This window comes from Cornus florida, unplaced genomic scaffold (genome assembly GCF_030987335.1).
Source record: "Cornus florida cultivar Cherokee Brave unplaced genomic scaffold, ASM3098733v1 CherokeeBrave_3.0.0_Hap2_Chr08, whole genome shotgun sequence".
Lineage (NCBI taxonomy): Eukaryota > Viridiplantae > Streptophyta > Magnoliopsida > Cornales > Cornaceae > Cornus > Cornus florida.
In genome coordinates this window covers 53,388,563-53,460,651 of record NW_026775578.1, presented here as the reverse complement: position 1 = coordinate 53,460,651, position 72,089 = coordinate 53,388,563, and the positions used below count along the sequence as shown (strand labels likewise).

Sequence of the window (72,089 nt, the reverse complement as noted above, 5' to 3'; positions counted from 1 at the left end):
TTACATTGTGTTTTCTTTTGTTTGTTTGTGAATCAGTTAGTTTAAAATTATAAATCCCATTCTAGTTTTTGTCAATAATTAATTGTGATTGTTTTGTTTCTTTGATTTGTTGACATTACAGTGGTATTAGGGTGATGGGTTCATTGGAGTCAGATTTGACATGGCTTCCAAAGAACTTATTGGATATGATTTTGGATAATTTGGTTTCGTTGTCTGAATATGTTCGTTTTGGTGCGGTTTGCAAATTATGGCGATATGTGGTAATGGAGAACAAACTTAAATTCGTTAAAAATAAGTTTTCTAGACAAATTTCATTCTTGATGGTGCCTATCAAAGATAATAACAATGAAAGACGTAATCTATATAGCATCACTGATAATAAGCTATATCATTTTTAGTTACAAGTACCTTACAAAAAGAGACTTTCTGGTTCATCATATGGTCGGTTGTTTACTAGTAGAAGAATAATCTAACAAATCTGTTCTCTGGTGCTATTATTGAGCTTCCTCCAATTATGGACCTCTTAGAAGTAGAACCTCATCCTAATAACATTGATGTTAGTCCTCTTGAGGTTGAGTTTGAAGTTACAAAGGCTATATTGTCAGTCGACCCTGCTTTGTCGCCTAATGACTATATTATTGCCGCCATCTATGGTAATTATTGTAACCTCGCATTTATTCGGGCAAGAGATAAAGTTTGGACTTACATAGATAAAAAGAGATCTAAACCCCTCTATGATGTCATCTATTATAAAGGCAAGATTTTTGTAGTTGATAATAAAAATAGAGTCATAATAATTGACGTTAAGAAAAGGGCTAGGGAGAGTAAGGCTCCACAAGTGGAGGTAATTGAACTCCAGACTAATGTGTTGTCACGCTCTAAATTTTAATACAAGAACTACTTGTTCTTCATAAAAAATTTAAAGTATAACTTTCACCCATTCTCAACATACATCCACCATAAATAGAATTTCGATGAATCTCATCATTCAATTTTATTAAAATGAGAGTCTGACAAATTGATACAAATAATAAATAGAGGTGAAATTTCCCCTAACATCATAAAAATCCATAACCACTCAGTCAACTAAACAAGGTCTTACGAATCACCAACTTTATTACAATGATCATAATAAAGGAAAACCGAATAAAAACTAAATAAATGTGCAATGAGCTAAAATTCGTTCCCGTCACGTGTCTCCGTCACGTTCCTACTCTACGAGCACCTGAAATGTGATAATGGGGTGAGCTCACAAGCTCAGCAAAAAATGCTAAACACAATCATCGTTCAGCAAGCTAATCTTACCTTATATTTTCATATATATAAGCAACTCAACAAATGCATTAATTAAATATGCATAACCCAGTTAATTATAAACCCATAAATAATCATCATTTACTTTTAATAAATCCACATATTCCATATGAGCCCCGGACTCCCATCCAATAAAGTGGTGTGAATCGTATAATCCCTGACTACCGAAAACACACGTGTGGCTGTATTGTACGTCTACTCCCCAGATAATCCCTGATCACGTCCACACAATAAAGGCTCATTAGACCCATGGCCATAATAAAAGGGTAGTGCACCCCCAAAATAGGTAGGTCCCTGACACACCCAAAAGTTATCATAGGGTCAGTCCCTGACTACCCTCCGACTAATCCAAACTCATTCATTAATTATTAATTATGGTGAATTATGAAAGACATTATTAATTGATGAGCGCTGAAAAGTACACATTTAAACCCCTTAAGCTTGAGTATTTTAGGACCTTTATCTATCTTATTTACCCGTTTTAGTACTTATTTGTGTTTTTGTCTATTTCAGATCAATAATATTAAAATGGGCTAAAAATGAGTTCTTAAGGCCTTTTTGGAGTCAAACTAAGTATTAGCGATGATCCGGAGCAAAAAGAGGCTGATTTGGAGCAAAAAGAAGCTGATACTGAAAAGCTGAAAAGTTGGATGGATCGCAGAAAAAGTTGGATCGATCGAACTTTTAGTTGGATCGATCAGAAAAGTTGGATCGATCGAAAAATAAGTTCGATCGATCGAAAAAAGTTGGATCGATCGAAAAAGTTGGATCGATCGAAAATAAGTTGGATCGATCGAACTGGACATGCTACCAGCAAGCTGTCACTTTTTCCATGCGCGCCCAAAAGTTCACCTACCAAAAAGTTGCGGGATTAGATATTTTTAGGCATATATTCTAGACTTAGTGACTAAGAAAAGGACCTTCTTTATAAAGGGAAGCAACCCATTTGTAAAAGAGGATTCTTTAGGCTTTTTATCATTTTATTTTCCACATTGTAATTTTTATTTCTCTCTCTAGAAAAGTTAGAGATTAGGGTTAGAAGAAAAGAGAGAAGTGGAGGCACATCTCAAGAACACATCTCTAAATCCACTATCTCTCCATCTCTAGAGCTTCAAAGAAGAAGAAGAAGAAGAGGAAGAAGAAGATGGAGCCATGTTTGGAGCTTGATTCCATGACTACATCCACCTCCTCCATGATTGACTAGATCTACACTTAGGGCTTGGATGAGCCCTAAGTCTTGTGTAATCTAAACCCTTGTATTTCTATTTTTGGGGATTTATATATATATTGTTGTGCTTAGTGTTCTAGCCTTGTGAATTTCATGAATCTTGGTATATTTCTATGATTTCCATGGTCTAATTAATTCTCTAGTTTATTTACATGTCTATGTGTGATTAAATTAGGAATTATGTCTCACATGATTCATATGGGTTAATTCTTCCATTGATTCTCTATTTTAATTACATGTTGTCTTATGTGTGATTATTTGGGGAATTGATCTCTACACTAGTTTTTCTATATTAATTGCATGTCTATGTGTGGTTAATTGAGAATCTAGTGATGGCTAGACATTAGTGCTTAATAGAATGCTCTTGTTATGTCTTTTGATGGTTCATACTTATTCCTTGATGGATTGCACCTCTCCCTTAGTTTATTTTCATGCTAGTAGTGTAGTTGTAGTGTAGTGTTAGATGGGAGAGACAATTCATGCTTGTTCTTTGATGTTCCATGTTTTTGAATGTAAGAAGCATATGCTCTAATATTGTGGTGTAATAGAATTTTGAGCCTAATGAAGGATTAATGACTTGTTATGATATATTGTATCTTTCACATGTGTTTAGACAATATATTCCTCTCCCAATAGATATATTGTGGCCTCTCACATGATGTTTAAACAATGCATGTTTAACTAAGTTATCCTTGTGAATTATTTGGACTATGAGCTTAATGAAAGGTTTAATGACTTGATTTGATATTTTGTTCTCTTCACATGTTGTCTAGACAATATATTCCTCTTCCAATAGATATATTGTAGCCTTTCACATGTTATTTAGACATTATACACTTGTTGAGTCACCTTTGCTAGTCGAACCAATTTTGTTCACAACAATGTATTCTCCATTAATGGAAAGCAAGTGGTTAATTACATGAGCTTAGTGGTGATTCCAACACCCTAAGTCCTCTCTTCTCATCTCTTAAATCCCTATCTCTACTTAGTTTTATTTTTATTGCATTTTAATTAATTCTTTTCTAGAAGTAATCAACCAACCCAACTCTCTTTTGCAATCATTTGGTACGCTAGAGTCGAAGTTGAAATTCCAACACGTATAATCCCTTGGGACAATCCCTACTCACTCTTGCTACGTTACTAGTGGTGTTGGTAGTGGTTTTTATAAATTTAAATTTGACATAAAGGGCTTTTCTTGAACCACACATTCACTACATTTAGTTTGGCGTATTGGAACGGCCGTCGTCATTAATTAATAATTCAAATTAATAATTAAAGCACCAAAATACACATTTAATTCAATAAAAGAACTCTAATGACCCAACTAGTGCGAGTACAAAATTTCTAGACATAGCCTAACCTTAGATACATGACCCTGCAAAATTTCAGAAGCTAACATTTAATAGTTTTTCCGTACTCTCCATTTTAGTGCTAAAAATAATACTTTTCAAGTTTTATTTCAGTTAAACTATCTAGACATCATCTAAAAATCAGAATTTCATCACAATTGAGTTCAATATGATGAAAAAAAGTAAACTGGAATGTTCTATAATTTTTTAAATATAATTACTATTTTCCCTAATTTATTTAATGCAAAATACTTAAAAATCAACTAAAAGTAACATTTAATTTCATACACGAGTGAACCCAAAAATAACAGATTTAGAAAGTAAACACAGTTAGTCTAAACCCAATTCAAAATTCATACTGGGTAAGCCACACTCTCTCCCATTCACTTGCCCGCAATTTGGCTTACACAAACCCACTGACATGCCAATTTGATTTGCATGCCCAAAACTTGGTAACAAACCAAAATTATGGAAGTCAATAAAGTTCCATGTCATCTAACCCATTCATAGGCCTACAATCAACTCACAAGATTCATTCTCAAAATTATCTAGAAAAGATATTTAAATAATCTATATATATTATCATTAGCATCTACACGGTACACTGCATAGTTAATAGAGTTGATGCTAGTATATATATTTAATTCACTCTATATAGAGAGATAGAATTTCTAAAATCAATTCACATGACGAATATATACAAGTTCATATGTAAACATATAGTATATTTATGTTATATGATATATAATAATAATATAATACACACAAATTCGTTCTTTTATTCATATCTTCCACCATATCTGATACTTTATCAAACAAATACAAATAGATCAAAACAGTGACCCGTCACTAATAATCATTCTAATCTTTTGAATGAAAGGGTTTATTGAATCATGTATAATTATAGAATCAATTACAAATATAATAAGAAGATACCCAATCTTCACAATTCTAACTAAAATTAATGATTACAATTTCTATGATTAAACCTTATTTAATTATGAATAAAAAAATAGTTCCCTTGATCGCATACAAATAAATTCATGATAACAGTTACACAACTATCCTATTATAATAATAACCATCATCAATTTTACTACAATTATTAAAACATACAAATTGGATTCTTAATGAACAAGTTACAAATATATATAGAAGTATAAAGCAAGATTAACTTGCCTGAAAACGCTAATCCCTTCTACTATACGAATCTCCGATTACCGACTCTCTTTCCAGAAACTGTAAGCAGGTACGCGACGTCAGATCTCACTCACTCTGTATAACCCTATTATCTTTATCTCCCTTCCGATTTATAAAATAATGTAATATGATATATAGAGCAAAATAAACTTATAAAGGGTAACAATAACTGGTAGGTGAGATAATTTAGGATCCCATTTAAAAAAATTCAACTTTTATAAATAAATAAATAAATAAAAAAAAAAACCTATTATCTCTAGTATACCTTAAAAAGTCAACTAGATAAATAAATAAAATACGGGTATTATATTCTACTCTCCTAAAAAGAAATTTCGACCTCGAAATTTGCGTACCTTATTCGAAGAGATGTGGGTACTTTTCCCTCATTTCAAACTCTAGCTCCCAAGTAGCCTCTCTCTCGTCCTGATGATTCCACTGCACCTTCACTAGAGGTATCTCTGCCCGCCTCAACTGTTTCACCATACGGTCAACAATGCGAACAGGCATTTCAACATAGGTTGCATTATGATGCAATTGAACCTCTGTGCAGTCAACAGCCTGAGTTTCTGATGAGCGCTGAAAAGTACACATTTAAACTCCTTAAGCTTGAGTATTCTAGGACCTTTATCTATCTTATTTACCCGTTTTAGTACTTATTTGTGTTTTTGTCTATTTCAGATCAATAATGTTAAAATGGGCTAAAAATGAGTTCTTAAGGCCTTTTTGGAGTCAAACTAAGTCTTAGCGATGATCCGGAGCAAAAAGAGGCTGATTTGGAGCAAAAAGAAGCTGATACTGAAAAGCTGAAAAGTTGGATGGATCGCAGAAAAAGTTGGATCGATCGAACTTTTAGTTGGATCGATCAGAAAAGTTGGATCGATCGAAAAATAAGTTGGATCGATCGAAAATAAGTTGGATCGATCGAACTGGACATGCTGGCAGCAAGCTGTCACATTTTCCGTGCGCGCCCAAAAGTTCACGTACCAAAAAGTTGCGGGATTAGATATTTTTGGGCATATATTCTAGACTTAGTGACTAAGAAAAGGACCTTCTATATAAAGGGAAGCAACCCATTTGTAAAAGAGGATTCATTAGGCTTTTATCATTTTATTTTCTACATTGTAATTTTTATTTTTCTCTCTAGAAAAGTTAGAGATTAGGGTTAGAAGAAAAGAGAGAAGTGGAGGCACATCTCAAGAACATATCTCTAAATCCACTATCTCTCCATCTCTAGAGCTTCAAAGAAGAAAAAGAAGAAGAGGAAGAAGAAGATGAAGCCATATTTGGAGCTTGATTCCATGACTACATCCACCTCCTCCATGATTGACTAGATCTACACTTAGGGCTTGGATGAGCCCTAAGTCTTGTGTAATCTAAACCCTTGTATTTCTATTTTTGGGGATTTATATATATATTGTTGTGATTAGCGTTCTAGCCTTGTGAATTTCATGAATCTTGGTATATTTCTATGATTTCCATGGTCTAATTAATTCTCTAGTTTATTTACATGTCTATGTGTGATTAAATTAGGAATTATGTCTCACATGATTCATATGGGTTAATTCTTCCATTGATTCTCTATTTTAATTACATGTTGTCTTATGTGTGATTATTTGGGGAATTGATCTCTACACTAGTTTTTCTATATTAATTGCATGTCTATGTGTGGTTAATTGAGAATCTAGTGATGGCTAGACATTAGTGCTTAATAGAATGCTCTTGTTATGTCTTTTGATGGTTCATACTTATTCCTTGATGGATTGCACCTCTCCCTTAGTTTATTTTCATGCTAGTAGTGTAGTTGTAGTGTAGTGTTAGATGGGAGAGACAATTCATGCTTGTTCTTTGATGTTCCATGTTTTTGAATGCAAGAAGCATATGCTCTAATATTGTGGTGTAATAGAATTTTGAGTTTAATGAAGGATTAATGACTTGTTATGATATATTGTATCTTTCACATGTGTTTAGACAATATATTCCTCTCCTAATAGATATATTGTGGCCTCTCACATGATATTTAAACAATACATGTTTAACTAAGTCATCCTTGTGAATTATTTGGACTATGAGCTTAATGAAAGGTTTAATGACTTGATTTGATATTTTGTTCTCTTCACATGCTGTCTAGATAATATATTCCTCTTCCAATAGATATATTGTAGCCTTTCATATGTTGTTTAGACATTATACACTTGTTGAGTCACCTTTGCTAGTCGAACCAATTTTGTTCACAATAATGTATTCCCCATTAATGGAAAGCAAGTGGTTAATTACACAAGCTTAGTGGTGATTCCAACACCATAAGTCCTCTCTTCTCATCTCTTAAATCCCTATCTCTACTTAGTTTTATTTTAATTGCATTTTAATTAATTCTTTTCTAGAAATAATCAACCAACCCAACTCTCTTTTGCAATCATTTGGTACGCTAGAGTCGAAGTTGAAATTCCAACACGTATAATCCCTTGGGACGATCCCTACTCACTCTTGCTACGTTAGTAGTGGTGTTGGTAATGGTTTTTATAAATTAAATTTGACATTAAAGGCTTTTCTTGAACCACACATTCACTACATTCAGTTTGACGTATTGGAACGGCCGTCGTCAAGATTTTGGCGCCGTTGCCGGGGATTAACGGTTTTGTTGGAATTAAACTAGACAATAGTGTTCATTAGATTGCTTCTATTTTTATTTTATTTTCCATTGTATATTCTTTTCTCTTGATTCTCATTATTATTTGTTCAATTAGGTACTTGACTACAAGGAAGGCAAACTTTGGAACTTAAAGCAATCGTTGGAGCTTAAAAGCTAAATTTGGAGTTGAAGTGCTAAAGGACCATTGTGAGCAATTCTTGGCACTCTTGTATTTTAATTGTTTCACTTCTTTGTATGCTTGTGATAGCCCTTGTTGAGGCTCATTTTATTGCTAAATTTTTGTCCAAGCATAGGCCCTTGTTGAGGCCAATTTTTTCTTGCATTTGGGTTTTAATTGTGAATGGAGGAATTGTTTGATCCAAGTTTGGGGGGAAATTACATCCCTTCACCTTATGCTCCTCCATCACATTTTAACCCTTATGAGATTGAGTCCAATTCATTTCATGCATCATCTTATTATAGACTTGATCACTCATTTAATCCTTCTTATGACTATTGCCCTCCACCACCATTTTATGATGAATCAATTCCACCACCTTCTAAGTACTCACCCGGATTTGAAGAAAAAGTGTTAGCTTTACTTGATGTGCATATTTCACACACTTCACTTATTAATTCTCATTCTCAAACTTTAGCCAACTTAAAAGCTCAAGTTGAGCAAATTACAAATACTCTTTCTCATCAAGAGGAGGAGGAAGAGGCAAATGAAAAAATAGCAAGAACTTCAATGTATATAGATGAGGATGATAAGAGTGAGGAGAATGAAACAAGTGAGCTAATGCCTAGCACTCTATCTTATATAGAGGAGGAAGTGGCAAGTGAGTTAGTGGCTAATCCAATAGAACATAATATGATTAATGAGGACTTTCCTTGTTTTGATTATGATTTTATCTATGATATGGCTACTCTAGAGAGTGAGGAGATGTTGACCACACTTGAGGTAGGAGAGAAGGAGGAGGAACTTGTTGAAGAGGGCCTTCCTTCTATTATCTCCAATGACCCTCTTGAGGAGTGTCTTTTAGAAATGTATAAAAATTGTGGTTTTGACTTTAAAAGCTCTAAAAATGAAATAAACTCTCTAATGGACTCCTTAGCTTACTTAGAAGGTAAGGAAATGGTAATTTATGAGGAGGAGAAGAGGGATGAAGAGAGGGTGTTTCTTATTAATCCAAATGAGTCTTTGAAAGACAATGCCTCACCAATTATCAAAGTGAATGATCATTTGAATGTGTTTCAAGAACACAACAAAGAGGTAAGCCTAACCATGATTGATTTTGTTTTCAAGACCGTGGATGAAAGGAACAATATCATCTCTTTTATTTCTTTTCAAGTCATTCTTTTGGAGGATGATTTCATTGTCATAAATGGGACATTAAATACGAAAAGTGAAAAGAGGGTCAATAAGGATGTTTCATATCCAGTTTTTGATTCATTTGATTAGTCAGTTGACCTAACGTCTTGCTAGAGACGTTAAACACTAGTATTCGTAGAGTTTCACAACTCTATTCCTCCCTCATTTCTTTTTATTTTTCATTCTTGTGTACATTCTTCCATCTATTTTTCAAATTTTCATTCTTGTTACCATCATTGGGGCTTAGCATAGGATTTTTTGCACTTTCAGTTCAAAATTAGGCATTTGGTGCCAGTTCGATCGATCACAAGAGCACCTTCGATCGATCGAATTGTTCTTCGATCGATCCAACTATGGATTCGATCAATCGAACTCCACTTGAGTCCCAACACTTAAAAAAATTTTGGACCTGCATCCAAATTCAAAATGCTCTCGGGATCTCCAAAATTTCAAAAGTTCGATCGATCGTAAACCATTTCGATCGATCGAACTACCTTTCGATCGATCCAACATGTGGTTCGATCGATCATGAGTCCCAACACTTAGAAAAATTTTCAGGCCTCATCTATTTTTCAAAAATGCATGCTCTCGGGATCTCCAAAATTTTACATGTTCGATCGATCGAATTTCATCTCGGATCGATCACAGCTATGTTCGATCGATCGAACTTCATCTTCGATCGATCACAACTTTGCTCTTTTGACCCTTTGACTTTTTGACTTTTTCCTATTTCTATTTTTATTTTTTTTTTTTATTTTTTATTTTATTTTATTTCATTTAGTTACCTCTCTTTTGACTAAAAAAAAAAAAAGAAAGAAGTTTTTGGAAATTTGTTAAAAACACAAAAATATTTTTGTTAATTTTATTTTATTTTCAAAAATTCCAAAAAGATTTTTATTTTATTTTCATTTTTACTTTTATTTCCAAGCTTTATTTTTATTTTTATTTCAAATATTTAAAATTAAAAAAAAAAAAATCAAATGCCAAAAACATTTTTCGTTTATTTTATTTTATTTCCTTTTATCTTACTTCCAAAAATCCAAAAATATTTTGTTTAACTTTAATTTTTAATTCTTCTAACTTATCAAAAAAAAAAAAAAAAAAAAAAAAATCTTTGCATTCCTTATTTTCTTACATTTTTATTCACTTGTCTTTTTATTTTTGTTTGTGTACATACTTGTTTTGTCTAAAAAAATAATAATAATAAAAAAAAATGAGACGATTTTTCAAAGAAGCATTCCGTCTTGCTAGAGACGTTAAACTTAGCACCCTTTTTGCATATTTCTTACATTTTTCATTTTTCTTTGCATGTTTTCACATATATATTAAAAAAAAAAAAAAAATGAAAAACAAAAAGTAAGGAAATTTTGTATATACTTGCATTGTACATATTCTTTCCATTTTTTTTACATTGTACATGTTCCTTTTCATTTCTTGCATTGCACATATTGTTTTTCATTTCTTACATTGAACATATTCTTTCATTACATTTTGCCTTATTTAATTTTCTTTTTATATTTTGTTCATGCATTTTATTCTTTATTTTTCTTGCATTTTGTATATACTTGCTTTCATTAAATGAAAAATATAAAAAAATTCATCATTGTGCCCTTATGTGTAGTCATGCATACTTTATGCTTTAGTTAGGGCTTAATCTTATATCTCTTTTGCATCATGTGTTACATTGCCTTAGAATGCTTGATTTGATTATTCTTATCCCATTTGATATTTGATGTGAGTTTGCTAGCGTGGTTATTTAAGTAGGTTGTTGATTCCAAGTTTGGGGGAGACTTCTTTCGAATTGGATCATGACCGGGCTTCATGTCTACACCACCACGGTATACTCTTTCCATTTTTTTTCCATTGTTCTCATTGCACATTGAGGACAATGTGCGGTTTAAGTTTGGGGGTAAGGTGTCTTGTTGCATTCTACTTAAGATTTGAGCTTTAAATGCATGATTGAGATTTGAAATTGATGTTAACTATGATTTTGATCTTTTGAGGACTATATTGCTTAAAATTTAAAAATTGCTTGACTTGAGAGGCCAATACTCCTTGTATGCCTTGAGGATGCCATTTAGGAGTAAATTTTTCAAAAGATTAATATCTTGCTTGCATTTGTGGTCCACATCATCCTGAATTTGTGATTGTTTTGAGATTCATTCTAGGATTCTACACTAGCACCGGTGCACACTAGCATTCATTTGTGGGGTACATGCTTTGTTGATTATTGAATTGGTTATATCCCAATTGGGCTAGTAGTGCATTGAAAGCTTTCATTCTTGATAAAGGTGGATAACAACCCCTTTTCATTGAGTAGCCGGGATTCTTGCCTCATTAAGCAGTGAACTTCTCGCGCCGAAAGGTGGAGGGCAAAAACTCTAGGTTAATAATTGAAAAAAAAAAGAAGAAAAAAAAAAAAAAAAAAAAAAAAAGAAGCTGCAACAAGCAATAAAAGTGAGGACTTCTCCCAAAAAGCGAGAAGTGGGAAATGATTAGATGGTTGTTGTCTTGATTTGTAACCTAGTTGATTTGAGTTTGTAAGTCCGTAGGGGTGTCTTAACACCTAATGCCCTAAAGCCATCTGGTTTGGGAGTCATTGACCTAACGCTCGCTACATGAATCTTCTAGAAAGCTTAAGAGATCAACACATTGCACAATATTTCCATCTTTGATCCTCAATAAAAAAAAATTTAAAAATAAATAAAATAAATAAAAAAAAATGAGTGAAAAGAATAAGCGCACCTAGAAGAATAAAGTTTTAATAAAAGGTCCACTCTCTTATCTTGATGATCGGTACTAGATTTGTGTGCTAGTTTGAGGGTAAGGATGTGATTACTTCTCTAATTGGCTAAGATAGCAACACACTTGATGCCGGACCTCTCACATGGATTCTAGACTTGTTTCGATTTTCATGATCATTTTCTTGATATGTGGAGGACCATACTTGCTTATTTGATGCTGAGATTTTAGGAGATTGCTTAGAAATGGTTGAAAAATTGCATACTTGAGGTAGTTTTCTCTCAATGCTTGTTTGCAATATTGGTGCCTCTTTTGAAAGAATGAGCTTAATGTTTGTGGGTACCATTTCTGGAAACCCTCACGAGACTTCACTCGTCCACTAGGGGTAACTTAGGGGTTTAAAAGGCTTGTTGCATATGGTAAATGCAATCGTGTTCCCTACGAAAGTGGCGCTATCATTTTATTGCTTTCTAGTTCATAATTGTTTAGTTACTCATTTCATTCCTTACTTCGTAGTTCATTGCTAGGGACTAGCAATATTTAAGTTTGGGGGTGTGATGAGCGCTGAAAAGTACAAATTTAAACCCCTTAAGCTTGAGTATTCTAGGACCTTTATCTATCTTATTTACCCGTTTTAGTACTTATTTGTGTGTTTGTCTATTTCAGGTCAATAATGTTAAAATGGGCTAAAAATGAGTTCTTAAGGCCTTTTTGGAGTCAAACTAAGTCTTAGCGATGATCCAGAGCAAAAAGAGGCTGATTTGGAGCAAAAAGAAGCTGATACTGAAAAGCTGAATAGTTGGATGGATCGCAGAAAAAGTTGGATCGATCGAACTTTTAGTTGGATCGATCAGAAAAGTTGGATCGATCAGAAAAGTTGGATCGATCGAAAATAAGTTGGATCGATCGAACTGGACATGCTGGCAGCAAGCTGTCACTTTTTCCGTGCGCGCCCAAAAGTTCACCTATCAAAAAGTTGCGGGATTAGATATTTTTGGGCATATATTCTAGACTTAGTGACTAAGAAAAGGACCTTCTATATAAAGGGAAGCAACCCATTTGTAAAAGAGGATTCATTAGGCTTTTTATCATTTTATTTTCTATATTGTAATTTTTATTTTTCTCTCTAGAAAAGTTAGAGATTAGGGTTAGAAGAAAAGAGAGAAGTGGAGGCACATCTCAAGAACACATCTCTAAATCCACTATCTCTCCATCTCTAGAGCTTCAAAGAAGAAGAAGAAGAAGAGGAAGAAGAAGATGGAGCCATGTTTGGAGCTTGATTCCATGACTACATCCACCTCCTCCATGATTGACTAGATCTACACTTAGGGCTTGGATGAGCCCTAAGTCTTGTGTAATCTAAACCTTTGTATTTCTATTTTTGGGGATTTATATATATATTGTTATGATTAGTGTTCTAGCCTTGTGAATTTCATGAATCTTAGTATATTTCTATGATTTCCATGGTCTAATTCTTCCTATTAATTCTCTAGTTTATTTACATGTCTATGTGTGATTAAATTAGGAATTATGTCTCACATGATTCATATGGGTTAATTCTTCCATTGATTCTCTATTTTAATTACATGTTGTCTTATGTGTGATTATTTGGGGAATTGATCTCTACACTAGTTTTTCTATATTAATTGCATGTCTATGTGTGGTTAATTGAGAATCTAGTGATGGCTAGACATTAGTGCTTAATAGAATGCTCTTGTTATGTCTTTTGATGGTTCATACTTATTCCTTCATGGATTGTACATCTCCCTTAGTTTATTTTCATGCTAGTAGTGTAGTTGTAATGTAGTGTTAGATGGGGGAGACAATTCATGCTTGTTCTTTGATGTTCCATGTTTTTGAATGCAAGAAACATATGCTCTAATATTGTGGTGTAATAGAATTTTGAGCTTAATGAAGGATTAATGACTTGTTATGATATATTGTATCTTTGACATGTGTTTAGACAATATATTCCTCTCCCAATAGATATATTGTGGCCTCTCACATGATGTTTAAACAATACATGTTTAACTAAGTCAACCTTGTGAATTATTTGGACTATGAGCTTAATGAAAGGTTTAATGACTTGATTTGATATTTTGTTCTCTTCACATGTTGTCTAGACAATATATTCCTCTTCCAATAGATATATTGTAGCCTTTCACATGTTGTTTAGACATTATACACTTGTTGAGTCACCTTTGCTAGTCGAACCAATTTTGTTCACAATAATGTATTCCTCATTAATGGAAAGCAAGTGGTTAATTACACAAGCTTAGTGGTGATTCCAACACTCTAAGTCCTCTCTTCTCATCTCTTAAATCCCTATCTCTACTTAGTTTTATTTTAATTGCATTTTAATTAATTCTTTTCTAGAAGTAATCAACCAACCCAACTCTCTTTTGCAATCATTTGGTACGCTAGAGTCGAAGTTGAAATTCTAACACGTATAATCCCTTGGGACGATCCCTACTCACTCTTGCTACGTTAGTAGTGGTGTTGGTAGTGGTTTTTATAAATTTAAATTTGACATAAAAGGCTTTTCTTGAACCACACATTCACTATATTCAGTTTGACGTATTGGAACGGCCGTCGTCAGTTTCATCCCTCAATCACCTCCTCAACATGGAGACATGGAAAACATCATGAACAACAGAGAGTCTGGGTGGTAAAGCCAATCTATATGCCACTTCCTCAATCCTCTCTGTGATCTCAAAAGGTCCAATGAATCAAGGAGCTAGCTTCTTTTTCTTCTTACCAAATCTCGTAACCCCCTACATTGGTGATACTTTCAAGAACACCAAGTCACCCACACTAAACTCCAAAGCTCGACGGCGTCGATCTACATAACTCTTCTGTCGACTCTAAGCTGTGCGAAATCGATCTCAAATGATGGTAACCTTCTCCGTAGTCTTTTGCACCAACTCTGGCCCCAAAAAACTGTTATCACCAACCTCAGCCCAACATACAGGTGAACGACAAGGTCTACCATAAAGTGCCTCATACGGTGCCATACCGATACTAGCCTGATAGCTGTTATTATAAGCGAACTCAACCAGTGGAATGTGATCCTCCCACCTGCCCCGAAAATCTAGCGCACAAGCACGAAACATATCCTCCAGCACCTGAATGACCCTCTCGGACTGGCCATCGGTCTGAGGATGAAAGCAGTACTCAAACTCAAAGGAGTACCAAAAGCTGCATGGAAACTACCCCAAAACTGAGATGAAAAACGAGGATCACGATCTAAAACAATAGACACCGGCACTCCATAGAGCTTAACTATGTCTTTGATATAGATCTTACACAATTCCTTTACAGTATCAGTAGCTCGAATAGGTAGAAAATAAGTTGATTTAGTCAATCGGTCCACTATCACCCACACCGTATCATGGTTATGTATCGACCTCGGTAACCCCACAACAAAATCCATCGTCACATGCTCCCATTTCCACTCAGGCACGGGCAAAGGCTGTAATAGTCCTACTGGTCTCTGGTGCTCAGCCTTCACTCATTGATAAGTGAGACATCTAGACACAAACTCTGCCACATCACGTTTTATGCCTTCCCACCAGAATTGCCTCTTAAGATCATGATACATCTTAGTGCCACCTGGGTGCACTGTGTACCTAGAGTGGTGTGCCTATTCTAAAATCTCTCTCTTGAGGTCTACTAAGTCTGGAACGCATAGCCTACCTCAAAATCTCATGCCACTATCAGCTCCATACGTCCAATCGACATTACCTTTATCATTAACAGCGTCACTTGCTTTGTTCTGTAACTTGTCATCTTGAGTCGGAGCATGAATGATCTGGCTGATCAAACTAGGTTGTACGGTCAAATTACAAAGAAGAGTCCGTGTACTCTGAGAACTCGGCATGATAGAGAACTCTGCCAATACCTCTAACATTATCCACTCCTGAATCATCATAAAGGTAACTAATCCTCTCGGTTTCCGACTCAAGGCATCTGCTACCACATTCGCCTTTCCAGGATGATACTGAAGGGTCATATCAAAATCCTTTATCTTCTCCATCCACCTCCGTTGCCTCATATTCAACTCATTTTGAGTGTAGAGGTACTTGAGGCTCTTGTGATCAGAGATAACTCAAAGTTCTCACCATACAAGTAATGCCTCCACACCTTGAATGCAAGAACTACTGCTGCCAACTCCAGGTCATGTGCGGGTTAATTCTGCTCATGTGGCTTAAGCTGCCTAGAAACATATGCTACCACCTTATCATCTTGCATTAAAACACAGCCAAGACCCTGATGTGATGCATCTGTGTAAATCACAAATCTCTCACCACTAACAGGAATGGTAAGAACTGGTGCTAAAGTCAATCGCGTCTTCAGCTCCTTAAATGCCTGCTCACAACGGTGATCCCAAACAAACTTCACGTCCTTCCGAGTCAAACGAGTCAAAGGTGCAGCAATCTTGGAGAAACCCTCAATGAAGCACCTGTAGTATCTTGCCAGTCCAAAGAAACTATGAATCTCAGTGACAGTAGCAGGCTGTTTCCAACTCATCACAGCCTCCACCTTGGCAGAATCTACTGAAACTCCATCCTTAGAGATCACATGCCCCAAAAACTGAATCTGCTCTTGCCAAAAGTCACACTTCTCAAACTTAGCATAAACCTGATGATCACGTAGAGTCTGAAGTGTAATGCTTAAGTGTCTCTCATGCTCCTCCTTAGTTTTAGAATATATCAGAATGTCATCAACAAATACCACAACAAACTGATCTAAGTAAGGTCGAAACACTAGATTCATCAAATCCATAAAAGCTGTCAGAGTGTTAGTCAACCCAAAAGGCATGACTAAGAACTCATAAAGGCCATAACGAGTCCTGAAGGCAGTCTTAGGAATATCCTCCTCCCTAATCCTCAACTAATGGTAGCTAGTTCTCAAGTCAATCTTAGAGAACAATTGCGCCCCTCTAAGTTGATCAAACAAATCATCAATGCGTGGCAATGGGTACTTGTTTTTAATAGTGACCTTATTCAGCGCACAATAGTCAACACATAAGCGGAGTGACCCATCCTTCTTCTTGACAAATAGAACAGGTGCTCCCCAAGGTGATGTGCTAGGTTGAATAAACCCCCGATCTTGCAACTCTTGAGTCTGCTTCTTTAACTCACTTAATTCAACTGGCGTTATTCTGTAGGGTGCCTTAGAAATAGGTGAAATACCAGGAGTGAGGTCGATGCAAAAATTCACTGCCCTCCTAGGAGGTAAACCCGAAATATCTTGAAAAATATTTGCATACTCTGACACTGTAGACAACTGCTGTATAGTCACGCGTTGCTCAACCACCTAAATGTGGGCGAGAAATCCCATAGTCATGGTGCCCTCGAACTCTCCACACTTATATCGAGAAGGTGACTATCCTGGAATTGAAAATACAATAGTCCTCTCATGACAGTCCAACTGAGTATGATATCGAGCCAACCAATCGATACCCAGTATAGCATCAAAGTCTCTCATACGCAATACTATCAAACCAATAGGATACTCCAACTCCCCAATTGTAATAGGACAAGCACAACATATTCTATGTCCAGGTTCTAATCCCAGTGTGTCCACAAATGATAGTGCAATAAAAGAATATGAAGAACCTGAATCAAATAATACTCTAGCTATACTGCCATAAATAGTAAGTGTACCTTCCACTGCTGGTGGTGCACAGTCTTGTCTCCCATCTGGAACAACTGCATTAAACCTTACACCTCCGTGCTACTGTGGTGCCTGACCTCTCTGCTGGTTATTCTTGTGAGGCTTGGGACAATTACGAGCCAAATGTCCTTGCTCATGACAATTGTAGCAATGCCCGCTGAATTGATATGGCTGTGCATCATGAGGCATGGCTGGTACTAAAGCTGTAGATTGATCACCTTCACCAACTCTCTGATGTTTCCCAGCTCGCCAATCTTGTCTACCTCTCTGCCAAGACTGACCCTGCCAGTTTCTCTGAGTCTACTGCTGCTGACCCCTCTGATTCTGTTGAGAGCTACTAGCCCCTTTACTTTTCTGTTCCGCCTTACGCTCCTTCTGTTTCTGAAAGGCAATGATATTATTCTCCTCTACCACCATGGCACATTCCACCACTTTAGCATATGTATCACAACGATGACCCACCACAAACTTCTTCACATGAGAGATCAACCCTCGCTCAAACTTTTCTAACCTTGTGCAACTCATTTGCAACAATGTGAGGAGCGAATCGGGATAGCTCTGTAAACTTCCTCTCGTACTCACTAACTGACATCTCATTATTCTATTCCAGCTGCATGAACTCAGTTGCCTTCTTCTCCCTCACTGATAGTGGGAAGTATTTGTCGTTGAACTGAGTTTTAAAATCATCCCAGGTTATAGCTGTAATGTCCATAACCATCCGGGTCTCTAACTGCCACCACTGGCGTGCCTCACCAGATAAAAGAAAAGCACCAATCTTCCTTTTCTGCACCTCAGTGCAGTCTATCGTCTCAAAATACTTTTCCATATCTTCAATCCACTTCTCGGCATCAAGTGGATCGGTAGGTTCGACAAATTCAACAGCTCCCAATTTGCGTATATCTCTGATAAATCCAATCATAGGATTCGATGCATAAGGTGTATCCACCAATAGAACATTGTCATGGTCAACACCACCATGACCAGCACCTCCCTGACCTCTGCCTCTATGAGGTCGTCCTCTGCCTCTTCCAGCTCCTGACATCCTATTTCCAATAAAGAATGTCAATGATAAGTCTCACAAGTAACTTATACTTTAAACTGGAGCATGGTAAGAAAACAAATAATTCGTATAAGTATATGCTCATATTCTTACTATCACTTCATTTAGCCAGGTAATTCTTAACCTAGGCTCTGATACCAAATTGTCACACCCTAAATTTTAATACAAAAACTACTTGTTCTGCATAAAAAATTTAAAGTATAACTTCCACTCATTCTCAACATACATCCATCATAAATAGAATTTCGAAGAATCTCATCATTCAATTTTATTAAAATGAGAGTCTGACAAATTGATACAAATAATGAATAGAGGTGAAATTTCCTCTAACATCATAAAAATCCATAACCACTCAGTCAACTAAACAAGGTCTCACAAATCACCAACTTTATTACAATGATCATAATAAAAGGAAAACCGAGTAAAAACTAAATAAATGTGCAACGAGCTAAAATCCGTCCCTGTCACGTGTCTCCGTCACATTTTTACTCTACGAGCAACTGAAATGTGATAATGGGGTGAACTCACAAGCTCAGCAAGAAATGCTAAACACAATCATCGTTCAACAAGCTAACCTTACCTTATATTTCCATATATATAAGCAACTCAACAAATGCATTAATTAAATATACATAACCCAGTTAATTATAAACCCATAAATAATCATCATTTACTTTTAATAAATCCACATATCCCATATGAGCCCCAGGCTCCCATCCAATAAAGTGGTGTGAATCGTATAGTCCCTGACTACCGAAAACACACGTGTGGCTGGATTGTACGTCTACTCCCCAAATGATCCCTGATCACATCCACACAATAAGGGCTCATTAGACCCATGGCCATAATAAAAAGGGTAGTGCACTTCCAAATAGGTAGGTCCCTGACCACACCCAAAAGTCATCATAGGGTCAGTCCCTGACTACCTTCCGACCTATTCAAACTCACCCATTAATTATTAATTATGGTGAATTATGAAAGACATTATTAATTAATAATTCAAATTAATAATTAAAGCACCAAAATACACATTTAATTCAATAAAAGAACTCTAATGACCCAACTAGTACGAGTACAAAATTTCTGGACATAACCTAACCTTAGATACATGACCCTGCAAAATTTTAGAATCTAACACTTAATAGTTTTTCCATACTCTCCATTTTAGTGCTGAAAATAATACTTTTTCAAGTTTTATTTCATTTAAACTATCTAGACATCATCTAAAAAACAGAATTTCATCACAATTGGGTTCAATATGATGAAAAAAAGTAAACTGGAATGTTCTGTAATTTTTTAAATATAATTACTATTTCCCTAATTTATTTAATGCAAAATACTTAAAAATCACCTAAAAGTAATATTTAATTTCATACACGAGTGAACCCAAAAATAACAAATTTAAAAAGTAAACATAGTTAGTCTAAACCCAATTCAAAATTCATATGGGGTAGGCCATACTTTCTCCCATTCACTTGCCCGCAATTTGGCTTACACAAACCCACTAACATGCCAATTTGATTTGCATGCCCAGAACTTGGTAACAAACCAAAATTATGAAAGTCAATAAAGTTCCCTGTCATCTAACCCATTCACAGGCCTACAATCAACTCACAAGATTCATTCTCAAAATTATCTAGAAAAGATATCTAAATAATCTATATATATTATCATTAGCATCTACACGGTACACTATATAGTTAATAGAGTTGATGCCAGTATATATATTTAATTCAATCTATACAGAGAGAGAGAATTTCTAAAATCAATTCACATGACGAATATATGCAAGTTCATATGTAAACATAATGGTATATTTATGTTATATTATATATAATAATAATATAATACACACAAGTTCGTTTTCTAATTCATATCTTCCACCATATCTGATACTTTATCAAACAAATACAAATAGATCAAAACAATGACTCGTCACTAATAATCATTCTAATCTTTTGAATGAAAGGGTTTATTGAATCATGTACAATTATAGAATCAATTACAAATATAATAAGAAGATACCCAATCTTCACAATTCTAACTAAAATTAATGATTATAATTTCTATTATTAAACCTTATTTAATTATGAATAAAAAAATAGTTCCCTTGATCGCATACAAATAAATTCATGATAACAATTACACAACTATCCTATTATAATAGGGGTAAGTGTAGAAAACACCCCCAATGTATACTTTAGGTAGCACTTTTACCCCTTATTTGAAAATGTGTGCAAAAAATACCCATATTCTTTTCATATTGTGCAAAAATACCCCTTAATCAGAAATCTAACACAAATTAATGTTATAATACCCATTTTGCCCTTTTGGTTTTCCAAAAATGCCCAAGGGGTTAGGCCAAACTGGTTTGGGACACCATTACTCATGTAACTAAACACATTTCTTCTTCTTCTTCAACAACACATAACTGAGTCAATCTCAGGCCTATGTTCAACAACCCTTAACGACAACTGTTATTCAAGCCAACCATTACTTCAATCGTGGTAGAGGCAACGACAATGGTGACTGGCACACTGGCAATGAAACCTCTGGCGACAGCGACCTCTGCAACTCTCACTGCGTCAATCTCAGGCCTAAGTTCGGCGAGCGAGTTGTTCTGCATAGTTGTAATACCCCTGATTTTAAAAGGATAGTCTCGGTATTTTTTTAAAATTATTTTAATTGCATTTAATTTTTTAGTTGATTTCTTGGCTAATTGTTTACTTGTTTAATTGATTTAATTATTTGTTTAAATGTGTTAATTGATTTATTTATTTAAATAAAATTGTGTGTGATGATATGTATTTGTTTAGGAATTTAATTATTTTATTTTTATTTATTTTTATATTTTTAAGGAATTAGATATGAATTGTGGTAATGGACCAACTAATTGGGCTCCATGGATTATGTGGATAAGGGATTTGATGGGTATGAATAATTATCCATGGACGGTTGGATATGTATATATTATAAATATATATATATATATATATATATATATATATATATATATATTTATATTTATAAGGAAAGTTCTTTAGTAATAATATAATGTGTATATTTATATGTTATAATAAAAAGGATTACACATAGATTGTACGTTATTCTCCTTTGATTCATATCCTATGCATGCTATATTAGTTCTAGGTTCTGTAAATAAATTAATGGGATCTAATTACATGAATTAATTTAGAAATTAAAGTTTATATGTTTTAATAATGGATTTGTGATGAATTGTCATATTTTGATAAATTAAATTTTAATATGTTTTAATGTGTTTGTTTGGTGGCTTGGTCTGTTTGTTTTTTTTTTTTTTTTTTGTAGCATGATTTTTTTAAAAAAAGCTTGATCCAATTGTTACATGTAATTGAAATACACTTTAATTATAAAGTGTTACACGTCGAATGAGGAAGGGGAAAAATACATGCACGCCACATAGTTTAGTATCAGTTTGTTGATTGCAATTGCTAATTGAAATTTCCATTATTTTCTTATTAGTATTATTTGTTTCATAAGACATACATGCGGAACGAGGAGCATGAATCAAATTACTATGAACCAGTTACATGCATATACGAAATTGGTGTGTGTTTCTTTCCATGCGCGCTGATCGAGAATTTCCTATATACATGTATTCTGTTGTTAGCATTAATTGAAACTTTGTTTTGTTTTTTTCCTTGATATTATTTGGATCAGTTTAGTGTTTATGTGAGAACACATGGGCATGCCGAACGAGGAAGAAAAAAAAACAAAAGTCAAAGGTTGCATCAGTTGTTAATAGTAAATGAAATATTCGTTTTGGGTTTTTCTCTTGATATGGTTAAGATCAGTTTGCATCAGTTTGTAAATATTAACAAATAGGAAAAGTAATTTAAAAGATTAAATTAATTAAATAGGATTGGGTTACATTATTTACAATATTTATTTGAATTTAAATAAATTTAATCAGATTGTGGAGTAATTCAAGTATTTGAGATGCATGTTAGTTTTATGATGTAAATTAAATGCATGTTACTTAAAAATTGATATTTGTTTGCTCAAGTAAATGTAAAGTATGTGTATATGATTTATATCATGATTATTTGGATTATTTGATGTAAAAATTTACATTATCTTTGGATTGGAAACTTTTATTTGATTATGATATGGATTAATGCACCATTGGGATTGAGAAATAGTAGGGATGGATTAACGTAAGAGTTAAGTCCTACCTATTTTTAATAAGGGAACGGATTAACTACAGTGTTAAGTCCTACTTATTCGTGTCAGGTCAAGGGAACAGTTGGATGACATATTATTAAAATAATAATTGGATAGTTTATTTTGATGATTGGATAGGACGGATTTTACATATATAATTATACGCCATGATATGAGCTTAAGTCCCAAGATCAGTGGTTAGGGTGTATATATTGCCAGGGATGTGTAGCTAGATATAGTGTAGTTGTGTACCCTGGTAGGTCTAGGTACTCATGTCCACTATATGTGCGTTTTGCATGTTGCCTACTATTCAGGTTAAGACAACTCTATAGTCTAGTGAGGTTCCTTTAGTGTGTGTATATCTATATATAGATTATTTAGTTATTGTTGAATTAATTAGGATGTGTACGTGTATTGGGTCTCTGTTTGGGATGTAGTAGATTTAGAACTTGTATGTGGGTCTGACCCACCATTATTTTTCAGGTGTTCGTCAGTTCCATTCTTAGAGATTGTTCATGCTGAACAGAGACAGTCATTCACTCTTCCGACTCTACGTAGGACTCTTCTTCATGGTTTAATTATTAATTTTATTTCAGTTCAGTTATTTCAGTTAGGATATTATTAGGGGTCCACAATATGGATTCCCGAGTTGTAGTTTTAATTAATTACTGGTATCAGAGGATTGGAGGATTTTAGTATGGGATTTTTAATTATTTTTATTTGAGGATTTTAAAATAAGGATTTATTATTTAGTTTCCTTCAGCTGATTATTTATTTAATTCTTTATTATTCTTTTTGTATTCAAATGCTTGTTTAAATATTAATTGTTTGGTATCCCTTGTATTCTGTGCTCGGACTTGATCACCCGTGGCTTTAGAATCGAGGGGTATCACAACAGTGCTTGTCGGTGGAGTGATGAAAAGGATGATGGCTGGGTAGACGTTCTTCGTGAGTTACGGGTCAGCGAGGCGACGGTAAAGAGAGGATAAGAACTCACTCTGATGAGTAAACGGGTCGTCTCTGCCACTGGATTGGGTCTCACGAGTGGCCGAGTTGGCCTACTGGGTTAGTTCGCCATCGTGTTCTCTATCAGTACCCACTACGGCTCTGCTACATCACCGCTGACGGGTCACTGTCGACGCACATAAACGCCACTCAAATGCGATTCAAGGTGCTCACTGTGCCACTGTCGATCTCTGCCACCGGCGACCTCCACTTCCATCGATTATGTGATGATTCCAGAAACGGCGACCCGGTTAAGTCACCGCCGACGACTCTGTAAAAACAATACAAGTTCCATCGGTTCTCAACAACCTCTAAATCATCGGTACCACTGCAATCCAATGGCATCTTCATTGACAAACTAGGTCTCACCTGGCTAAGTCACCACCATGTGACTCGTCTCTCCAATGATTCACCAATATGCTCTCACGCACCGACAGATTCCACCACCTGCCGGATCCAAGCCCAAAACATCTGGTTGACACCATCCTCTTGATTTCTGAAGTCTCTTTCTGGTCTCTGTTTTCGTCGCTGCGTTCATGGGTTTTGTTCTCTTGTTCGTCATCATCAATCCTTTGTGAGATGGGCAAAAAAACGCAGCTACACAGAAATGTTGAAGTGTACCCATTTTGGTCATTTCACAAAATGATATATTTTTGTATATTTTATAAAATAGTTCACTAAGGGAAAATTAGTCAAAGTATAATTTAAATGTGTCAGATGGACTAATTTGCACAAAATTGAAACTTTAGAGGTGTTTTTTGCACGTAAGGGGTGCGATATGCACTATAAGTATACTATAGGGGTGTTTTGTACACTTGACCCATTATAATAATAATCATCATCAATTTTACTATTATTATTAAAACATACAAATTGGATTCTTAATGAACAAGTTACAAATATATATAGAAGTATAAAACAAGATTAACTTGCCTGAAAACGCTAATCCCTTCTACTATACGAATCTTCGATCACTGACTCTCTTTCCAGAAACTGTAGGCAGGTACGCGACGTCAGATCTCACTCACTCTGTATAACCCTATTATCTTTATCTCCCTTCCGATTTATAAAATAATGTAATATGATATACAGAGCAAGATAAACTTATAAATGGTAACAATAACTGGTAGGTGAGATAATTTAGGATCCCATTAAAAAAAAAATCAACTTTTATAAAATAAAAAAAAACCTATTATCTTTAGTATACCTTAAAAAGTCAACTAGATAAATAAATAAATAAATAAATAAAATACCGGTATTACATGTGTATTGTGATCTGACATATCTTGTTGAATTATCTAGTGGGGATTTATTTTTTGTACAAAGGTCTTACGAATTCGGAGATGATTCATAACATGCAACATCAGGGTTTGAGGTTTTCAAGTTGCTCTTAGAGCAATTTGAGTAGGGTTCGCCCATGTAGCTCAAAGGGAATAACTTGAAGAACTTGGACAGAGACACTCTATTTTTGGAAAATAACCATTCAATTTGTGTTTCAGCTCCCAAATAGTCCAAATGCCAACCGAATTCCATATACTACACCGATGATAATATTGGCATTCTATCCTATCCTCATTGGGGCGTCGTGACATTGGTACCTTCTGTATAGAGAATGAAAGCTTAATTTGGGACGCATTACAACCTTTATTATTCACGTAACCATATACCACCTTCAATCTGAAATGTGTCAACTATGTTAGGAAAGTGACTGGGAAAGTACTTTCTTGAGTGTCCTTTTGGTCCACTGTAGTTTTTTATTTTTTTGTTTTTCATTGTTTTGTATTTTTGTTTTTTATTGTTTTGTGGTGAAACAAATCTATTTTTTACACAAGTCTATTCTAAATTTATATTAAAATGTAAGATTGTGGTTATGAGACTATTAAATAAATATCATTTGTAGTTGGCTCTCGTAATCTATTTATTGTAATCATAAAATATGACTAGAGGTCAAATTATTTATTTATATTGTTAACACAGAAGTGCTTTCTCTTTTTTTTTTTTTTTTTTTTTTTTTTGGGTTTGTCAGCATCATTAATAATGTTCCTTAAAATAAGGGGATGGAAACACTTGAACAATGCTTGATAATCAAATTATCTTATATAATTTGAGAAGATGACTGGTATGAAGTTAGTTGTATTTTATGCTACTGAAGTATTGTTCTCTACCAATTTGACATCCCACACATATCTTGTTCCTTCACTAAATCAAACATGCAGCACTTGCTAGATTGCTACACCATTCACCAATGGAATCCCCACACAAAAATGAGATCCTAACAACCATCCTCTCCATCACAACTTCCGGTATCTTCTCGTTTGTCATCATGGTTCCCTTATATTAATAACAAATGAATATTTTATTTTTAATTATTAAATCAGAGATGATGGAGATATATATTTACTTACCAAATTCGAAATTATAAAGCATAATCTAATAATTAAAAAAAATTTATTTATTTGTTATTGAGTTACGTAGTGTTCATCTTCATTAGTGATGACTTAAATATCGGTCATTTTGGCATAAAAAAAAAAAAATGAGAAGTGTATATTTTTTTTATTGGACGAACTTATAGCCTCTTGTGGAGAAAGTCTATAATACCATATATATTATTTATCATTTTACATGCAATTGATGAAAAAAATAATTAAAAATATTACTTACATAGTGGTTTATGACGTATGGTATTCGAATTTTTAATTATATGATTTTTTTTCTTCAAATTATTACTTCCTTCGTCATGTTAGTAGTCTATTATTCTCTTTTTACATGTACCAAATTAGTTGTCCTCTTTAAAGAGTCAAAACAAATAAATCTATATTTCCAACATTATTTTTTATCTTTATAAAAAATTTTAAACTTTGTAATTATATATATTTAAATTAAAAGGGTTAAGTTGATAATTTTAAAATAGATAATACATTAAATACATGTTTCATTAAAAACTTCAATTTCTAAATATCGTCCTCTAACGTAGGAGAGGAAGTATTATTATTTTATCTTAATTATTTCACTCATGCTTGGATCAAACGAATCCCAGCGAAAGTACCAATTACCAAACACAACCCAGTTGACTACCTAAGGCTGGCGCACTTTAGTGGCATCATTATTCACAGCCATGAAGGGGCTGAATACGCATTCCCAACCCTTCTCTCCATATCTCTCCTCAAACTCACACAGTCGTCCATGGCGGGCCGATCGGTTCGAAAGAGACCAAACAAGCAATTGAACCCTAAGCCCCTTCCTTCCATGGCCTCTTCTTCGTCGTCCTCTCGTTTTAGTTACAAAAAGATCTCTATGTTCATTTCGATCGTTTTGATTATAAATATTGTCGTTCTGTTGAGCAAATCGTCGAACATGTGGAGCATAGGTGGAATCAATGCCCATTCCAACAATCTTTACTCCATCGAAGTAGTCAATGAATTCCCTCACGACCCTAAAGCCTTCACCCAGGTCCAATCTTCGTTTCAAATCTAGAATTTTTTATTAATTTTGTTTATGCTTAATGACTTCACTATATAGAACTTTCGTTTTTGGATCAATCAAGAAACACTATTTTCCTTTTATTTTTTATAATTTTTTATTTATTTATTTTGGTTAAATTAAGCTTAACTTCGAAAATGTTTTTTTGTTTTTGTTTTTGTTTGGGTATTGAAGTGTTTGGAGATTATTTTACTCTACAATTGTGAAGTTTTTGTTAATTATCTAAATTGATTGTATCGGTGAACTCCTCATGAAGTAGTACTTAGGCAGTTTCTTCATTTAATTGTGAAGAACTTTGTCAGAGGACTTGAAACACGATAAAGACTATGATTAATTATTTATTAAGATTGAAGGAGATTAGAAATGATAATGACGACTGGTTTCGAGTTGGGAAAAATTAATCACTGTGAAAGGTTTTTGCTAATAACAGACGGTAACAGTTGTCTTCTTCCTTTTGCATATGTCATTGGCATGATAATGGAAATTAGTTCTCTGTTTTGATGGGATTGAGAACTTCATACAGAATATCAAAGTAAATTTATTTGATTGTTCCATCAATTAATTTGTTGGAGCGTATTGTACCATGCATGTATCATGCGTACACTTCTGTAGATTATCAATATGGATGGTTGTTTGCTTTCAGGGGCTTCTTTACGGAGGAAACGATACCCTACTTGAGTCAACGGGGCTTTACGGGCAGGTTACTTTTCATCATTGTTGTATTGTTTATTTTTCTCCAATTTTTTCATTCTTTAGAATAATGATGATATTAACTTATCAAAAAAAAAGAAAAGAAAAAGAATAATGATGATATTAACATATTTTAGCTGCAAGTTATGATATAATTTCATTTTAACATTATAGAATTTTAAATATAAATTCTGTCCATTTTTTGATGTTATTGCCCCCATTTCCAGTGCCATCATTTTTTTTTTCTTTTCATTTTATATGAAATGTTTAAAATTTAGTATTTTGTTGATATCTGCGCTACTAATTTTCCTTTACATCTGTCCATGCAATTCATGACTTGACATTTTTGTTTTTGTCATCCCAGTCAACAGTCCGTAAAGTAGCTCTTCAAACCGGGAAGGTACATATCTTTAGTATTCATACTCTTATAAGGACACCTTAACTTATTCAGAATCTTCTCATCTTTCATCTTGTATCTGCCATTAGTTTACTTGACTGCAGTTAATAATTGTAATTTTTTCAGAAATGTACTGTTCTTTTGGTTTTTATAACCAAAGTTAGAAAAAGACCTAGGGCAATATGCAATAAATTTTAATATACCTATTTATTTCCTCTTATTTTCACAGGTTGAGGCACTTCAAAAAATGGATGATTCTCAATTTGGAAAGGGTTTAACTCTTCTTGGTGAAAGGTTTGTAAGGAAAATGTATTCGTGGCAGTTCATTTATTCTTTCTGATTTAGCAAATAAGGATTTGAAGATACAGAACAAAATAAATAGAAAATCAAATTTTTTTTTCCTTAGTAACTTTGCGGTATCTCGTCTGGAACAAATTGTATAATGTCATCTGAATCATTTCTCATGTTATATTAATTGATTACTGATGTGGCAACATAGTCTTTCTCTAAAATTACCTACCATGGCATTCAATCATAGTTTTATATGTACAATGAATTTATGCAGCTTCCTGTTAGTTATTGGAGTATATAGTTTCTGTTTTACAGTTACATTTTCATTGCAACCTCTTATCCTAGTTAATTTTGATCAGTGTTTAGATTTTAGATAATTTTCATGGTGGTGATCTCAAGCCACGAAAACCCTTTATTGCTTGATGCACTGGTGGTTAATGGGCAAGACACTAATATATAGTAGGCTGATATGTAGAATATCATTATGATATTTCAACAAATTAACTGTTTGAAAGGCTACCTGATTCCACAATTTAAAAAATTCATTTGTTTGTTATAATATTTAAACAAGGTAATAAAGATACGTAAATAAAGTAATAAAGTAAAGTTTTTAGCTAATAGAATGGATTTATGGAGAAAAAAAATAGAAAAGAGAGAGGACAATACTAAAAACTGAGCATATCCTTTTCCTTCTCGCTAGTTATTTGGGGTTTTAATTTTTTTTTATCACTAGCATTTAGCTTGACTGATGTCTCTTGTCATTGTGGAAGTGCCAAGTGAAATGTGTGGTGCAAAAGTCAAGGTTTTTGTGTGGGGTTTTCCCCACTCTAGTTTTCATATTGTCTTCTCTTAGAAGAGAAACACCATGGGTCTTTGGACATGAGTTCATCATATATGATGCTCTGTATGCGTCTCCTCATGTTGAAATACTTCCTAAAATTAGTTGGTGTATCCATTTAGTCACATCATCCTGTCATGATCACTAGCTATTACTTGCTCTCCTTTTTGGAACAGTGCTAGGACGAGGAAAGAGAATAATAACCTTGGGATGGAAAATAATACCAGCGCTTTACTTTGTACTCTTGTACTCCACTTTGTTTGTTCAAAAAAGGAAATAACACAATTATTCTTCAAAGGTACTCTCACGCTCCACAGTTATTCTCTCCCCCAAGGTGGTCTCAGCTTTCACCCTTTGTGTTCTTTTGGGATCTACATTATCCTATATATGATAAATTCATTTCCATCACCAGACCCAGACATCCATGTTTTAACAATCGTGTCAGGGAAATTTCATGTTTACACTCGGGTCAACCACCATTGGTGACCATCCTGCAGCCTGAGTTGTAAGCAAGTGCTATTGCATCCATTCATTGACCAATATCTTATGATTTAGCAACCAGTATTAGCACCCAGTAAATCAATTTAACTTGAAAAAATAGAGTAAAATTAGGCTTTCATTTTGCAAATGCTTTTAGCTCTGGATAATTGCGTCTTACTATTCCATACCCATGCCACAATGTCCGCTGCTGGTAATAATGCCACCAATCGTGGCAAATTACTAGTTTGCAATAGACAATATGTCAGTACCATTAGTCACCATCATACTGAGCCCACCCACTGATAACCCTGCTCACTAATGGATACACCATTGCATTTGCTACCATCTCCAGCCAAGGCTCCAACTGGTCATGTTATGCTTTGAAGTAGGATCCCCACTCACAAAAAAGATCAAACTTACTATCCTCTTTGTTAGATCTCAGTATTTGTTCTTATTTGATTTGGATCATGATAAAACCCTAGCCCGAGGGGTACCTTGCTCTAAAATTCTAAGGTTCAATGGCAAGAATCCCATTTCTCATAACTCATAAGCGTGTGGCTTTTTTCATCAAGTTAGTTTGATTGCATAGGAATTACAGATTATTATTATTATTATTTTTTTCATGAATTCACTCTCTAACCTCCAATATTAGTTCTTCAATCAGCTTGCCATTTCTACTTCAAAAAGGCTCAAAGCTGCCAGGCATATTACTGCGATCATGGAGGCACACTTTGAGGAATGCATGGTTATAAATATACAGGCTCTCCTAAAATTATTATCCTATAGGTATCGTCAGATTCGTCACCATCTAGGCTCTCCTATCTTAGGAAGAACCTTTTTGGAACATTACTAGAAGGAAAGGAGAGCAACAACGACATTGAGTTTCCTCTGGATTTTCTCCTAAAGCTACCTCTGCTTTCATGTAGTTGTTAATTTGTGACCTCCATTATCTTGTTTGTGATATTAGCATCTCCATTACTAGACCCAGTTACCCTGGCAAGGTTCAAGTCCCTCTTGGAAACACGGTGAGTGTGTCTGTTGACTCTGTTCTGTACTTGTAGAAAAACTATCTATTTCTATCAATGAAGTGGCCATAGAGTTCTGAAGTTGAAGAACTTCTACAACAGTATTTGTGTTTGTGTAACTTACTAACTTCTATTATGGAATTGTTCAACACATGTAACTGAGACAATTAAGATTTTTCTTTCCTCCATTTCACTATATTTTTGGTTCATTTATCTTCATTAACAGTGTTACTATTCAGAAGAATCCTCAGTCCTGATCTAGTATTCTTATGTACTTTTGTAGGTTGTATCAAGTAACTTGGTTGAAGAAAACTGGTTTCACATATGATCGATATAATTTAAGCAAAGTTTGTGCTTAACCTTTTCCTTTGTATAATTCATTGTTTATATTTTTGTTGTTTGTGGTGTGTTCTTTGGTTTCTTGTTCTTTGTGTGCTTTTGGTTGAATTCTTATAGGGTGTTTTATTTTTTCGTTTCATGATATTGTGAGTCGAATGTTGAAGAAGAAACTACCGAACTTTCTGACCTTTTTTGTTTGACTGTCTAGAGCTTCCATATATTTTACCTGGGCTGGTTTCACTCTTGGATTTGATATGCTTAGAGTTGAACTTTATTCACCCTAGCAATTCAATTTTCATGCATCAACAAATTCCTTGATTTAAATCCTCTGCAGTGGCTGAAATTTAATCCAAAGTTGGAGGTTGTAAAAACCTAGGTGAAATGTCTATAAGATAAAAGTGTTCAATCTTGTCATATTCCCTAACTTATGAACATGGACACATATGTCACCTTCTGATGTAAACACAACTGTTTGTCTAGTGTCATGTTGACAAATGACCAACCCTTTAATTGTTGGAAGGGAGTAATGCCCAATATACTGTTGATAATTGTAACTGCAATTTTCCAGGTTTCTACTGTTCTGCTTAGTATAAAGTGATTTGAATCGCACCAAGTTCAAATTTCAGATTTTTGTTTTTATTGAATGAGTGGGAATCATTATTTATGTGGTCCATGAAAAGGAGGAAAACACTACTATGTGAACAGAAAATTGAACTCAGGCATTAGATTGAAAAGTTAATATGATCAAAAAGCTGTGTTGCATGGGTGTGGACTGTGGACAAAGACACGGGGTATGGATTTGACACAATAGGGACATGATAAAGGAAAAGAGAAAAAAAAAGAAAGAGAGTCGAGTTAGGATATTGTCACACAGTTTTTGCAACGGAAAAACAAGTGAATTTAGAATGTGTTTCTTTGCAATCTAATGGAGCATATAATAGGGACTATAAAGGTCTAGATCTTACTTTTAGGGTAAATGGAACATATATGTTTTCTATTCAACTAAACTATCTTGATTCACTTTTTTCTTAATTTAGCAATTACTTAATATAAATCCATTTTCATAATCCATTGTTCCCAAAGTTGTAGGATTGATGTGTTCTTCTTCACCTCCCATTGACCAGAAACAATTTAGTTCTTCTAGGAATGTTCTTCCCGATTGAGTTTTGTTAGAATGTTTATATATATATATATATATATATGTTAGGTCATTATGTAATTACATATAGTTGGTGTGTTATTAAGTTAGTCTTGTATCTTTTATATAAGCCTATGTAGGCTTATTAGGGTTAAGCAATATACATGAAATATACTGATGTCTGCTCTCTCTCTCTTTCATATGATTTTGAACATGGTATCAGAGCAATACGAATTCATGGGTGTGGGAAACTATAAGTGTGTTGTTCTTGTATAAGATCGGAATCGCGATTGTGGTGTTAGTGTCTCTGCCTCGTTCGTTGTTGCCGGCAGGATTAAGAGCTCTTCGTTTGTCTTCGTCAAATCTGAAGCTTCGTTTGTCGTCGTCATTGTCGTTTTGGTTGTCAGCGAGCTCGCCGACATCTATCGTTGTTATTTGCAGAGGTGAGGTTCATCGATTTGTGGTTCTTTTTGGCCGGAAGTTGCAGAGGTTCTGATTCAGTGTGGTCGCTGCTTATTGATTCGGCCGTTGCTTGTAACTGGGTTTCCGTCACCTCCGCTGTGTTGTTTCCCGGCGTTTGTGAAGTTGTGAAGAAGAAGAACCGTGTTTGGCTACACGGTTATGCTATTCCAACCCTAGTTTACTTAAACCGGGATAGCTATTCCAACCCTGGTTTACTAAGATCGGGATAGCACAGATCCGACCTGGTTGACTAGATCCAGCCTGTTTTATCAGATCTGGCCCCTTTTTCCAGGTTGTTTGGTGGGTTCAACATGTCGTCCAGTTCAGATTTGCTTTCTCCCACATCCAGTTTTAATTTTCCCATGACTTTTGTTAAACTCAATGGGAAGAATTACATACTGTGGGCTAAATCTGTTGCAATTTTTCTCAAAGGTAAAGGTCTTGGTAATCATCTGACTAAAGATGAGCTAAAGGAAACTGATGATTCTTTTGATACATGGGAAAAGGAAGATGCTCAGATCATCTCTGTGATGTTAACCAGTATTGAACCCCAAATAAGTTCAACTTTACTTTATTTGGATGCTGCCAAGGAGATATGGGACAGATTGAAGCAATTGTATCCTGGAATAGGTAATTTCACCCGTGTTTATGAGCTCTGTAAGCAGTACTTCATTCTTTAACAAGGTAATCACAGTATAGAAGAGTATTATTCAAAAGTTATGGGAGTCTGTGAGGAGTTGAATATGTATCAGCCCATTACTTCTAATGTTCGAAGTATGCAACAACAACGCGAGGACTTTAATGTTGTCCGTTTTCTTACTGGTTTGTCGTCAGCATATGAGTCTATTCGTGCATAGATTATGGGCAGTCCCACACTTCCATCTCTTGCTGATGTGTTTTCTCGACTTCAGCGCGGTACACTTACAAGTGGCACCTCAAATTTGAATAATGCGCAGAGTGGTGAGCGTTCAGCATTGGTAGTTTCAAAGGGTGAACATAATACTTACCATGGAGGTCGTGGGGGATGCTCCACACATGGTGGTCGTGATTCACAGGGAGGACGTGGCCGTGGCAGGGAATCACGAAAATGTACTCATTGTGGCATTTCTAATCACACTGTGAAGTTTTGTTGGGACCTTCATGGCAAACCATCTAGTTATGCAAATCAAGTTTCCTTTCAGAATGATGTTTCTTCTGGATCTCACCACGTAGCTGAATCAGATATGATCACTGTTCCACGTGATGAGTATAATCAGTTTTTGTCTTATCAACAAGCATCTAATTCATCTTCCACGGCTACCTTTGCCCAGTCAGGTACTGCACCCACATGTCTATTGTCTTCCACTTGCAGTGCTTGGATCATAGACACTGGAGTAGCGTCCGATCATATGACTGGATGTTCTTCTCTTCTATCTGACTTTACTTATGTACCTCCTTCTCGAAGTGTTACTCTTGCTAATTGTTCATCCACTAAGGTTTCAGGTTTGGGGACAACTCGACTTAGTGATTCCTTGTCTCTCTCATCTGTTCCTCAGTTTCCCTTTAGTTTAATGTCTATCAGTAAGCTTACTAAATCTCTCCAGTGCTCTGTTACATTTTATCCTACTTCTTGTGTGTTTCAGGATCTCAAGACGAAGAAGAAGATTGGTACGGGGCATGAAGCTAGTGGCTTATATTACTTTGATTTGGAACCTTTTTCTTTGGTTCTTCAGTCTTCTCTGTCTCCATTCGAGTGGCACTGTCGTCTTGGTCACTCGTCACGTCAAGTTTTGTAGCGTTAAGTTCCTAATCTTAGTCATTTGAAGTTCTTGTCATGTGAAGTTTGCCAACTTAGTAAGCACCATCGCGTGTCTTTCAAGTCTAGGGTTAATAATCGTGTCTCTAGTCCTTTTCATTTGGTTCATTTAGATGTATGGGGCCTAACAAAACATTTTTCAATCAATAAATTTCATTATTTTGTGACATTTGTGGATGATTATTCTCGCCTGACTTGGTTGTTTCTAGTGAAAGATCGTTCTGAGTTATTTTTAATTTTTCAAAAATTTTGAAAAGAAATCAAAACTCAGTTTGGATGCCCAATTCGTGTTCTACGTTCTGATAATGCTAAGGAATATTCTTCAGCCCCCTTTGATACATTTCTTAGTGATAAAGGAATTATTCATCAAAATTCATGTGTTTATACTCCTCAACAAAATGGAGTTGCAGAACGTAAGAATCGACACCTATTAGAAGTAACTTGTGCTCTTTTGTTTCACATGCGTATGCCTAAACGTTTTTGGGGTGATGCTGTTCTTAATGCCTGTCATTTTATTAACCGTATGTTGTCCTCTGTATTAGATGGCAAATCTCCACGTTCTATTTTATTTCTTGATTCTCCCTTGTTCTCTCTTACTCCTAGAGTTTTTGGATGTGTATGTTGTGTCCACAATCTTGGTCCTGGTTTTGATAAACTAGACCCACGTGCCACAAAGTGTGTATTTCTTGGATACTCTCGTTCTCATAAAGGTTATTGCTGCTATAGTCCTATTTTTCAACGGTACTGTATTAGCGCGGATGTAACTTTTTGTGAGTCCACCTTATATTTTTCAGATACTGATTCACTTCTTGATATCACTCCTGAGTTGCCTCTTCCTTCGGTTCCTCTTCCCTCACTTTCTCTTCAACCTAGATTTCCTTCGCCTGCCCTGTTACAGGTGTACACTCGAAGACTAAAGCCGTATGTTGTCATGCCTTCTCCATTGTCTTCAGTGTCTTTGGATCCAACACCATCCGCTGTGTCTGATTCCTTGCCTATTGTACTTCGTAAAGGTACTCGATCTTGTGTCAATAATCATCCCATTGCTCATTATGTCTCTTATAATTTCTTATCGCCATCCTTCTTATGTTTTTCATCTCGATTGTCTATTACATTTGTTCCTAAGACTATACAGGCTGCTTTGTTTGATTCAGGCTGGAGGAAAGCAATGCAATATGAAATGGATGCTTTGCATGAGAATGGCACGTGGGATCTTGTTCCATTACCTCCAGGTGTTAAACCTGTTGGTTGTCACTGGGTATATACTGTCAAGTATCTTCCAGATGGGTCTGTTGAGCGTTTAAAAGCACGTCTTGTTGCCAAAGGTTATACCCAGACTTATGGTGTTGACTATGATGAGACATTTGCCCTAGTTGATAAGATTTCTTCTATTCGTGTTTTGATTTCTCTTGTTGCTAATCGACATTGGCCTCTGTCTCAGTTAGACGTTAAAAATGCCTTTTTGCATGGTGACTTAGCAGAAGAGGTTTATATGGAGCAACCACTTGGGTTTGTTGCTCAGGGGGAGTATCGTCACACTGTTTGTTGCCTTAAAAAGGCCCTGTATGGATTGAAACAATTTCCACGGGCTTGGTTTGGAAAATTCTCTAAGGTGGCATTAAAATTTGGTCTTAACAGATGTCAGACCGATTATTCGGTATTTCACCAGCGCACTAAACCTGGCTTCATTTTTCTTGTGGTGTATGCAGATGATATTGTGATCACAGGTGATGATTTTGAAGGCATTGCTAAGTTGAAGTTGTTTCTGCAACATCGATTCCACACTAAAGACTGGGGTAAATTTAGGTATTTCTTGGGTATTGAAGTTGCTAGATCCAAGAAGGGCGGTAGATGCTCCTATGGATTTCAATACAAAACTTGTGTCTAATGAGGGTGATTTATTTAATGACCCGGGCAGATTTCGTCGCCTTGTTGGGAAATTAATTTATCTCACTATCATTCGACCTGATATTAATTTATCTCACTATCACTCGACCTGATATTTCATATGCAGTTAGTGTTGTAAGTCATTTCATGGGAGCTCCTAGAATGCCACATTGGATTGTTGTTATTCGGATTATCTGATATCTCAAGCAAGTTCTAGGTTTTGGGTTACTATATAAATCAAATGGTTATCTCAGGGTGGAAGGTTTTACAGATGCCGACTGGGCTGGTTCTCCTAAAGATAGGAGATCTACTACAGGCTACTGCACATTTGTAGGAGGAAATCTTGTTACATGGCGAAGTAAAAAGCAAACGGTGGTAGTTCGATCTAGTGCTAAAGCTGAGTACAGGGCAATGACCCATACCACTAGTGAGTTGACATGGATACAACATTTTCTAAAAGAACTTGGGTTTACAGTTGAAGCTCCTACTCCATTGTTCTGTGATAATCAAGTAGAAGTTCATATTACATCAAATCTTGTGTTTCATGAGAGGACCAAACATATTGAAGTTGATTGTCACTTCATTCGAGAAAAAATATTACGTGAGAGCATCTCTACTCCATTCGTGAAGTCTGAAGATCAATTAGCTGATATGTTTACCAAAGCATTGGGTCATTACCGGTTAAGAACTATCTGTTCCAAGTTGGGATTATTTGATATGTATTCTCCAGTTTAAGGGGGAGTGTTAGAATGTTTATATATATATTTATATATGTTGGGTCATTAAGTAATTACATATAGTTGGTAGGGCCCTTGTGTTATTTAGTTAGTCTTGTATCTTTTATATAAGCCTATGTAGGCTTATTAGGGTTAAGCAATATACATGAAATATATTGATGTCTGCTCTCTCTCTCTCTCTATCTCATGATTTTGAACAAGTTTCTTTTGGGTTCTTTATCAGTTGCTGGTCTGGATCTGTGATAATTTTCATGCTTTATTACTGGCTGCAGTTGGATAAATTTACTCATCAGATGCAAGATGGTTGGGGGCTAGCAACTGATGGGAAAGTTTTGTTTGGAACTGATGGAACTTCAATGTTGTATCAGATTGACCCTCAGACATTTAAAGGTTTCTATTGAACAAAGTTAATAATCATACCCAATTTCTTGTCCTTTCTTCTTCTTCTTCTGGTGTGTTATAGCTATTTTATGTGCATAATGCTCAATCTAAATCTTCTATCACTATGCAGTCATTGGAAAAAGAACTATCCGGTACAAAGGTCATGAAGTGCATAACCTCAATGAACTAGAATATGTAAATGGTGAAGTTTGGGCAAATGTATGGCAGGTATAAGAATGAATGCTAGTTTTGCTCATCTATTTTAGTTGTTTAATGTTTTGTTACTTGGGGTAGCCTGTGTACAGCATCTTGGTGAAGACATTAGCATAATATTTGGTCAGTGAGGTTTCATTCCTTTGCCTTGGGAAAGTTATGATAGAGCGTCATAATAAAAAAAATCACAATTTTGGAAATAGAAATTTGCATAAAGAGCTTTAATAGGAGTGAGGACCTGACTAGATAGAAGTACCCAAAAGCTGTTTTTCTTTTATAAATCCTTATTTATGTCTCTCTTTATGTGCTACTGGTCCAATTGTACCATGTGATGGCCCTTATTTGGATAACCCCTTATTCTGGAAAACTAGATGCCACTGGTTCAGCAAGGGGTGGGTGAAATTTAAGTGTATGAATTGGATAATGAAGGTACTCTTGCAAAAATATTCTGCCACTGGTTCAGCAGAAACTGGATGTGCCGGGTCACATCTTTTTCTTATATTTTTTTTTTGGTGACATTTGAAGGCAAGTCATACAATCGATTTATGGCTGACAACGATTTTTCCTGCTTTCTTAGTTTCTAAAGTACGTGTTCTCACTGTGCAGACCGACTGCATTGCTAGAATCTCATATAAAGATGGTGCTGTCCTTGGATGGATTCTCCTGCAAAATTTAAGGTTCTATTGTTCTCTTTAAGATGCATTAACTGGCCATGAGCTTAAGCTTACACTGAACGATCAAATTAACATCTTTTTCAGAGAGGTTGCTAGAAAGTTGAATTAACTGTTAACTTTTCCATGGTTTAATAGGGAAGGATTGCTAATGTCTGGGAAAAATGTAAGGAACAAAACGCGATTGATTAAATAATTTGATCTAACTTTTTGATTGGTTTATACGGAAATTTTACCATCTCCCAGGATATTGATGTTTTGAATGGCATAGCATGGGATGAAGACAAAAACCGCCTATTTGGTAAGCTCCAGATTTTGTGTCTTTTCCATAATTTCTGTCATTTTATTATTTTGCATGAGACCTGAATATGCAGATAGCATATACTTGAGAAGAGTATACTAGAATGCCAAAAGTAATATATATATATATATATATTTGATAAGTAATTGAAATAAGTAATATTCATCTAGGACTTTCCCAAGTGGCATCTCTTCCTGGTTGAGGGTTTGAAACCCCAATGGGGTTATATGGGTGTCTTAGTGAGATACCTACCCATATTTATTTATTTAATTTATTTTTTATTTTTAAAGAAAAAAGATTCTTTGTTAGAAATTCGATTGTTCAAGTACAATAGTATCAATGTCTAGTGACCAACTCCCCCGGCAAAAAATCACGCAATAGTATAGAATATTATTTGGTAAAATCATGTTTTATCGACCTCAGCCTTTGAGGTAAGTTTGCGTACATCTGTCCTGCTTACATCTACAAAGGCGGAAGCCTCTTGGACCGGGATTGCTCCTTTATGTTTCATTGACCTCCTCTTGGTAACTTGTAGAAGTATATCCACATCCTCAGTTGCTCTTCAAGGAAAACAAAAAGTCCGGTGCACGGGCCAAGGATCTTTCTTAGCTTAATTTATTTTATTTATTATGTTATAGCTATATTAGGAAATTGATGAAATTGATTTCTGGCCTTTTTCACTAGTTACCTAGAGAGTTTTCACCATCTAAAAAACGTATGGTGTAACATTTTGTGTGCAGTGACCGGAAAACTATGGCCAAAGCTGTATGAAATCAAGCTGCGCCCGTTGAAGAAGCATGTTCATGTAGACATTGAGCACATTTGCATCCAAATGCCATTCCACTTTACAAAACAAGGCTAAAACAGATATATACCTGACGAAACTGTGACATGTTGCATGATGAGCTTAAGAGAATTTCAATTTTGTCTTCTTGTATATGTATTTTTCATGTAAATTTCAAACTGAAGCACAAAAAACACAGATAGTGGTTACTGAAAACGGAATGACGAGAGTAGACTTATATATATATATATATATATAAAACACATATGTATATATATATGTATGCATAAAGAGTTAGCATGGGTCTCAATGTTTCATAATCTTGGAGAACCATCCCATCTATATAGAGTTAGCACTAGCAAAACAAACCATAACCAACATTTTCAGTATTCAATAAAAAAATTTCTTAGTTTTTTGACACCGCGATAAGTAGTTCCTGGCTTTAGACAACGGAAGACCAAATTAGTGGCTTATAATTTTAATTAAAAAAAATCAATTAAAAATTTAATTAAAAATCTGAACTAAAATATCTCCTATTCTAATTCTACAGTGCAAATTTGACCTGGGTTTCTGAAGGGAAGAACGAACTTGCATTACGGTGGGCTTGACAACTAAAGGACAAAATAAGAGATTCCGTTGGGTTTTAAATAGAGCCCACCGAAGCAACCATGGGCCAATCCTTTGGACAATCAATAATAGTCCAGTGGATTTGATAGTGGGCCCAAGACATGGTGGGAGTTTATGACCCAGCTCATGTTTATTTAGTTTTCCGGCCCACCGGAATACAAGTTCGTTCAAATGGGTTAGCTGTGGCCCTTTGGGTTGATGATTGTGAAGCACTTGATAGATCATTTTTGTCATACGCACAAATTAATCATCCTTCGATATGTAACTGTTAATTATTTTTGTTAATTATTTTTAAAAGTTCCCTTGAACTTGAACCTTGCTTCTATGTCTTATATCACGGATCATCTATAATTTTTGATCCAATATTTTATTTAGTTGGGTTTTACAGGACCCACAAAGGTGTGAATGAGATTATTTGTGAAACTAAATTATTATGGAAAATGATTCCGAGATAATAACGATAATAGAAAATGATCATAGTGGACTTGGTTTAATTTATTTTCGCCCATGCTTTCAATGCTAAAAAAATAAAAATAAAAATAAAAATTGTAACCACTAAAATGGTTTGTTATAATCAAAATTAGACAAGTGCACTTGAGTTGAAACCTTGGAACTAATAACTCTTTTAAATTTATTTAAGTCACTTGAAAGTTATGTAGCATGGACACAGGATACGGATACGACATGACACGAATACGTCAACAAGTCAAATTTAAAAAAAGTAGGACACATGGTACGAATTGGACACAACTATAAATATGAATTTTTATTTATATACATCTATTGAATAATAGTATTGTAAAACCTAATTCATTTATAATTTTTATGGTACTAAGAGTTGTAATGACTTTTATATCATATATATATACACACACACACACAATTATTTTACTATTTTATCATAATAGTGTTTTTATTTTAAATAAACAAATGCCATTTAATGTTTTACTTATGATTATATTAATACATTACAATTATTCTACTGCTTTATCGTAATAGTGTTTCATATTAGATAACATTTGAATTGGAAACAGCTAAGAATTGTTTGTTTTAACTCTTCCTCTGTTTTATTGGCAGCAAGCAAATCACTGTTATATAGAAAATTTTCATATGATGCATGCATATATATATATATATATATATATATAGTCCCGTTCAGTTGCTCTTCAGTGTGCAGGGAGTAATATACGCTACTTCAATTTTAGTTGTTTGATTTCATCCAATGACTGAAATTGAAAACAATTATATTAGTTGTTTCTGGTTTTTTAAGACTCCAAAACCACTCAATGTTATAATAAAGAGGTATTAATAATGAAAAAATGAAACAAATAATTCCACTAACATCGTTTGGATATAAAAGAGTGAGAGTAGTGGAGCCTTTTTATTACGAAAAAAAAAATCTAACAATTATTTTATACCATCAGTTGTGATGATAACTGCCAATTTTTATTTATTTATTTATTTATTATTTATATATCTTCTGTCATTTTTAATATTAGCTAGGAAAAAAAAAACCTCAATGATTAGAGAAAACAAATTGATTACATGAGTATACGAACTAAAAAAATGTCTCCCACGTGAAGCTATTCATAGTTATGCATCGAGAAAGGAGTATGGTGAGTGAGATACTAAGCTCTGCGAGAAATTTACCCAAGTATGCAATAACAAAATTTGCACCGTTTGAAGAAAAAAATTTTCACCAGAACATGAATACAGAGAAAACAGCTAGAAAAAAAAAAAAAAAATGTAAGTTTTCTGTCAAAAATTTTGTACGAAGAGAATTTTTTTTCTTTTTTCCCCGTAATAGAAGGACTCCACGATTTTAATGGAATTATTTGTTTAATTTTTTCATTATTAATACATCCTTATTATAAGGTGTTTAAAACACTTAAGTTTTGGAGTCTTAAAAAATAAGAAACAAATATAGTTGTTTGTGGTTTTTTAAGACTCCAAAACCACTCAATTTGAGTGTTTTAAATAAAATTAAACACCTTATAATAAGGGGGTATTAATATAAAAAAATTAAACAAATAATTCTATTAACATCGTTTAAATATAGAAGAGAGTAGTGGAGTCTTTGTATTACGGAAAAAAAAAAAAATCTAAGAATTATTTTATACCATCAGTTGTGATGATAACTCCCAAATTTTTTTTATCTTCTCTCATTTTTAATATTAGATAGGGAAAAAAAAACGCTCAACAATTGGTGAAACAAATTGATTACACAAGGATACAAACTAAAAAAAATGTCTCCCATGTGAAGCTATTCAGAGTCATGCATCGAGAAAGGAGTATGTTCAGTGAGAGAGAAATTTACCCGAGTATATAATAACAAAACTTGCATTGTTTGAAGAGAATTTTTTTTACCAGAACATGAATATAGAGAAAAGAGTTGGAAAAAAAAAATGTAAGTTTTCTGTAAAAAATTTTGTACGAAGAGAATTTTTTTCTTTTTCCGTAAGCGTTCGTTTGGTTAGCCGAAAATTGATGATAGAAAGTGAAAGGAAAAGAAAGTGAAATAAAAGAAAATAAAATTATGTTTCTATCATGCATTTCGTTAGCATGATTTTTTTGTAAAAAATTTGTAGGAAAATGTTGTTTCATTAGTTTGGTTAGCATGAAAGTGAAAAGAGAATGATTTACATACCAAAATTACCCTCATGAATTCAATACTAAGTAAAATACATCATACAACAAGGATAATAAAAAATATAAATAATTGTTTTATGAATATAAATATATGTGCGTGCATATATATATATAGTCCTAATTTAAAAAGTCAGAAAATTGTAATTTAATTAGGAGTCCTAATTTAAAGAGTTAGACAGTTGTAATATAAGTAGGAGTCATAATTTATCAAAAAGAAGTCACTCCTTTTGTGAGTCTAAAAGGAAGGAAGAGAAATAATTACGGAGAGTATAATTGAAAATGAACACATGATGATACAACTTTTACGCGAAATTGAAATTTTAGCGTGTTTTATAGAGGAAACATTTTAAGAAAAACAACTAATTGCAGGAATATTACTTTCCTGGAAACATTTTAAGAAAAACAACTAATTGCAGGAATATTACCTGAAAATTTTTCCTTTCACGCTAACCAAACTATCAAATAATTTTAAAATTTTTCGTTTCTTTTCCTTTCTATTTAGTTGACGCTAACCAAGCTAATCCTAATAGAAGGATTCCACGATTTTAGTGGAATTATTTGTTTAGTTTTTTTATTATTAATATTCCCTTATTATAATGTGTTTAACTTTATTTAAAAGACTCAGGAGGTTTTGGAGTATTAAAAATCAGAAACAACTAATACTGAACAGGAATGTGTGCGTGTGTGTGTATATATATTAAAAGTGACCAAACAAAGGAAGTTAACATTAATACCCACAAGAAAACTAACTGGCAATTCGAACCCACGAGAATAATTTGGTACATAAATTGTTGCATGCGTACTGCCTGCGGTGAAGATGTGTGTAGAAAGGGAGCTAACTCTAGCATCAATTGGGCACAAGTTCATACAGTTGTCAAGCCAGAAGAAATGTGGATTTCCCATTGCACACATGGTGTTTGATGAAAGGCCAAACAAAGGGGTCTCAACTGCAAAAGCTTCCTCCAGGTCCATGAAGCCTACTGAGGAGGTATGTTAAACATTTACCCTTCAATAGGTAGCAGTGCACCCATTCAACCCAGAGACTGTGCTCTCTATTGTTGTACATCTTCCATGGCAGTCTTGTTTCTGAGCTCAATGTTGGGTAAATCCAAATCTCCATCTGATTTAGGCACACAAACACTTTTCCAACAGATTTTTGCTTTATGAGAGTTAAGATCAGTACCTGACCATAAGAAGCCACAATAATTTTGTTGATGTCATTCGCAGTCTTTTTAGGGAGGATGAAAAGACCAATCCAGTAAGAGAGCATGCCAAGGAGAGTAGATCTGATCAGTTGAAATCTGGCAGCATAAGCGAGAGAATCAGAGGTCCAGTGGTTGATTCTGGAAAAGAGATTCTATCCACAAGCACCTGGCAGTCACTGGCTTTAAGCCCCTTAGTGATGAGAGGGACCCCCAAGTGAGTAATAGGCTGTGATCCTCTAGAGAATCCCACCAAGGAGAGGATCTGAGATTCAGTGGATGGATTGATCCCAGAGAAGAACACAGAACTCTTAGCATGATTAATTGTAGAGTAATGATAGGGAGTCCGATAGTTGGACACATCCGACTAAATTTATGTTAGCGGGGGACATCATCATATTTAATGACGTCATGATGATGTCATCGCTCACTCACATAAATAAGTCGGATGTGTTTGATTGTCGAACTCCCTATTATTACTCTACATGTACGTGAGCGGGGGACATCATCATATTTAATGACGTCATGATGATGTCATCCCTCACTCATATAAATCAATCGGACTCCCTATCAGTCGCTCACATAAATTTACTTGGATGTGTTTGACTGTCAGACTCTCTATCATTTCTCTACATTTATGTGAGCGGGAGACATCATCATATTTAATGATGTCATGATGATGTCATCCCTCACTCACATAAATAAAAAGTCGGACTATTTAACATTATTCTCATTATTTTCAATTGTGAGACCCGAGAGGGAATAAAATGTGTCTAGAGCCTGCTTGAGAACCTTGACGGATAGCACATAACCATAAGAGAGTAACAATAAGAAATCAGCAAAGCATAGGTTGTTAATTTTGAGGTCCTTACCGTTTAGGTTGTTAATTTTGAGGTCCTTACTGTTTCAGTGGTACTGAAAGGAGGGGTTAATGGTGATAAAATGATGAGAAATAAGGGAAAAAAATTCCAAAGCCAGCACAAAAGGAGAGGGAGACAGAGGGTCTCCTTGACTAAGGCCATGGGCTCCCCTAAAGAATCCATGTGGCTCCCCTTTGATAGAGATGAAGTAGGAAGGGTAAGAAATACATTCCTTGATCCAAGCTATAAAGTTGAGAGGCAGACCAAACAGTTCCAGAGAGTCAACAAGGAACTCCCAACAAACTGAATCAAATGCTTTCTTTGTGTCAACCTTGAGAGCACACTTGGGGGGAACAGAGTGTGAGTGATACCTATGGAGCAGCTCTTGGGCTAGTAAGATGTTATCACACCAATGTTTCTCCCTAGTACAAAAGCTGACTGGGATGGACTTACAAGGTGAAGTAGAGCCAGTTTAAGTTTATTTGCAACAAGTTTGGAAATACATTTGTAGATTGTGTTGCAGAAGGAAATAGGTCTGTAATCACTCATAGAGTTAGGGTTAGGCACCTTGGGAACCAGTGCAATATAGGAGGCATTGACTTCGTTTAACAGTTTTCCATTAGGAAAAAAACTCTCTGCTGCTCTTAAGACATCCCTGCTTTTTTGAAGAAAAAAAAGAGTTGTAACCATCAGGACTTGGGGATTTGTTTGAGTCAAGGGAGAAGAAGCAATTTTGGATCTCATCAAATGATGGTATGGATGCAAGTTCAGGAACAAGAGAGGGTGGCAAAGATTTTGTAATAAAAGGGGCAAGAACTTCTTTGCTAGGGTATGTAAACTGTTAGGATATAGATTATTGTGATTATGAGTAATGATTGATTATATGGTACTAGAGCGAGAAGAGATGCATCCAAACCTAGAATACGACGGTTGTTTGGGGCATTTGAAGGTAACTTTCGTTGAGATAAGCAGTCCACAATGAACAGCATAGAACTTCAAATGAAAATTCGGTGATTTTCGATTTTCTTGCTCTAGTAACCATAGTTCCAAGTTTGCAACCAAGGCTCATTGGGATGGAGAGTTGATTAAGAACTACACTTTGAAAATGAAAAAATAAAAAGATGAAGTTTTTGACTTCAATCCCTTCCCTATAGACCAAGGCTCACATCAATTTTTTTGAAACTAAAACTTAGGATGCAACTTGGGCGGGCCAATATTTTGAACCTAGCTCGAGCCCAACCCAATTCTGATACAAATCTGACTTATCATTTTTACAATTAGAGTTGGACTTGCAACAAGCTTAACCGGAATTAGAATTTTAACACCATTGTTCTGTCAAAAGATTGCGCTTGCGAAATCTTTACTTCTCCAAGAAAAATTAGGGGAGGGGTGGACAATTAACTCAAATATATATATATATATATATATATATATTTTAATGTCACCATCTTTGTATTGGTTTCATTTCTCGATCATAAAGTAATTTTTTTTCCCCAAGTTGCACCCCTAGTATCTGCCTTGTGATTTGATTTAATTTTTTTTTTGTTTATTGTAGATTTCCATTGTATGGGGGATCATGTCGGCCCTTACTCAGCATCCTATCCTTTGACTTCACAATGTGCTTCCAGAAAAGGAAAGTATAGATCTTCTTGCTTGCATGGGACACATTTATCCCTGATATATATATATATGTGTGTGTGTGTGTATGTATATTTATTGTAACTTCTAAGATATAAAAAAAAACATTACTGATGCTACTATTATTTAATCAGGCGCGTTTTTGTTTGACCAACATGACTTAAAAGTGCTAACAAATGCTTGTTTGTTCTTCCCTTTCTATGTTTTAACTGATGCTTTTTTGCATTCTCTGTTTTCCACATTTTTTAACTTCAGTGTTAAAATTAAAAATTCAGGCTGAAAATTTTTGAGATTGTGTCACTAGTTAAAACGTAAGTAAATTTATGAGCTTTATTCAATGTTTATTTATTTATACTTGGGTGTCAGCTAGTAGTTGACATTCCCTGACCATCTAACAATTTCTCCCTCAATCAACTTAAAATTCAATGCAATATGCCAACAAACCTCCACCAATCTGTGTGTTGAAAACCAATAAAGTTCATTTATATCATGGTTGTTTCATGAAGTCAACCATCCATTTAATCATTTTAATACATCATGCATGTATATCTATATCTGAACATGTATAATTATTATATTCTAATGAACAATTCAAAAGGAATTTTTGACTCAACAAATGAATTCAATTTAACTAATAAACTAACAATATATACCTTGCAATTGCAATTGTCACCAGTCAACCATCCATTTAATGGTTTTAATGTATCATGCATAGTGCATTTGTTATTGGCAGACTTTTGGTGCCTCTCCATTGTAAGTCAAGATTAATCTTCATGAACCATATAATATTAAACAACCTACCACTTGAGATTTGAATATGTCTATGTATTGCCTTGATATAATGCTGCATCAGTTTATAGTGCATTTTGTTTCGAGGAGTTGAACAAAATTCCTTGATTGAAACTGTTGATTGGGCAAGATACGTCAAGTGTTCTCCTCCCCGGTTTTAAAAACATTTTCCTTTTGTTTCATGAGAATATATATACATTGTGATTCTAATGGAGAGCGTATACGTTTACTTGCAGATTTTATTAGGAGTGCTGGTAGTGCAGTCATGCATACTTTGTTTGGCACTTCCTCTCTCAAACTTCACAGATCAATTGGCTCTCCTCGGCTTCAAGAATGAGATCAAGCCTGATCCAAACAACGTATTGGGTAGTAATTGGAGCAGAACTAACAACTTCTGCAGCTGGCTTGGTGTGACCTGCAGTACACGCAGACAAAGAGTCACAGCTTTGGAGCTTCCTCGCATGGGACTACAAGGAACCATCTCTCCTTCTGTTGCCAATCTCTCCTTTCTCGTGACTCTAGATCTTTCAAACAACAGTTTCCATGGCACTTTAACACATGAGATTGGACGTTTGGGTCGTCTGAAAGATCGCATTTTAGATGAGAACAAGATGGAAGGAAAATTGCCCAAAACATTAAACCAATGCCAAAAGCTTGAAGTCCTGGGGCTTTTGAACAACAGATTCAATGGAGTCATACAGGAAGAGTTGGGTACATTGTCCAACCTCTATTTTCTTGGTCTCACGGGCAATGATTTCATGGGTACTATCCCATCTTCTCTAGCCAACATCTCAACATTGGAGGTCTTGGCACTTGAATACAATGCATTGACAGGTTCATTTCGTCAGACTATCTTTAACATCTCTTCTTTACATACCATTTCTCTCACGAATAATAGCATCTCTGGTAGTCTTCCAATGGACATTTGCCTACTTTGTCCTCAACTTGAAGGACTTTATCTTTCTTTCAACCATTTCAGTGGCCAAATTCCAACCTCGATACGACGATATCTCATTGTAGAGAGCTCAGAATATTGTCTCTTTCGTACAATAGGTTCGAGGGAAGAATACCAAGAGACATTGGGAATCTACAAACACTAGAGATTTTTTTATCTTGGTAGGAACAACTTAACCGGTACAATTCCCCCTTCCCTTGGTAATATTTCAAGTTTACTTGGGCTTGAGATTGGAAATAATCACCTTCAAGGAGAGATTCCTGGGGAGATCTCACAACTTTCGAATTTAAGGGTACTGAACTTACATACAAATAATCTCACTGGTACTTTTCCGGAGCAAATGTTTAACATGTCTGCTCTGCAATTCCTTGACCTGCCTTCCACTACTCTTGATAGAAATCTGCCATCAACTATTGGTTTGTGGCTTCCTAATCTTGAAGAATTAAATCTAGAAGACAATCAGTTGGGTGGAAACATACCCTTGTATCTATCTAACTCTTCTAAGCTCACAAGACTGTCGCTGGCTTACGACTTATTTACTGGACCAATACCTCCTAGCTTAGGCAACTTGCATCTCCTTGGATCACTCAATGTGCAAAAAAATCGTCTCACGGGAGAAAATAGAAATGGGGAAATTACCTTTCTCACTGCTCTGACAAACTGCAAATCTTTGGAAAAGTTGGTCTTCTAGAGCAATCCCAGTGAAGGTATCTTACCAAATTCAATTGGAAAATTTTCAAGTTCGCTTCAAACTTTTGTTGCCTCTACATGTCAAATAAAGGGTCCGATTCCAAGAGTAATAGGTTCATAGAAAAACCTGAAGCTCCTTAGATTGAGTGACAACAACATGAATGGATCCATCCCATCAACAATGGGAGGATTAGAGAGCTTACAAAGGTTGTATCTCGATGGTAACAAGATTGAAGGACTTATTCCCAATGAGATTTGCCATCTTTGGCATTTGGGGGAGTTGTCTCTTCAAAATAATAACCTCTTTGGACCAATCCCAACTTGCATATGGAATCTTAGTCAGTTACAAAGCTTAGTCTTAAGCAATAACAATCTTTCTTCTTCCATTCGGGCAAGTTTATGGGCCCTTGAAAATCTGTTGCTCTTGGATTTGTCAGTTAATTCCTTAAGTGGTTAATTTCCATCACAAATGAGAATATCAAATGTCATTGACATTGTGGATTTATCTCAAAACAGTATAGAAGGAATCATTTCTCAAGCTATTGGATCCCCTCAAAGTCTTAGCTCCCTCAATTTGTCGAGGAACTTGTTATAGGGCACAATTCCGGAATCATTTGGTGACTTGATTTCATTGGAATTCATGGATCTCTCTCACAACAATTTATCAGGTACCAGCCCTAAGTCCTTAGAAGAACTTTCACATCTCAAATATTTGAATCTCTCTTTCAATAAGCTCTCTGGAGAGATTCCAAATGGGGGTACTTCTGTTAACTTTACTGCTCAATCTTTTATGGGAAATGACGATCTCTGTGGGCCCCCAATTCTGCAAGTTTCAGGTTGCAAAATGGACAATACGCAGAGTACAAGGACTAAACAAGTTTTTCTCAAATATATTATTCCAGTAGTTGCATCAGTAGTAATCTTTGTTGCTTTGATTTATATGATGACACAATGCCGAGGAAATAAAGCACGGAGTTCAGATTCAGTTGACTCGATAGCTATTATGGAGCATAGAATGATATCATAAATGGAGCTTCGCCAATCCACAAATAATTTTTGTGATGCCAACTTGCTTGGATCAGGAGGCTACAGTTCTGTATACAAAGAAGTTCTTTTAGATGGGACAATCATCGCTGTAAAAATATTGAATTTGGAACTTGACACAGTTTTTAAAAGCTTTGATGCACAATGTGAAGTGCTGCGAAATGTACGCCATCAGAATTTAGTAAAGGTCATAAGTACATGCTCCAATCCCGAGTTAAGAGCTTTGGTTCTGCAGTACATGTCTAACGGAAGTCTGAGAAGTGGTTATATTCTGAGAACTATTGCCTAAATTTCCTTCAAAGAGTGAGCGTCATGTATGATGTTGCGTTAGCTTTGGAATGTCTCCATGATTGTCAACCGGAGCCTGTGGTCCATTGTGATTTGAAGCCCAACAATGTTCTTTTAGATGAAGAAATGGTTGCTCATGTGGGAGACTTTGGAATTGCAAAAGTTTTAGTTGACAAGACTGCAGCACAAACCAAGATTTTAGGTACACTCGGCTACATTGCACCAGGTAAATCTTCTCATTCTGCCCTCTTCATTTTCTAAAATTATTGTTACATTTCTAACAGTGGTGAAACTTATGTCTTGTTGTGAGTCGGACTTCTCATCTTCCCAATTTCAAACGTGTTCTCGATGAGGCTTTCAGTTCTAGGACCAACACATTAATGGTCGGTAGGGCTTCTAATTGAATAACATATTTCTTGTGTTGTTTAAACATAATAAACACTTCACTTTATTGTATGCTCGGGCTGGTATTTTAAATGCTTAGTTGTGTGACTCATATGCTAGGATTGAAAATGAAATGCAACACAATAGAGTCCAGCTTAGCTCACTATTTGATTTGTGTTCTTTCTTTCTTTATTTTATACATATATATATATATATATATATATATATATATATCTTCTAAAACATGCATAACTTTCATAGACTAGTCCAAGTTCATCAAAGTGAACTATGAAATTTATTTTCATTGTGCTTCTTGAAACTTTTGAATTGTTTGACAGAGTATGGTTCTGAAGGAAGAGTGTCTACAAAATGTGATGTTTATTGTTACGGAATAATGTTGTTAGAGATGTTTACGAAAAAGAAGCCGACAGATGACATGTTCGTTGGAGAATTGAGTTTGAGGCAATAGGTGAATGCATCACTTCCGAACAAGGCAATGGAAGTTGTGGATAGTTACCTGTTCGGGACACGAGATGGGAGAGAACCAGTGAATGACCTACAAAATTGTCTTCTAGCCATCATGGAATTAGGGATGCAGTGTTCTTCAGAATTACCGGAGGAGAGAAGTGACATGAAAGATGTGGTGGTGAAGCTCAACAAGCTCAACATGATATGTGTGCGTTAGCAAGTGTTTGGCTTTATTGTTGTAATTTAATAAATGGGTGAGAAACTGTGAGTGTGTGCATCTAAATTGCGCAAGTCTCCGCACATTGTTATCAATGAAGTCAGTTTATTTAATGAAAAAAAATAATATCAGTTTGTTTTGTTGTCTTGCACCTCCTTCAGCCTATTTGTGGCCCTTCAAGGACATAGGTTTTTTTTCTTAAAATTAAGTATATATTTGTTTCATGAAAAAAAAAATAAAAAAAGGTCTTTTGGAAAGATTTTAGTGGAAGCAGCTAGATTGATGTTGGGGTGCTTTTAAAAGCAAAACGTTTCAACTTCTAATGATAAAAGTATTGAATTAATGCATTTTACATTCTTTCCTTTTTTTTTTTTTTTTTTTTTAATTAAAAACTTATTTGCTAAAAAGAGAAGTCAAACTTTAGATCAGACGGGTCATAAGGTATCACAACCCAAGTGACCTATAGAATTTACGTTATCTCAATCAAACAATTCAAAATATTAACAAAATTATTGGAATAGTGTCCCATTGTGATTGTGATTTTTCCAAAGTTTTCTTAAACCTCTTCTACAATATTCACTTAAAAATTTCAGTTTCTTCTCTCATACAAGTTTAAACACCTCTACTTTGTATTGGAGAGATAGGAAAATGACTTTTGACTTTCCACTCCTCTCCAAAAAAAAATACTGGTACGACATTGATGGCTCTATATAATAGTTTGGATTTGTAAGGTTTAGGGTTGCAACTCAGGCAAGTTGGACGGGTAATTCTATCTTCAACTCTAATTACTCAACCCGAATCTAGCCCATTATACTTACTTTTAAATTTGGGCTTGCAACCCGGGCTTAAATTTCGAGTTACTCATATGACTAATCTTCACATTGAAAATTTAGTATGATCCTGAATTAGTTGTAGATTAAATTACTCTTAAACAAAAAATAATTTAATTTTTTTTTGTAAATTTTTAATAAATTATAAATAAATTCTTAGAAAATTTATTTTCTTAAATGTTAACATACAATATTATATATAATGTAATTAAAATTAAAAATGTATATTCAGAGAAAAAAATTAAAAATGTATATAAAAATAATATTAGAATTCGGGTTCGGGTTGCTAGCGCCTCAACTAAAGCCCAACCCTAATAAAATTCGGGTAACTCTACTTATAAAAATAAATCTTGTAAAAAATCGAGCTAGGCTAGAGTAGTTCCAGATTGCCCAACCCAAATTGCACCCCTAATAAGATTAGTAATAAGTACTTCTCTCTCTTTGACGGTTGTTCCCACTCACTTTGCACTTTCATATTATCTTCTCTGTTATAAGACAAAGGGTGAATATTTCATCTTATCTAATATCAATGAAGCATTTGGGAATAGTATGTACATAAAAAAATTTATTACCAAATTCAAGGCTCATCAACTTATTTACTAGTCTTTTCGGTGTCATTTGACTTGGCTTATTTAGGGTCTTGAACAGGAGACTTAAGGATAGTACCTAACTCTCAACTTTTGTATTTGATAAAAATAGATTATACTATTAAACTGCAAACTCTTTATTTTGCAATTGAATATTTTTATGTACATTCTTGTTAAGAAGTGAATATTGGATCCAAAATTGAAACTTTTTAAAAAATATTAGCAGTTAGAGAATTGAGGATGATTTATTTGTGCGTATGATGAAAATGATCTGATTATGATTTGAGATCAAGTGATTCGAGTGCTTCAGTATCATTAAGTTCTGTAATTGTTACAGTTAATTGTAAGCATTGTTTTACTTTTATTTTTTGGTTTTTAGTCGAAGGTGATCTTTCTTAGAATTTATCTACTGACATTTTTACCAAAAGAGAAAATCTTAGTTTTGGCATATTGTTTTAATCCTCCAAATTTTTATAAATAATAAATTAAATAATTATTTTGGACATTCACAAAATATTTTGGACAATCACGAGAAGAATCATGTTTTTAAGAATATTAACCTCTTAAATAATAATAATAATAATAATCCATAGCGCCATACCTAACCGGCCAACCTTTTGTAAGACAACATTTGAAAGAAATGTTACAGAATTTTAGAAATGCAGATAAATAACATTTTACCAGAGGAGGAGGAAGGTTGTTGTTGATAGACTCTCAGCAGTATGCACTTGATCAAGAAAGAATAAATAAAAAAATTAATGTCCTCCCATATCCCATTTTGTGAAAGGTGACTTCCAAAATTTTAAAATTTATAATTTCAAAGGTTAAAAATAAAGTTTTAAACTATTCCAAAAATACTAAAATTAGATATTTAAGTCTACTAGTCATCAGTAGCTTGTTGATTGGATTACAGAACTCATGACTCATGCACAAGTGAAAGCTTGTGGATAGAACTCATGCATAACAGAAGCCATGACTCATGCAGAAGCGATGGTGTATTGAAAAGAACTTTGAAACTAATTTTTTTTGAGAACGTTTGTATCTTGTAAAAACGTTTCTCATGTCCTATTAAATTTGAAGTAGTTTAATAGTGTGTCCAAGTCAAGGTTTGTGTTAGTTGAATTTTCAAATTGCATGTACATTTTTCAACGCCAAGTGGCTTCTCCTAATACATGACATTTGCTCAGGTAAAAGATTTTCTAAATAAAAAGAAAAGTAAAAATAATAATAATAATAATAATAATAATAATAAGCACAAAGAGAAAGTAGATAAAAGTAGACAAAGAGAAAGTGGTTGACATTTGCTTATGTCCAAGTCAAGGTAGTGCTAAATCCACTTCAAGTCTTGTTAGCTTCCATGGCTACAAATTAATGTGTCAAAGTGGATGACAAATTGAGAATAGGCCATTGGAGTTGGTTGATGTGTGATGGTCCATAAGGTCCATGGATGTCCTTCCTGTAATCCTGTGTGACAATGAACTTTAAACCTTATGAAGAGGAAGCAACCACTTAGAACTCTCTATAAAACCAAGGCTGATGAAGGGTTTAACATCTATATCTCTTAGTTTCTTTGAAAACTCGGCGCGGCTAGTAGTGTTCGACCCTGGAACAGTGCACATGTATTCCCCAAGAAAACCCTGCAAAAACATCATCCCCTTAATATTACCAAATATATATATATATATATATATATATATATATATATATATGACAATGCATTACCAAAAGTATATAAATAATATATGAGATGTGTGAAATACAAAGCATGATTATGATTATTATTATTATTTTTAATCGAAAACTAGAAAAGTTCGACCCTTTCCAAAAGAGAAGAATGAGATTAGGGAGTAGTAGATAAAGAAATTTACATTAACATTTTACTTCTCTCTCTTAGACATAATATCCACTAATACGGAAGACCGTAAAGGGTACTATTTTTAAAAAAAGTAATTGAGAGTCCGAAGTCTTAGGTGAGTGAGGACTTGCATTACGATGATATCATTAATATTTCTAACATTACTATGATATCACCTATCAATCTTTCTGCATTACTCATTATCTTAAGTTTATTATGGAAGTTTCTAGTATTTTTGAAGAATAACTATATCATTTTTATTTATCTATTAAAAAGGCAAGTTTAGTACATTTTCCTTGAGAATAATGCTATCAAGAAAGTTTCATCATGACAAGAGCCCGTACTTTCCATATTTAACCGCTGAATTGGTATATGTATAAAATAATTCATTTGGCTTTTCATATATCTGAAAAAATTGTCTTAATCCGGTGACTAAACATAGACAGCTCATGATTTTTGTCACGAGGGACTTTCTTGATACCAATATTATTCCCTCAATATATGCAATAATATATATATATATATATATATATATATGTGTGTGTGTGTGTGTGTGTGTGTGTGTTTGTGTGTGCGCGCGCCTGCGTGCGTCTTGTCTTTTAGAAGATTATAACGATCTGATCATCCTTGAGGGGTAACCACATTGCTCATGTGAGTGTAAGCATATATTGTTGGCTGTAGTTTCAGCCAACTAAATAAATTCTAAGTGAAGAGAGGAGAAAAATGAGTAAACAAATATTTTTTGTATTGTATTGAACTCTTTGTTTTTGTGTTGATCTCTTAACAACAAATACCTTACCCTATATATACTATTCTCCCATAGACCTTTGAACTTTTCAAGACAATCTCAACTACACACATGATACATGTACACTCTTGATACATGTATCCATTTGATACATGTACAATAATAGATGCATGAATGAACATATACATGAATGAACATGGCATTAATCTAATTTTAACATATACTACTCTAGAGAAAGTTCTCCAGGCTCGGCCTAAGAAAATGTTGCTCCCAGAACTACTTATATTGCAATGGACAAACGAGTAGCCAGTACTGTCAGAGCTACTCTCCCTTGCTTGTGCCGTCACTATTGCAATATTTTCACCTGGCAAAACATGTAATTCCGTGTTCTGCACCAAAAACATCCATGCACATCAATTATTGTTCAAGAGAATATAAATGCTCAATTTGTAAAAAATGTAAGGTTTAATCTAATGATTGTTTATACGTATGTCAAAGAGATCTAGAGAGAGAGATCGATTTGATACCAAATATAGAGATTTGCCATTGCCAAAGATGAAATCAACGGTGCCTTCAATGTAGCAGTTTTGAAATAAATGTTTGCCTTTCATCACAGATGGTGTCTTGAAATCCATAGACTTTTATAGAATGCTGCTTTGTCGCCGGAGATCCTTAGTGAAACTGCCTCCCTTTTGCCATCCGGCCTCGGTGCCGAATTCTAAAACAACAAACCATGAAAATTTTAATACACACACATACAAGGGATAATTATCCAGAATTTCCAGTTTTGTTGTTTATAAATAAATAAATAAAACTAATTATATCCTCCCTTCTTTTAGAGAAACCAGTGATCAAGATGTTAAGCTAGGTCTTAAATTAAAATTTCACTCTCACCTTAATCTTAAAAGGGTTCGTTAGAGTCACTTTTGTAAAGTTGTAGACCTTTAGCTATTGTTGTGTTATCTAGCAGCTTTAATTGCAAAAGTGTAGGGGTTAATCTAGTCCCTTACAGTGATTTCTTTCTTCATTTTAATCTAGTTCTGAATTCAGTAAACTACCCAAAAAGGAGGGAGATCGAGGGGGAAGGAAGCATAAACATAGGCAAACACGAACTTTCTTAAACATAAACTATGATTTATATGTAACTCACCGCAATTATAAGATTAAGTGCGATGAAGTAGTCGGATTCTACAATTAAGGTGGCGCTATCAACAGTTCCACATTCCTTTGCTATATCATCATAAACCAACGTTGGCATATCATTTGGTGAACCATAAAACGTGACAAATGGCTTGTTTTGATCGATCCTAATTTTCTCAGTATATTTTCCGCCTCCAATCCACACGATGACACGACGAGTATTCTTGTCTGAAATACGTACTTTTAACAGCATCAGTCACCATCTTAAAGTCACCCTTTCCATCTTTCCTAGCCTTGATCACTTTGGCACGGGACTCCGCGGTCACAAGGGCAGGGTCCAGAGTGTGCTTTCGGGCCATGTAGGGCTCGACACTATTTTGGTACCAACCCTTCACTTGAGACTCATCTGCCGGGATAGTTACCGAGTCATCGGAGATGGCAATGGTGATGGTGAGAAGAATGGTCACCAAAACAGCTTCAAAGGTTGTCATTGTCATTTTTCCGGCCAGTGATGAGTTCCTCTTTTTGTTTTTAGTATGAATTGATTCATGAATGGATGGTCTATTTATACGAGTCTGGAGTGTTCAACCACACCATTTGGGGGTTGTTTTTGTAGTCACTGTTATGTTGTCATTTAAAACACCCTTCATGAAGGAAAAAACAACAAGAATGCCATTCTCCTAACCAAAACAGTGTTAGAGTCCTGCCTCCCGCGTGACTCTAGTTAGGGGCAGTTAGGGAAAATGATTATGCATAAATTCTTGTTAGAGTTTGTTCATGTCTAAACTAAGACAACGGCTTCATTTACCCAAGAATGTTAGCACAAGGATACTGAATTGAACTGTACGTGAGGACAACTCATTATATATAGATTCCTAACCCAATTAAATATATATATATATACTGTGTCTACAAAGAGTACTGTTTTAACTGTGCATAACATAAGGAAAACTCGATACAAATAGTACTGTTTAAGCTGTGCATAATCACAACTCATTACAAAATGTGTTTGGTGAGTAACCATAGTGTACAAGTGATGTTTGTTATTTGGTCCTCTCAAGTAATATAGTTATTCATCTTGTCTGAATGATTGAAATTTAGAAACTTAATGAAAGGGAAGGCAGTTATCACTGAATTACCGCCTTTGACTGTTCGTTTTTCCTTTGCATAAGGAAAATGAACTTCTTTGTGAATTTTTTTCATGATTTATACATATTATAATATAAAATTTTCTAGGGGACTTTTAAATCTCATCTCATCAAATGGAATATATATATATATATATGCGCGTGTGTGTGTGAGAATTGAAATAAGCTTGTTTGAAATAGTGTCTCAAAAAATTTTAAATTATTTTTAAGGTGTTTTATTTCTCATACGAAAAGGATCGAAATTTAGAAGAGAGAAAACTCGGACTAATATTAAAGAAAGTTTCTAAGTTTATAGTGTAATTGCTTTATTTTTATGTTCGCATGTTTCTGCTGTCCCATTCCGGAGATAAGTTGGATGACTTGTTTTGAGATACTAGTCATTCTATCGTCCTTATTTTAACATTTTTAAGCTCTTATGTAGTTATGTGATAGCAAGAAAGCTGAAGTCTAATGGTGTTGCATAAGGAACCATAATAAGAAATTGGACGTGAATGTCAAATATATTGGTTCATTATCTTGTCCTCTTCATCACTACACATCATCAATTTATTCTGAGAGCTCGTCATCATGAAATCATGATTAAATATGGATTTGATAATATATATATCACTGAAAATATGTCAATCCCATTCACTTTAAAATTCTTCTTGAAGATTGATGATGTGTTTTTTTTTTTTTTTTTTCCACTGACATAAGGTGTGATTGTTTAAAGATTAACCGACTTATATCAGATTGTCAATATAATAAATCTCGAGAGCGTGAATGTAATTAACCCTAAAATCTAATTGACCCACCCCAAAATCCCAAGTCACAACCCATAAAACAATATATATAGTGCTTCACTGCTTCTCGCTCCTTTCGCAAATATGCAGTGCTTCACTGCTTCTCACTCCTTTCCCAATGAGGAAAGTGGACTCCTTTTGCAATATGGGATTATTTTTATTTATTTATATATATTTTTTTTCGGGAAGTTGAAGGAACTGTTCATAAATTAGGCAAGCATGTTTTACAAGTACATTAGTTTAGAAGTCAGTTATTAATTTAAAATTTTAAAGTCAACACAACCATTTCTTATCGTAAAATGACCAAATATTATTCCCCAAAATACAATTTTAATCTTTATATATTGAACTTCATACTTTCATATAATTTAATATTAAGTATGCATAATTTATCAAATGATATAAAAAATTACTTAACAGAAATTATTTTTGGTAAAACATAATTTGAAATTAAATCTGTATATAATTTCATATATCTACAATTTATTAATATATATTACTCCATACTATAAATTCATATTAACAAATTTTAAATACTACTAGAAATAATAAAAATAATTTCTATTTGTACTAAAAAAATATAATATGATTTGCCCTTCAAAACCAAAAGCAAATACAACACATTTATCTAATATATTTAATTAAATAGTTTAATTTAATTATAATAAATAAGTTAGTAAATCAAATACAAACACTCTATACATAATTTTGTTCGCATGTCGGGTTAAAAAGTGCGACACAATTATCAATTATGACTTGCACTCTGGGTCCATGCAACCGGGTGGCCCATTGGCGATCCACTAAATCCCTATAGTAAATCAAATTCGCGATCCACTTTCTTCTCTTACCTTGGCAAAAATCAAACCAATCACGGAACAAACACAAAAACGTCGCCGTAAAGTTGCTTTCCTCTTTACCTTGGCTCAATAAAAAAAATCCTTCATAATTTTAAAGGAGGAGTAATCCAGAGAAGAGTAGAAGACTCCAGAACCACGATTTCCTTTCTATTTCGGGACCCTCTCTTTCCATAAATACCCCCATCCGCAAACAGCTTTGAATTCGTAAGCGAGCTCTGTTCGAATCTCCCAAAATCCCCTCGTAGCGATCTGTTGGCTGAATACTAATGGCGGATGTTCAAATGGCCGACGCTGAGACCTTTGCCTTCCAGGCAGAGATAAACCAGCTTCTCAGCCTCATCATAAACACCTTCTACAGCAACAAGGAGATTTTCCTTCGGGAACTCATCAGTAACTCCTCTGATGTACGTACTACATATTCTCTCTGTCATATATTAATGTGTGTGTATATATATGTGTATGTGTGTGTTTATGTGTGTGATTTGGTGTTGAATTGATCAATGGTGGTGTATGTAGGCTTTGGATAAGATCAGATTCGAGAGTCTGACGGACAAGAGCAAACTCGATGCTCAGCCGGAGCTCTTCATCAGGATCGTCCCGGACAAGGTCAACAAGACCCTCTCTATCATCGACAGTGGTATCGGAATGACCAAAGCAGGTACTATAATCAATTTGATTCCCAACTTTAAGCTAAAATTTCATGATTGTTTCCCAGGAAATTTTTCATCAGAAAAAATTGAAACTATTGGAGAATGTAGTAGCATTCGAGGGCAAATTTAGGATTATTGTAGTTGTATTTATTTATTTATTTTTGGATGGTTAATAATTGAAAATTGTTTGTGAATGTGTTGTTTTTACTAGATTTGGTGAACAATTTGGGGACAATTGCGAGATCGGGGACCAAAGAATTCATGGAGGCGTTGCAGGCTGGAGCAGATGTGAGCATGATTGGTCAATTCGGTGTTGGGTTCTACTCTGCTTACCTTGTTGCAGAGAGGGTCATTGTGACCACAAAGCACAACGATGATGAACAGTACATCTGGGAATCTCAAGCCGGTGGGTCCTTCACTGTCACTAGGGACGTCAATGGCGAGCAACTAGGCAGGGGGACCAAAATCACTCTCTTCCTCAAGGAAGACCAGGTAAAAATTCCAATTCAATGTTATGTTGCTTTGTTGCTGTTGAATTGAACCTGTGTAGTGTCATGAATGTAATGTTGGTTTCTGAAACTCCAAATTGTTATATTTGTCTCTCAACCATGGGAAGTTTGAATCCCTCTGTTTTTCTTTGCAACCAAACAGATAAGTTGTCTGGGATTGTTTGAATCCTCAAATTCGGTTGCTTGGTACTTACTTTATGTTGTTGATTTCTTGTAGTTGGAGTACATGGAGGAGAGGAGGATTAAGGACCTTGTGAAAAAGCATTCTGAATTCATTAGCTATCCTATCTATCTTTGGACTGAGAAAACCACTGAGAAAGAGATCAGCGACGACGAAGACGATGAACCAAAGAAGGAAGAGGAGGGTGATGTTGAGGAGGTTGATGAGGAGAAAGACAAGGACACCAAGAAGAAGAAGAAGATCAAGGAGGTCAGTCATGAGTGGCAGCTCATTAACAAGCAGAAACCCATTTGGTTGCGAAAGCCGGAGGAGATCACCAAGGAAGAATATGCCTCGTTCTACAAGAGCTTGACCAATGATTGGGAGGATCACCTTGCCGTCAAGCACTTCTCTGTCGAAGGACAGCTCGAATTCAAGGCTATCCTTTTTGTACCCAAGCGAGCCCCATTTGATCTTTTCGATACCCGAAAGAAGATGAACAACATCAAGCTCTACGTCCGAAGGGTGTTCATCATGGACAACTGCGAGGAGCTCATCCCGGAGTACCTTGGATTTGTCAAGGGTGTTGTGGATTCTGATGACTTGCCACTCAACATTTCTCGTGAGATGCTGCAACAGAACAAGATTCTCAAGGTGATCAGGAAGAACCTTGTGAAGAAATGCATTGAGATGTTCAATGAGATTGCGGAGAACAAGGAGGATTACACCAAGTTCTATGAAGCTTTCTCGAAGAATCTGAAGTTGGGTATTCACGAGGATAGCCAAAACAGGGCAAAATTGGCTGACCTGCTCCGATACCACTCCACCAAGAGTGGTGAGGAGTTGACTAGCTTGAAGGACTATGTCACCAGGATGAAGGAAGGTCAGAAGGACATCTACTACATCACCGGTGAGAGCAAGAAGGCTGTTGAGAACTCTCCGTTCTTGGAACGTCTAAAGAAGAAAGGCTACGAGGTTCTTTTCATGGTTGATGCCATTGATGAGTACGCTGTTGGGCAGCTGAAGGAATATGATGGGAAGAAATTGGTTTCCGCCACAAAGGAGGGTTTGAAGCTTGACGATGAGAGTGAGGAAGAGAAGAAGAAGAAAGAGGAAAAGAAGAAGTCATTTGAGAACCTTTGCAAGACCATGAAGGAAATTTTGGGAGACAGAGTTGAGAAAGTGGTTGTATCTGATAGGATTGTGGATTCTCCGTGCTGTTTGGTTACAGGAGAGTATGGGTGGACTGCAAACATGGAAAGGATCATGAAGGCACAGGCTCTGAGAGACAGCAGCATGGGCTCATACATGTCGAGCAAGAAGACCATGGAAATCAACCCGGACAATGGAATCATGGAGGAGCTGAGGAAGAGAGCCGAGGCCGACAAGAATGACAAGTCGGTGAAGGACCTTGTGCTGCTCCTATTTGAGACTGCTCTCCTGACTTCTGGCTTCAGTCTTGATGATCCAAACACATTCGCGGCGAGGATTCACAGGATGTTGAAATTGGGTCTGAGCATCGATGAGGAAGAGGAAGATGCTGACATGCCGGCATTGGAGGAAGATGGTAATGAGGAGAGCAAAATGGAGGAAGTGGACTGAGGGCAGAAGCATAAGCAGATAGCATCTATGTTGTGCTAGGAATTATTATTATTATTATTATTATTTTGGTGTAATTGAAGCTATATATAGTTTCAGTTTGGGGTATTTTTAGAAGGCACAAGACAAGTTACCTTTTTAACTATCTTAAATATATATATAAGAAATTAATGTTAACACCATTCCTTCCTTTCTTATTATTTTTTTTGATAAGTATTTCCTATCGATCCCCTTTCCTCTATTTCCTATCGATCCCCTTTCCTCTTGCTAGTTGCTCTCTCTAATTTCCTTGAAACAAAACCCTAATCTTAGGACTCGAGATGTTTCAAGATGAATATCTTCAATGAAAGAGATCAAGAATGAAAGTGTTGAAAGTGGCGGTCAAGGGAACATCTATAGCCTGCCTAGTATATATACAATGGCGCTTAGGCCTGCTCCATCTCGTTTCTCACTTCCATGAGCCATTTTTATTTATTTATTTAGAATTGGTTCTGAGATATAGAATTTGTGTGAAGGAGTTTAAAATTATATATATGGAATATTGGAGGAAACCAAAATAACTAAAATCTGTGTCTTCTCGTCAACATGATTTTTCAAGTCACAAGTCTAGACACAGTGGTTAATCACCAACCATCTTATCGATTTTGTTGCTTGGTTGGAGTGGTTGACAGGACTCAAATTGCATTTTTCATTTCATCATAGGCAAGATATCTCAATTTGGTTCTGAGATATAGAATTTGTTTTTCTTCAAAATTATTTCACAAATTATACATATAAATTTTTTTACAGAAGTCTGGCATTGTGTGCTCCACGGTGAGAAGCTTTGGAATATCTCCACGACGGTTTAGTGGAACCTATGGTCCATTGTGATTTGAAGCCCAACAATGTTCTTTTAAATGAAGAAATGGTTGCTCATGTAGGAGATTTTGGACTCGCAAAAATTTTAGTTGACAAGATTGCAGCACAAACAAAAACTTTAGGTTCACTCGGCTACATTGTACCAGGTGAATTTTCTCATAGTCTGCCTTCGATCTTCATTTTCTAAAATTATTGTTACATTTCTATCAATGGTGAAACTTATGTCTTCTTGTGAATTAGACTTCTCATCTTCCCACTAATGGTTGATTGGATCGATTAAAGCTTCTAAATTGTATAACATATTTCTTCTATTGTTTAAACATAATATACATTTCACTTTATTGTATACTCAGGCTAGTGGGGCTAACTTGGTAAGTTTGTTAGTTCAGGATTTTTTTTTTTTTTTTTAAAGAAGTTTTATGCATGATTTTGAAAGTATAGGGAAGTTTTATGATTTTAACTCTCTATTTATTTATTTTTATTTTTATTTTTAAGAGAAGCATATCTTTCATAAACAAGTCCAAGTTCATGAATACTAGGCCACATTGTAATTTTTAGTGAGATATGAAATTTGTCACTATATTTTTAAAAAATTTTTAATTGTGCGACAGAGTATGGTCCTGAAGGAGCAATTTCTATGAAAAGTGATGTTTATAGTTACGGAATAATGTTATTGGAGATGTTTACGAAAAAGAAGCCTACGCAAAATATATTCGTTGGAGGACTGAGTTTGACGCGATGGGTGAATGCATCACTTAGAACAAGGTAATGGAAGTTGTGGACAGTTCTCTGTTGGGGACACCAGATGGGAGAGAACCAATGAATGACCAACAAAATTGTTTTCTGGCCATCATTGGAATTAGGCATGTAGTGTTCTTCAGAATTAGCAGAGGGGAGAAGTGGCATGAAAGATGTGGTGGTCAACCTCAACACGATCAAATCACAACTCAATTGCAATCCACAAACATGATATGTGTGCAGTAGCATTGCACATGTGTCATTAGCAAGTGTTTGGCTTTATTGTTGTAATTTATTAAATGGCTGAGAAACTGAGTGTGTGTGCATCTAAATAGTGTAAGCCAACCCCTAGGGTATTCAGCTCAATAGGGTATTCAGCTAAAATTATAAGCAAGAACACCCAATCACAATCAACCGTACACAATTAAACAAGTTTGACAGATGGGTCCTCACAATTTAACTCAAAAATAAAATAAGAAAGTCCTAAAATATCGTTTGGTTCCTTGGAAAATATTTGAAAGCAACGTCACTAATAAATAATTTAGTTTTAGTACATAAGGATTTTAGAAAACAGAAAACCTTCCAATTAACAAGAGTTTTTTTTTTTTTCTCTATCTCTCTCTCTCAATCAACGAGATTAGTTGAGGAATAAAAATATTTTCATTGAAGAGTGTACCTAGTTGCAGAGGAGGCCAGGACTTGAGGCTTGAGGCTTTGATGATTTAGTGAGGAAATTTTTTTTTTTTTTTTTTTATTTTTTTATTTTTTTTTTATTTTTTATTTTTTTAAGATAGGGGTGTTCTAATTCACTCAATCTTTGGTTCTTGTGATTCATTTTCCTATAATTAATGTACAACATGCTTGAATGTGATTGTTCATTGGAGAAATTTCTTTAGAGTTGTATATTAAATTTGTATATCCATGTGGGTTGTTATGTGAAAGTGATTTGTGAGTAGATAGTTATTAAAATGAATAGAGAATTATGCTTAAATGGTTGTGTTTTAAATTCATATATTTAATGCAAAAAAATTTGATTATTTATGTACATGTTGGTCTTCCATGAGAATTATCTTGATAAGCTTGTAATATTTATTAGAGTTGATTTGTATGATATTACGGCATTGAGATGCATGAAGCATTCATGCATTCATTGGGAAAGAAGTAAGGGGAAAAATGTTTTAAAATAAATGAATTTGTTCTTGAGAAAAAATATTTTTCAAAGGAGTTTGAGAAAATCGGACACCTAGGAGGCGCCTAACGGTTTGTGTTATTAGTGTAGTCTGGAAGTGAGTATGGTTGAGCTAACTAGGCCGGATGCGATGCTTTGGAGGTGCCTTGTGGTCGTAGATAGTTAGTCAACCCTCCATTCATGACGCCTTGGAGGTGCCTTGGGTCGGATTACACTGACGGTTTGGAAGTTGAAACAAAAATGTTTCAGAAAATGGGGGGTGACATTTGCATAATATTGCACTTCATGACATTGTGGTAAACTTATGATTGATTGATATTTGTTACATACTTGTTGTTGTGGTTGAGAATGTGCGTTTCCCTATGGCATGATTCTGTTTGCCTTTACCTATTCTTCGTATGGATTCACGAGGTCATAAGAAGTGTGTCTTAGACACTTCCTATTGAGCTTATGCTCATCCCTTTATTATTAACATTTTTCAGGACACGGAAGGGAAGTGGCGGACGATACTCCTCCACAGGATTCGATGGGTCAGTGGACTGTTTTGACATACTTTGTAGTTATGATCTCATTTTATTATTATTGTTATTACTATATTTTTTTTTATGACACGCATATTATATATTGACGGACGGTAGTGTCCTTAGGTGACCTCGAGTTCGGATAAAGACCCTGTTAGCAATTCGGACTCTCGGATTCAGGTCGTTATATTGCGACTCCCCGTCCAAAAGCAACTTGACCTTAGGCTTATGCTTGATATTTGTAGAAGAGTAGTAGGTAGATTAGACAACAATCCATTAATGCTCCAACCCTTTCAAAGTGTGATCGTTTTTACTTCTGTTCTTCAATCGTCTGAATTCGATGTAAAAGTAGATCTGCTTTTGTCTGATAGATGTAGATGCAACTGTATGATTACGATCAGGATTTGAACACCACAACTCTAAACTCACAATGTGTTTATGTGTATGTGTTCTAGAAAGACAAATAAAAAATTCTATAAGAATTTCTGAAATAAAAATCTTCCTAAGGCTTTTAAGAATAATAACTTGATGTATGACATGATTTATATAAAGGTTTACAAAGTCCTATTCCTTCTGAAAATAAAGAAAATTTCATGCATAGGACTTGAAAGGAAAGTTGGATCAAAAAGGAATTAAACAGAATAAGAAACTGAAAACCTGTTATTGTCAGGACTTCTGGAACCGGTACCCCAATCTTGGTACCGGTTCCTGAGGACAGAATGGAGTTCCCAAATCTCAGCTTCCGGAACCGGTTCCCAAATTTAGGTACTGGTTCCCACTTGACAGAATCTAATTTGAACTTGGATTTTCTATTTTTGGAGACTCTGAAAAATATACCATATAGGTATTTTTGTCTTAAGTGGGAAACGAAGTCCTAATGTGTTGTTCTTTCCTTTTCGATGATTAACAGTACTCTCATCTTCTGAACAACCTTTGAATTCCGCGGTCGATGTCAATTCTGATATGTTAATGAAAACTAGAACTTGTTTTGTTATTGAAATGTGCCAATTACAAAAATATATCTCACATATTATTTCTCGTAAATGGTGAATTCTTTATTTTCTCAAAGAAAAGAGAGAAATAATTGAGCGACATATATCTTTTATATTTTTGTAACTGGAAGTAGGGTTGCAAATTAGCCGAGCCGAGCCGAGCTTTACCTTGCTCGGGCTCGGCTCGCCAGTTTCAGGAGGGTGCTCGGGGTCGGGCTCGGCTCGGGCGAGTTTGGCCAAACTAGGCTCAGGCTCGGCTCGCCAATATTTTGGCAAGCTCGGGCTCAGCTCGGCTCGAGCTCGCCTTCAAGCCAAAATGAAAAAAAAAAAAAAAAAAAGAAGAAAAAAACCAAAAAGCTTCAGATCTGGTACTGTTTTGACGATGGATTAAAAGAGCTCTCCAATCATTCTTTTGATCTTCCTTGTATTAAAATGGGATTGAGATATCGAGACCCAAAAGGAGATTTTGAGAGAGAGATCTATTGGAAACCCTCCATGACAGATTTGTTTAGGGTTTAATAGCAAATATTACAGAGATTTGTTGGAGACAGTCAATGGCGTGTTAGAGAGGAGGAAGCGATGTTGCGACAGCATGATATAGAGGAAGAAGTGATGTTGCGGCTGCTATAAAGACGAACCCTGATATAAAGATAGATAATATATATATATATATATAATATGATGATGATAGGGTAACAGGTTAAGTAGATTTGGGCTTAAGGTGAGTTGGGCTTAAGTTAAATGAAAATGGGCTAATGAATAGGTATTTAGATTGGCATTATATTAAATGGGCCACACAATTATATATTAGTATAAAATAAAATAAAATAAAAATTAATTATTTTACTAAACGAGCCTGTTCACGAGCCTAATGAGCCGAGCTTAGCGTTGCTCAAGCTCGGCTCGTTTACTAAACGAGCCTAAAAAATGTGTTTTAAATTTTAAATTTTATTTATATACATCTATTGAATAATAGTATTATAAAACATAAATTCATTTCTAATTTTTATACTAAGAGTGTATCATAGATTCAATTATTCCACTTCTTTATCATAATAGTGTTTTTATTTTAAATGAACAAATATCATTTACTGTTTCGCTTGTGATTATTTTTTTTCAAAAATAAAAAAGTTCAATACATTAGAATATATTAACACATTACAATTATTCTACTACTTTATCATAATAGTGTTTCATTAGATAATATTTTTGTTTATTTTCTTTTCATTTTGTTTTAGCCTCCAAAGCTCATGGAAAATATAATTTTGAATCTAACAACATCTGAATTGGAATCACTGCAAAGAATTGTTTGTTTTAACTCTTCCTCTGTTTTTATTGGCAGCAAGCAAATCACTATTATATAGAAAATTTTCATATGATGCATGCATATATATATATATATATATATATATATATGCGCAAAATGACCAAACGAAGGCTACTTGCCATACCATGTAACCAGAAATCAAGCAAGGCTACTTGGCGCAACCCAGCAAATCAAATATAAAAAATATGGTCTTAATTCTTGGCCAAAGGACTACAGACAGCACAATAGATGAGAGCTGGATTGAATTACAAGGACACTTTAACCATCAAGAATTATGATGCAATGCGATTTCCAACCCTCATTTCAAGGAATATTCATGATGACAATAAATTTCTTCTAAGGAAAAAGACAGTAACTTAGAAATATTTATAATACCATAAAATTTGAGAAAAACCAACAATAATGTTTAATTATGTCTTACAAACTTGATCTCACATTTGCGACAGCAAGAGATAAAAATAGATTTTTTCATCACATAAAAATGATGAGCAAAAAAAAAAAAAAAAAAATTAGATTGATCAAAAGACATCCGAAACAAATTAAGTCTATACTGAACTTCCTAACACAGTTGGGACAATCCAAATTGAGGGTAGCATATTGTTATGTGAAGGATCAAGGATGAAATGCGTCCCAAAACTTTCATTCACTATGTCGAAGATACCCATGTCACGGCGCCCAGGTGGGGGATAGCATATCTAGTCAATATAATCATCTGTATAGTATATTGAATTAGGTTCACATCCGGGCCATTTGGAAGCTGAAACACAAATGGAATGATTATCTCCTAAAAACAGGGTATCTCCACCCAAGTTCTTCACTTCAACAAGCATATGCGAACCCTCCTCAAATTGGTCTAAGAGCATCTTAAAAACCTTAAACCCTAAAGTTGCATGCTGTGAATCGTCTCCAATTTCTAAAAGCCTTTGTACAAGAATTAATTCCCCACTAGATGATTCGACAAGATGCATGAGTTCAGTATCAATAATTTGCGGTGAAATTTCCTTTTCCTCCACTTGCGGAGCCCCAGCCATTCTTTTAACATCAATCATTAGGATTCTATGATTATCAACTGCAAAACTCCGGCCTTTATAATATATGACATCACCAAATCACCTAAATCTCTCTTTCTCTATGCAAGTCCAAGCTTCATCTCCTGCCCGAATAAATGCCAGGGTAGAACTAATGCCATAGATGGCGGCAACAATATAACTTTTGTAACTTCAAAGGAAATCAGATTTATGCTTGTTGAGACCACACTATCAATTGGAGGAAGCTCTATTGTAGAGCCAGAGAACGGATTCATTAGACTTACGCTCGAGGATTTTTCTATACCAATCAGCCAACCATGTGAGGAACCACAAAGCCTCTCTTTGTAAGGTACCCGTAATTGAAAATCATACAGCTTATTATGAGTAATGTTGTATAGACTGCGTCGTTCGGTGACATTATTATCTTTCAAAGGCACTATCAAGAATGGAACTTGTGTGGAAAACTTATTTTGAACAAATTTAAGTTTGTTCTCCATTGCCACAGACTGCCATGGTTTGCAAACCGCACCAAATCGAACAAATTCAGAAAGTGAAACCAAATTTTCCAGAATCATATCTATTAAGTTCTTCGGAAGCCATGCCCAATCTGACTCCTCCAGTGACCCCATCAGTCTTCTTTTTTTTTTTCTTCATTTTTTTTTTTTTTTTTTTTTTAGCATTGCAATGTGAACAAATCAAAGAATCTATATAATCACAATAACTAACATCGTATCTACAATACTCAATTAATTGGCAAAATTTTGAATGGGATTTATAATCTTAAACTAAATAATTTACCCAAAAAACAAAAACAAAAAAACAAAAACTTGTTGCAAACTTATGATCGAGTATAAAGATATTGGTGTAATCTCTTTCATCATAAGGGTAACAAACTTGCTACTGACAATTTTTTTTTTAAAAAAACTATTCGATAAAATTAATTTTCAATATTAAGATCTAATTTATACAGTACCAAATCCAAATCCCATATATACTGTGAAATATGAACATAGAGTCGAGAGTTTTATTTCTGGTCAACTCTCTGAATAAAGTAGCAAAACGAGAGAGTTGATCAAACCTTGCCTCGTACTTCCGTAACATATATATATATATATATATAAGTAGAGAACTGTACACCAATCTCTTGGAAAGGAGATATATACAAGAATTTATTTAAGCATGTAAATAACAATAAATTCAGCTCACAAAGTAGGTAAAAACAGAATGACAAAAAACACAATAATCTTTAACGGAATAAATAAATAATAATAAAACTAATAAAATAGAATGAAAGAATGAATATAAAAAACTTACATAATCTTAAACTTCACAATTAACTACGGTGGGATTTATGAGGGTGCGTTGAGTCTGCTCCCCAATAAATAAATAAATATATATATATATATATATGTATGGTTGCTTACAATTCCTAAATATTCCTTCCCTAATCAGGAAAGGTTCCAAGAATCCTAATACAAGAAGGATAGGGTTTTATTACCAAAAAATTGTTTTATAGGAATGGATATCATAATAAGGATGATAAATTGCAAAAAAAAAACATAAGAAATAGTATATATAAACCATAATAACAATTACTGATAACTTCCTCACCTAAAAGGCTAAAAGGGACGAGCGAGATAACTTCCTCACCTAAAAGGCTAAAAGGGGCGAGCGAGATATTTTAGTTGAGGAGTGATATTAGCCCGATTAGTAAGAGTTAATTTCTTCTTGTACAAGTTTTGAATTACTTAGCAGGATTAGTTATGTAAGCTGGTCTCACTCTTTTATATTTTGCTTACATAACCAATTACTGATTGTTGATCTAAGATCTAAAAATTATTTTTCATTTTTGTTGGGGCCAATTATATATTGAAAAAATATAATTTATAAAATAAGAAAAAACCTAAATAAGCAGTGAAAAAAAAAAAAAAAAAGATGCAATAAATCACTGATAAAAAAAGTTAAAAAATATATTTTTCAAGAATTGTTTCAATTTTTAAAATTATTCAACTATTGTTTCAATTTTTTAATAATTCAACTTTCAAAAAAAAAAAAAAAAAATTGACAACTTTGATTCCATTCTGAGAAAAATATGTCATTGTAACCTTGATATACTTTTGCAATTTATAGTTATATATATAGGCAAAATGACCAAACAAAATGACAAGAATTAAGACTATATTTTTGCCTACTCGACCCACAAGAAAACTCAACTGGGGCAACTCGAAATCACAAGAATGATTTGGTACATAAATTGTTGCATGCATGCCTGCCTGCCTGCGGTGAAGATGTGTGTAGAAAGGGAGCTAACTCTAGCATCAAGTGGGCACAAGTTCATACAGTTGTCAAGCCAGAAAAAATGTGGATTTCCCATTGCAGACTTGGTGTTTGATGAAAGGCCAAACAGAGGGGTCTCAACTGCAAGAGCTTCCTCCAGGTCCATGAAGCCTACTGAGGAGGTATGTTTTACCCTTCAATAGGTAGCAGTGCACCAGAGACTGTGCTCTCTATTGGTGTACATTCCATGGCAGCCTTGTTTCTGAGCTCAACGTTGGGTAAATCCAAAACTCCATCTGATTTTGGCATACAAACACTTTTCCAACAGATTTTTGCTTTATGAGAGTTAAGATCAGTACCTGACCATAAGAAGCCACAATAAATTTGTTGATGTCATTCACAGTCTTTTTAGGGAGGATGAAAAGACCAATCCAATAAGAGAGCATGCCAAGGTGAGTAGATCTGGTCAGTTGAAATCTTGCAGCACAAGCGAGAGAATCAGAGGTCCAGTGGTTGATTCTGGAAGAGATTCTATCCACAAGCACCTGGCAGTCTCTGGCTTTAAGTCCCCTAGTGATTGAGAGGGACCCCCAAGTGAGTAATAGGCTGTGATCCTCTAAAGAATCCCAGCAAGGAGAGGATCTGAGTTTCAGGGGATGGATTGATCCCAGAGAAGTACACGGAACTCTTAGCATGATTAATTGTAGAGTAATGATAGGAGTCTGACAATCGGACACATCCGACTAAATATATGTGAGCGGGGGACATCATCATATATAATGACGTCATGATG

The 72,089-nt window shown here is 34.8% G+C and overlaps 5 protein-coding genes and 2 pseudogenes across 6 annotated transcripts; 4 read left to right on the top strand and 3 right to left on the bottom strand.

The window, feature by feature from the left end:
* Nucleotides 1–16,022: 16,022 nt before the first annotated feature.
* On the bottom strand, nt 16,023–16,655 carry LOC132270266 (uncharacterized mitochondrial protein AtMg00860-like). The gene has a single exon (XM_059771454.1). The coding sequence runs from the start codon at nt 16,653–16,655 to the stop codon at nt 16,023–16,025; it is 633 nt and encodes a 210-aa protein (XP_059627437.1).
* Nucleotides 16,656–26,801: 10,146 nt separating this feature from the next.
* On the top strand, nt 26,802–40,010 carry LOC132271743 (glutaminyl-peptide cyclotransferase-like). Of its 2 annotated transcripts, XM_059773212.1 has the most exons (11): nt 26,804–27,231; nt 27,905–27,961; nt 28,316–28,351; nt 28,578–28,642; nt 31,266–31,329; nt 37,613–37,730; nt 37,852–37,949; nt 38,541–38,611; nt 38,744–38,771; nt 38,852–38,906; nt 39,647–40,010. In XM_059773212.1, the coding sequence occupies exons 1-11, from the start codon at nt 26,965–26,967 to the stop codon at nt 39,766–39,768; spliced, it is 981 nt and encodes a 326-aa protein (XP_059629195.1). In that variant the 5' UTR covers nt 26,804–26,964; the 3' UTR covers nt 39,769–40,010. The 2 variants fall into 2 exon arrangements, with proteins under 2 accessions (XP_059629196.1, XP_059629195.1); XM_059773213.1 differs by lacking the exons at nt 38,852–38,906; nt 39,647–40,010 and having other exon boundaries at nt 26,802–27,231; nt 38,693–38,751.
* A 3,599-nt stretch (nt 40,011–43,609) lies between these two features.
* LOC132271742 (receptor kinase-like protein Xa21) lies at nt 43,610–51,627 on the top strand (annotated as a pseudogene).
* LOC132270265 (LRR receptor-like serine/threonine-protein kinase EFR) lies at nt 47,665–49,101 on the top strand. Its single transcript, XM_059771453.1, has 3 exons — nt 47,665–48,289; nt 48,354–48,471; nt 48,576–49,101. Exons 1-3 carry the CDS (start codon nt 47,665–47,667, stop codon nt 49,099–49,101), a joined length of 1,269 nt encoding a protein of 422 aa, XP_059627436.1.
* Nucleotides 51,628–54,399: 2,772 nt separating the features above from the next.
* On the bottom strand, nt 54,400–57,158 carry LOC132270264 (pectinesterase 2-like; annotated as a pseudogene).
* Nucleotides 57,159–59,580: 2,422 nt separating this feature from the next.
* Nucleotides 59,581–62,563, top strand: LOC132271741 (heat shock protein 83). Its single transcript, XM_059773211.1, has 4 exons — nt 59,581–59,852; nt 59,965–60,106; nt 60,310–60,590; nt 60,825–62,563. The coding sequence occupies exons 1-4, from the start codon at nt 59,715–59,717 to the stop codon at nt 62,367–62,369; spliced, it is 2,106 nt and encodes a 701-aa protein (XP_059629194.1). The 5' UTR covers nt 59,581–59,714; the 3' UTR covers nt 62,370–62,563.
* Nucleotides 62,564–69,120: 6,557 nt separating this feature from the next.
* Nucleotides 69,121–69,648, bottom strand: LOC132270263 (probable F-box protein At1g44080). Its single transcript, XM_059771452.1, has one exon. The coding sequence runs from the start codon at nt 69,646–69,648 to the stop codon at nt 69,121–69,123; it is 528 nt and encodes a 175-aa protein (XP_059627435.1).
* Between the last annotated feature and the right edge of the window lie 2,441 nt (nt 69,649–72,089).

Bases quoted from the DNA above. Each gene is read 5' to 3' on its own strand.
- LOC132270266 (XM_059771454.1), bottom strand. From the start codon at position 16,655: ATGCCTTTTGGGTTGACTAACACTCTGACAGCTTTTATGGATTTGATG.
- LOC132271743 (XM_059773212.1), top strand. From the start codon at position 26,965: ATGGCGGGCCGATCGGTTCGAAAGAGACCAAACAAGCAATTGAACCCT. The intron at 27,232-27,904 runs GTCCAATCTTCG...GTTTGCTTTCAG, and splicing joins ACCCTAAAGCCTTCACCCAG to GGGCTTCTTTACGGAGGAAA. The intron at 38,907-39,646 runs GTAAGCTCCAGA...TTTTGTGTGCAG, and splicing joins AGACAAAAACCGCCTATTTG to TGACCGGAAAACTATGGCCA.
- LOC132270265 (XM_059771453.1), top strand. From the start codon at position 47,665: ATGGAGAGCGTATACGTTTACTTGCAGATTTTATTAGGAGTGCTGGTA. The intron at 48,290-48,353 runs GTTCATTTCGTC...CACGAATAATAG, and splicing joins TGAATACAATGCATTGACAG to CATCTCTGGTAGTCTTCCAA. The intron at 48,472-48,575 runs GTAGAGAGCTCA...TTATCTTGGTAG, and splicing joins CGATACGACGATATCTCATT to GAACAACTTAACCGGTACAA.
- LOC132271741 (XM_059773211.1), top strand. From the start codon at position 59,715: ATGGCGGATGTTCAAATGGCCGACGCTGAGACCTTTGCCTTCCAGGCA. The intron at 59,853-59,964 runs GTACGTACTACA...TGGTGTATGTAG, and splicing joins TCATCAGTAACTCCTCTGAT to GCTTTGGATAAGATCAGATT. The intron at 60,591-60,824 runs GTAAAAATTCCA...GATTTCTTGTAG, and splicing joins TCTTCCTCAAGGAAGACCAG to TTGGAGTACATGGAGGAGAG.
- LOC132270263 (XM_059771452.1), bottom strand. From the start codon at position 69,648: ATGGGGTCACTGGAGGAGTCAGATTGGGCATGGCTTCCGAAGAACTTA.